The following is a 72,089-nucleotide window of genomic DNA, read 5'->3' on the forward strand; positions in this document are numbered from 1 at the left end:
AAGGGAAGATTGCACTGAGTAGGAAGAAATGAAATGGTTAAGCTGGAAGAACTGTTTAAGCTTGTAGCTTGTGAAAGTGTTTTAAGCTAAAAGAAGTGTGCCCCAGAGGCTGGAATAAAGTTGTGTATGAAAATAGCCTGATTGGTGAAACCTGACAATGTTTGCTTTTTGGAGAAGCAGGTCACCCTGAGCAGAAAAGGGTAGTAGAGTAATTTGCATAAAATCTGCATATGGAGAACCAGCTCACCCTGAGTGAAAGAGGGATCTGGGATCCTGAGGTGGGAGCTTCATCATCACAGTAGCCTCATCATTTACACAATATGTACAGGAAGCTTTCAAATAAAAAAAAATCTGTCAAATTTTTTTTAAAACAGACGTGGAGGGGCATAATCAAACCCGAATGCCTATCTCCATGGGCGTCTATGTCCGAAAACGGGTATGTGAAGAGGCGGGACAGACCGTATTTTCAAATAAATGGATGTTTTTCAGCTGGGCGTTTGTTTTTTTTAGTGATAATGGAAACTAAAAACGCCCAGCTCAAAAACATCCTAATCCGAGCCATTTGGTCATGGGAGGGGCCAGGATTCATAGTATACTCGCCCCCCCCCCCCCCCCCGACATGTCAGGACACCAACTGGGCACCCTAGAGGTCAGTGCGGTGGACTTCAGACAACGCTCCCACATGCATAGCTCCCTTACCACGGGTGCTGAGCCCCCAACCCCCTCCCCCAAAACCCACTACCCACAAATGTACAACACTACCATAGCTCTTAGGGGTGAAGGGGGCACCTACATGTGGGTACAGTGGGTTTTGGAGGCCTCCCATTTACCAGCACAAGTGTTACAGGTAGGGGGGGATGGGCCTGGGTCCGCCTGGCTGAAGTGCACTGCGGTACCCACTAAAAGTGCTCCAGGGACCTGCATAAAGGCAGGCCTCTAGGACTGGTTGCTGCTATATAACATTGGCACAGCAGTTGACACCTGAAGACTAATCTCTCCGAAAACGTCCTTTATTGGAATAAGCACGCTTACTCACAGTTAACTGCAGATCAGAGGTTGTGCCCCACTGGCAACGAGTCTCTCTGGTACTGAGATGAGCAGTAGGTCAGAGCTGGCAGAATGCTGTACAATGCCCTCTTTCAGCCACATTCAAGAGAAGAACTAAGTTCTGTAACACGTGAAAGGGATCTAAAACTGGCTTACAAAAATGGCCACTACCTCATGGACTACCGAAAACAAAACAGGGCACACTCTGACCCAGTAAGCAGGGGGAAAAGCACCATGGGAGTACCAACTACCAACATCATGAGCATTTGCCACAAGCTACTGGAATCACGGAGCCCAATACCCTACACCCACCACAATGCATTGCTGATATGACTCTGTAGTGCGCATAACAGAAAAGGTGTCACACTCACCCGAGAGCCACATCAGAACCAGGGAAAGGCTGTCACAGGATAGAACACATTCTGCTGTCATGGAGGTGGGTACGGCATTTGAAGCTGGCATAGAGGCTGGGAAAAAAGTTTGTAAAGTGGGGTTTTTTTGGTGGGAGGGGGTTAGTGACCACTGGGGGTATCTGGGGAGGTCATCCCCGATTCCCCCCAGTGGTCATCTGGTCAGTTGGGGCACTTTTTTGGGACCTGTTCGTGAAAAAAAGGGTCCAAAAAAAGTGACCAAAAATCGTGGTAAAAGCGCCTTTTTTTCGATTATCAGCTAAAGATGCCCATCTCTCCTCAGCCGATAACCACGCCCCAGTTCCGCCTTCACCACGCCTCCAACACGCCCCATCAACTTTACCCGTTTCTGCGACGGATTGCAGTTGAAAACGCCGAAAATCGGCTTTCGATTATACCGATTTGGGCGCCCACGGGAGAAAGACGCCCATTTCCCGATTTGGGTCGCAATATAGGCGTTTTTCTCTTTCGATTATAAGCTGGACAGGCAGTCATAAGTGTTTGCTATTGTTTTTAGATAGAAATATTTTCATTGGCATCATAAGCAAAAATAAAGGCATACAGCGCAGCACTGAAATCCACAATACAGCATTGCAAATAAGAAAGCAAGCTCTGGAGCACCGATAAACACAGTTTGAATATAACCCTCCACCTCATCATGACACAGACCCCCTCAAGAACTCCCTAAACCTCCCCCAACTCCCCTTACATCCCCCCTTCCTAATGGAGAGAATGCAAAAACTGTGTGTGTGTGCGTGGGGGGAGGGGGGTTAATAAAACAATAGAAACTGCACAAGTTTTCTATTGATGGCGGCAGGCTCCGCCCACTGCCTTCAGCCCAGGTAATGGATCAGATAGGCTCATGTCATCTCCTGTCATAAAACCTCTTTGGTTTAAGCAGAGTTTGGTCATGTTTTCCTATCTCTGGCTCAGCGTCTCTCTGTCCTGTGTCTTACTAAGGATATCTTTCAAGGCTGGTAGAGTGCTTTCAGTTATATTCATACTCTCTTCCCCATCACCTTTCCTTCACTTCTTTCTCATCCCTCTGTTCGCCCTGACATCTTGAAGTCTTTACAATTTGGTGTTTCGGAAGCAGCCATTCCAAATATTTAGCAAACTGCTTATGTCACAGAGACTCCAATGTGTGAAGGAGACTTGCAAATGAGTCTAGCACATTCAGAAGTGTTTTCAACATCTGTTCTTTCAAGGATGGGATTTTCAGTTCAGGCTACAACAGGAAAAAAAATATGTATTCTCCTATTAGCTGGAAAAGATGACTTTGCTTGGGTTATCATTATATAAGTGGAGTTAATTAATACAAGCTGTATGCATCAAGGACTGAGTGGTGTTCTGTACTGCTCACTCGTTATTTCCATGACAGTGTAGAAGAATTGTTTTTAACTTGGCCTGCGGGGAGTTATATGTATATACAACTGCTAAGGAACAGATTAATTCTGCATGGTGTTTGTTAATGAGGGAAACAGTGAATCTCAAAGTAGATGTATAGACAAACCCAACTGCAGTAAAACGATTTCTAGGAATTATATGGTAATTCATAATGAATACGGGTCTTCTTTCTTCCTGCTCTGACCTCTTCTGAAAACACAGAATCTGGCTAACTCTGGGTCACCTGGGACAGGTTCTGGGCTGTTCCTGTTTCATTCAAAAACCTGTGGTTTCAAATTCCTAAAGCAAGATTCTAAGTCCCACGGGTTTCAAAGGATGGAAGTTTTAAAGCTCACCTGTCTAATTGACCGCGGGAGGTGGTGGAGATGAAAACGGTAGCGGAATTCAAGCATGCGTGGGATAAACATAAAGGAATCCTGTGCAGAAGGAATGGATCCTCAGGAGCTTAGCCGAGATTGGGAGGCGGGGCAGGTGTTTGGGTGGTGGGGCTAGTTCTGGGCAAGACTTCTACGGTCTGTGTCCTGAAAATGGCAGATACAAATCAAGGTAAGGTATACACAAGAGTAGCACATATGAATTTATCTTGTTGGGCAAACTAGATGGACCGTGCAGGTCTTTTTCTGCCGTCATCTACTATGTTACTATATGTCTACTTGATAATATGATATTATTTGTTTCAGCTTGGCCTATCCTATTTTGAGGCCAGGAGTTGGTGGTATCATTTTAATATTAGATTCTGGTTGAGCAGGAATTGTCTCGTATGCATTTAGTACTGAATATGTGTTGTTGTCGTAATGGAAAGTATATTTGGGGGGAAGCACAGGAATTCTCTAATAAATCCAGGCCTGGTTCAGCAAATTCCCTGTTGATAGGTGCATTAACAGCTATTAGCCATAAGAACATAAGCATCGCCGTACTGGGACAGACCAAAGATCCATCAAGCCCAGCATCCTGTTTCCAACAGTGGCCAATCCAGGTCAAAAGAACCTGGCAAGATCCCAAAATAGTACAATACATTTTATGCTACTTATCCTAGAATATGCAACGGATTTTCCCAAGTCCATCTTAATAATGGCTTATGGACTTTTCATTTAGGAAATTATCCAAACCTTTTTTAAAACCTGCTAATCTAACTGTGTTTATCACATTCTCTGGCAACAAATTCCAAAGTTTAATTACTCATTGAGTGAAGAAATATTTTCCCCGATTTGTTTTAAATTTACTACTTTGTAGCTTCTTTGCATACGCCCTAGTCCTAGTATTTTTGGAAAGAATAAACAAGTGATTTGCATCTACCTGTTCCATTCTACTCAGTATTTTATAAACCTCTATCATATCTTCCCTCAGCCATCTCTCCTCCAAGCTGAAGAGCCCTAGCTGCTTTAGCCTTCTCTCATAGGGAAGTCTAGTGGTTAGAGTGGTGGACTTTGGTCCTGGGGAACTGGGTTCAATTCTCACTGCAGGCACAGGCAGCTCCTTGTGACTTTGGGCAAGTCACTTAACCCTCCATTGTCCCAGGTACAAATAAGTACCTGTATATAATATTTAAGCCGCATTGAGCCTGCCATGAGTGTGAAAGCGCGGGGTACAAATGTAATATAAATAAATAAATAAATAAATAAATAAATAAGTCGTCCCATCCCCTTTATCATTTTCATCACCCTTACATAGGTATTCCCTCCTTTTACTTCTGGGCGTGAACAACAGGGGATGGATTTCCTTATCATAATCTGATGGTTGCTTTCAAGTAACCCAGCTTGATTGCTGTTAAAGACAAAATTCTGGATTTGATGAAATACTGGTCAGATCTGTCATGGCACGGCTCATGTTCTTATGAGCTGGAGTCAGTTGAATAGAGTCCATGGACTTAAAGGTTGCAATAATTTTTATTTATTTTTGTTACATTTGTACCCCACACTTTCCCACTCATGGCAGGCTCAATGTGGCTTACATATTGTATACAGGTACTTATTTGTACCTGGGGCAATGGAGGGTTAAGTGACTTGCCCAGAGTCACAAGGAGCTGCCTGTGCCTGAAGTGGGAATGGAACTCAGTTCCTCAGTTCCCCAGGACCAAAGTCCACCACCCTAACCACTAGGCCACTCCTCCACTGTTGCTACTATTTGAGATTCTACATGGAATGTTGCTATTCCACTAGCAACATTCCATGTAGAAGTTGGCCCTTGCAGATCACCAATGTGGCCGCGCAGGCTTCTGCTTCTGTGAGTCTGACGTCCTGCACGACATCAGACTCACAGAAACAGAAGCCTGTGCAGCCTTCTACATGGAATAGCAACATTCCATGTAGAATCTCCAATAGTAGCAACATTCCATGTAGAATCTCCAATAGTATCTATTTTATTTTTGTTACATTTGTACCCCGCGCTTTCCCACTCGTGGCAGGCTCAATGCGGCTTACATGGGGCAATGGAGGGTTAAGTGACTTGCCCAGAGTCACAAGGAGCTGCCTGTGCCTGAAGTGGGAATTGAACTCAGTTCCTCAGGACCAAAGTCCACCACCCTAACCACTAGGCCACTCCTCCACAATTCCATGGTGTCTTTATATTTTCATACATCTCATAGCAAAAGGACTCAAAACTATAAATATAGTCTCTTAATCAAGTATATTCAATCACTCTAGAGACTTAATTATATATCATATCATAACATTTTTGGGTGCTCAGAATATGTGAAGATAAGCCAGCAAGTGGATGAAGTATCCAATCATTGCACCTCTTGCGTCTCACTGCTACAGATCTCAGCTTATGTTGTCAAACATTTCATTAATCACTCATATGTTATTGATGATATATTCTTAAAACTATTCAAACCACTGTACACTTAGCTTAATGATGGTTCTGATAGTTCTTCAAACCATGTGAAAATCTTTCACAGTGCAATAGGAATGGATAAAGTCCACTTGTGAGTGCAAACCCCAAAAGCAATGAATTGCAATGTCCAAACTGTGTTGTGATATCATGAAACACCCCACTTCTCAGAGTCTGACTTTCTCAAAAATATTTCATAATCCAATCAAAGCTCATAATCTAGAATCTCTACATGGATACCAGGTTCGCTGAATAGCGTTTTCAGGAGATTCTAAATTTCATATTCAAAAGCAAAGACAGGAAAGCATATGGGCTGTAGCACCCGTCATCATGGTTCTGTTCTCCCCATCAGCTTTATATTTTCTGCCACACTTCTACAGTCTGTGCCCCAAAAATGGCATGATCCTAAGAAACAAGATGGCAAGCGATCTGCAAAATCCAACGTGGAGACAAACAAAGCAGATCAATCAGTGATATGGTTTTGAACCATATCACTGATTGATCTGCTTTGTTTGTCTCCAAAAATGGCATGGTCAGTTCATGATAAAGTATGCATATGTCAGGGACATAGCCAGACCTCGCGGTGGGAGGGGGCCAGAGCTTGAGGTGGGGGGGGGCACATTTTAATCTGCTATCCCGCTGCCTTACCCCCCAGCTGCCTCCCCCCCCTGCCTTGCCACTCCCCTTCATATCCTCATCACTCCCCCTCACCTCCTCGCTGCTTCCCCTCACCGCCTCGTCGCTCCCTCCGAAAAAGCATGCTCAGTTTCACTTAAAGGAACGTGCAGGACATCCAGAGGAAGAAAGAGCACAGGGCACGGAATGCGGCATTTCCGGAGAACGGTGTTGAAGAAGGCTTCGGCTGGTGGGGGTTGGGGATCCTCGCCAGCAAAACCAGGGGCCTGGACGAAATGGCCCCACCTAGCTATGCCACTTGCATATGCTATATCATATCATATAATATGCTATGAGTTTATCTTGTTGAGCAGAATGGAGGAACTGTACATGTCTTTATTTATTGTCTTCGGCTGTGCTACTACGGTGTTCATTTTCAAAAAAGAAAAACATCTCAAAAGCGGCACAGAGCAGCAGATGGGTGGTTTTCTCACCAAAACATCTAAATCGCAATTTTCAAAAAGGCAGAATTGGGATATTTTTCACTGAGTTCATCCAAATAGCAAAGGGGCAAGTTGGAGGCATGTTTTAGGTGGGCGAGCTTAAAATCTGGACGTTTTTCAGCGATAATGGAACAGAAAAGAATGTCTAGGGCAAAAAAAGAAGTATGTTTTTATCTAGACTGTTTCGGCCACAACTAAGTCAGGAAAAGGTGCCCCAAATGACCATCTGACCACTATAGGGATTAAGGCATGATACCATCTTAATCCCCCAGTAGTTACTGATTCCCCCCCCCCCCCCCCCCCCAAAGATGTGACAGTGACAGTAGATACCAGGCTCTATGAGAACTCCAGATATTATGGCCATTCATAACATAGTAACAAAGTAACCTAGTAGATGACGGCAGAAAAAGACCTGCACGGTCCATCCAGTCTGCTGAGGTGGAAGGAGGTGTTCAGAGAGCTCTGCAGACTTCCAGTGGGAGGAGAGTGAGGCCTAACTCCCTCCCCAAGGATGTGGAGGGCCTCTGGGGAGCGTTCCCCAGGACAGGCCCAGGCCATGGGGCCTCTTGGGCTCAGGGACCAGAGGGTCAGGAAAAGCGGTCTCCTCCCTTGCAGTGCCGCAGGGAGGAGGGAAAGGAGCCCTGTGGATAGAAGAGGGCCAGACTCCAAGGGAGGAAGCCGGACTGGTACCCCCCTCGCGGCCGCACGACGTCCAGCAGGTGAGGGGGAGAGAGAGCTGGCGGAGACCCTAGAGAAGAGCTGGTCTGAGAAGGAAAGAGTGGTAATGGAGATCTGTCAAGAGGCCCTGCCGGAGGTGGAGGAGGAAAGCAGTGAGGATAGTGACGATCTAGAGGAGGAAGAGCTTGTGGACTACTGCCAGGATCCAGAGGACCCAGCCAGTGGCATAATTAAAGTGGTGAAGAGAATTAAAAGTACGGAGAAGGAGGTGGTGGACCTGGGGAAGCGAGTCAAAATGGCAAAAGCCCTGAGCAAGCTGGCCCCAGCAGAGCATCGCAAAACCTATATGAAAGAGGAAACCAGGCTGCTTAGGCTTCTCCAGAGAAAAGAACAGCTGCTGAGGGCCCTGAGGAAAGGCCCTGGAAATCCTCTGAGAGAACTCTATATCAACAGAGACAGGATGGCCTCGGGGGGACAGGCCCCGTCAGCCTCGGTACAGTGGAAGCAACAAACAGAGCAGGAAGGAATCAGCCCAGGCTTTGGACCCCAGAACATTGAAGCATCAGGGGAGCTGCCAGGAACTAGCACCCAAAATACATTGAAATTCATGCAATGCCTTGCTAGTCAGTCAGGGCCTCTGCAGGCAACTTCTGGAGTAAGCAGGACTGAAGGTGGGGCTGTGGAAGCCTCATTGAGAACACCTGAGTGTGGGAGAGCAGAACAGGAAAAAAACTTTAACACTAAGACTTTTCACATTGTTGAAACAGAGGCTGGAATTTCAGGAGAGAAACCTTTTTCCACAGAAGTGGTGGTGGAAGTTGAAACAGAGAACTTACCTGGAGAAGAGGAGGTTGTCCTGTTCCCATTGCCTGTAGTAGGAGCAGACGGCAAGGAAAAAATGCCTGGGAGGCCTCACCCACAAAGCTCTGAGGAGCAGGATGTTCCAGCCAATCAGCCTGCAGCAGGGCTAAGGACTGAAAGTGGAGATGTTCCAGCAGGGAGCTGCCTCTTAAAGGAGAATGCAGGAAGAAAGGCAGGTGAAGACAAGGAGTGGTTTTCCATAGAGAAAGCACAGGAGGCCACACAGTGTTCCCCACATAAAGGTTCAGAATGGCAAGGAACTGCGCTGCCGGGTGGCGGGATGCCATGCCCGCCCAGCACTTTGGAGCAGGAGGCGCCAGCCAATCGGGCTGGAGGAGCAGGGATGGCCGCAGAGGAGAATGCTACAGCGCAGGAGGATTCCCCATGTTTGGGAGAGCGAGTGGTGCTGGAGTGCGGGAAGCCACTCTTACTTTGCAAAACGGCAGAGCAGGAAGTCCCAACGAAGCAGGACGCCAGAGGGGAGACCAGTTCCCAGGAAAACAGCGGGCCCGCACAGGGAAAGCTGGAGCAGCACGTTGCAAGGAGGGACCCAGCACAGAGAGCAGGTTCCGGGGGGGAAGGAGGGGGGGAGGAGCGGGAGGTGTTTGCCTTGCAGTGTGCGCCAGAAGGAAACCTGACTGGTACCTTTGACTTTGCAGTTGGCCAGGCTGCAGGGGTGCGAGCCAGGGGGGAGTGTTCGGGCCGGGAGGGGAGGGTTGGCTCGGTGGGCGGGGGAGGGGGTCAGGGGCATTGGGAGGGGAACAAGTATTTAGGGGAACCTGCTCTCACTGTCTCTAGCGAACGTTTTGAAGGGGACAATGGCAGGTTTTTTGCTGCAGGGGAAATGGTACAGAAGCACACTGTGAAGGCAGGGGATGTGCAAAGTCTGCTGACAGAAGGGAGAGAAGGGAGGGAGGCTGAGAGGGGAGGCAAGAGAGAGAGGGGGGGTACGGTGCAGCAGGAGCAGGGGGGTCTCAGTGCAGGAGATGGAGGAGGGGGACGGTGGGGGGGTGCTCCATCCTTTGCGGCGGTAGTAGGTGGGAGGGGCGGGCGCAGGGGGAATGGGGGGGCAGGAAGCATTGGGGAAGGATGGGGGGGAGGGTGGGGGGCCAGGTTCCCAAAAGGAGGAATGTGATTCAGTTAAGGTGGGTGGGGGAGGGGGGGATGCCAAGTAGGGATGAGGCCCTGAAGTTGGTCTTGGGTTTAGGATTCTCCCAGAGGACCTCTATGCCTGTATCCACCCGGTGAATATCCCAGAGTATGATGTTAGTTTTCTGACCCAGCGAGGCATGGAGGTCTTCTGGGAGAAATACGAGGGGGTAAGGGGGAAAGGGGATTGGAGAAACTTTAGGGCCGTACCGATCAGCAGACCTGACCTGGTGCAGGTAACCCTGCTGGTCCGAAATGAATCCATTTCAGGGGCGGACCTGGCCTTCTGGCTACAGCGGTACGCAGAATTGCGTACCCCCTTGTCCAAACTCCCTGACCCCAGTAGGGTGTGGGCGGGAGGATGGTGTGCGCAGGTTAGGCTGAAGCAGGCAGGACACGTGACCCAGCACATTCCCTCCGCGGCGTTCATTGGCAGGGATCGGATCCTCTGCTTTTACAAGGGGCAGCCGCGGCAATGTCACAAGTGCGGGTCATTCAGACATTTTAGTATGTCGTGCCCAGTACGGCAGTGTGGGAAGTGCGGGTCTAAGGAGCATCCTACGGAGTCTTGTGCATCTATCCGGTGTAATTTGTGTGGGGGTCTGGGGCATGCATTCAGAGCTTGCCCTTGGGCCTCCCATAACGGGGGAGAGGAGGACATGGGAGGGGGCGGTCCAGTTCAGAGGGAGAGGGGGGGAGTGAATGTAGGGCGAGATCAGGTTCCCGGGGTGGGGGGGAAAGGAGCTGCGGAGGGACAGGGAGTGGGAGGTGGGGAAGGGTTGGGGGAAGGGCGGAAGCGGCAGGACGGGGCAGATGAGGGTTGGACGCGGGTGTCAAAAAAACAACGGAAGGTGACGGGGGTACGGGAGGAAGGGGGAGGGGAGGCAGGAATGGGGATAGAAGTAGAGAACAGATTTAGGGGATTGGAAGATGAGGGAGGGGGTGACGAACTGGCAGGAGAGGAAGGAGAGGATGGGATGAGCCGGCAGGATGGGTTGGAAAGCATGGCAGACGCTGGAAAGGGAACAGCGGGTAAAAGGAAGAAGAAGAAGAGGGAGAAGGTTTTGAGGGACGAAGAGGAGGAAATGGTAGTGGAGGAGGTTGGGGAGGTGGGGGGCAGATTGGGGGGGGCTGAAGGGAGGGTGGGGGAGGAAAAGGAGGGTAGGACAGGAGGCAGGGATGAAGGCAAGAGAGGAGAGGGAGGATGGGCTGGAGGCAGGATTGATGGAGGGGGTCGAAGAAGGGGCAGAAGGGGCGGGAGAGGAGGCAGGGGGGGGAGGGTCAGTGGACGACTCCCAAGAAGGGAGGGAGGTGGGCGAAGAAAAGAGGAAGAAGGGGAGGAAGAAAGTAAGGAAAGGGGGGGGGCTTTTTGAGCTAGGGGTCCGGGACTGGGCGGACGAGGAAGGGGAGGGTGAAGGGGAAGGGATCCCTGGAGGTAGTATGGAGCAGAGGGAAGGTAGCCAGGAGGGCGGGGGGTATGGAACGGCACAATGATGGCTGGACTGCTGTTAACATTCGCCACACTTAATGTGGCTAGTGTCGCCTCCCAGAGGGCGAGATGCTTGGCGTTCGATGGCCTCTCTGCCGTGGCGGTGGACTGTTTTCTTCTGCAGGAGACCAGGCTGCGAACGCTGGAGGAGGTTCGGCGGGCAAAGCAGGCCTGGAGATGGGGGCCCTCTATTTGGGGTCTGGCAGGGGAACGGTATGGGGGGATAGGCATCCTCTTCAAAACATTTAAAGTAGAGATCCAGAGGGTGGTGGAGCTGGGAATTGGGAGGTGTCTGGTGTTAGATGTGAGATTGCGGGGGGTGGCTTTGCGGGTGATTAACATCTACGGGCCGCAAAGCAAACGGGGAAGGGCAGCACTGTTTGGGAAAATTCGGCCGTACCTTTACACCTCACGGCAGCTAGTTTGGGGGGGGGATTTTAACACAGTCCTGAGGAAGGAGGATAGGGGGAGGAGGGCGGCGCAAGTAGGTTACGATGGGGTACGGCTAGCAGGGATCATGAAGGGAGCGGGATTGGTGGACGCGCACATAGAGTTTGGTGGTGGGACGCAGGGTTTCACTTTTGCCCGGGGCACTTGTAGAAGTAGAATCGACCGGTTTTTAGTTCGGGGAGGGGCGTGTGGGAAGGCACCAAGGGTGGTAGAGGTTGATTTCTCAGACCACAAGATGGTGCTGGTCGAGCTGGGGGGAGGGGGGATTCACGGATTGGGGAAAGGATTGTGGCGTTTTAAATCAGAAATGGTTGAGGGAGGGGGTGTTGTACCAGGAGTATCTGGAGTTTCTGGCAGACCAGGTATCCATTCAGGGTGTCTTCCCTTCCCTAGGGGACTGGTGGGAAGTTTTGAAACACCGCACCAGGGGGTTCTTTCTCCGTCAGGCGAGGAGGCAGGGGAGGGAGGTCACCCGGCTAGGAACTGCTCTGAGGAAGCGAAGGGACAATTTGATTTCCAGGGGAGGGAAGAGGGAGGACATTGAGGCCTTGCAGCAGGAGGTGGAACGGGTACAATACAATCGGTACTCTTCCCTCGTCTATGAGCGGGACTTTGGGAAGCTGCTCAGCCCGAACCCTTATGACTGCTGTAAGGAAAGAAGGGAGAGGAGGGTGGTAGAGGGGTTAAGGGATGAGGGGGGGACGCTCCAGCAGTCTAGGGAAGGTATCTTGCAGGTGGTGGGGACCCACTTTGGGCGGGCCTTTTTGGACCAACGGTTGGGGGAGGAGGCCATGGCGAGGTACATTGAGGAAACCCCAGGGGTGGGTAAGGGGGGGGCCTCATCTTCAGGCCTTGCTGCGGCCGTGGACGCTGCGGGAGGTACAGGAGGCCATTGGGGCCTTGCGGCGCAGGACAGCGCCGGGGCCAGACGGACTCCCGGCAGAGTTCTACCAGCAGTTTAGGGATCAGTTGGCGCCAGTCTTGTTGGCAATCTGGGAGGCGGCACGAACAGGGGGATCCTTGCCTGAGTCGATGGGGGCATCAGCTTTGGTCCTTCTTAGCAAAGGCAAGGACCCCCAGGATGTGGCAAATTGGCGGCCGATTGCACTTCTGAACACCGACCGGAAGATCTTCGCTCACATGCTCCTTGCCCGCATGAGGAAGATCTCCGGGGAAGTGCTGGCAGCCCCGCAGGGGTGTGGGGTCCCGGGAAGGGGGGTGCTAGAGGCAGTGGCCTGGGTGAGGGAGGGCCTGGAACGTAGTCGGGTGGGAGAGGGCAGGCTGGTCGTGGCCTTGGACCAGGACAAGGCTTTCGACCGAGTGCAGTGGGGTTTTTTATGGAAGGTCCTAGACCACTATGGATTCCCGGGGGAATGGATCGCGCAACTTCAGTTATTGTATGCGGGGGGCGCGATTCTTTCCCCTGGTGAATGGATGGGGGGGGGGGGGGGGGGGGATCTCGGCGGGGGTGCGGCAGGGGTGCCCGTTGAGCCCCCTGCTGTACGCTTTCGCCATTGATCCCCTGGTGAGGAGGCTGGAAGGGGGGGGGAGGACGGGCTCAGAGGAGTGGAAGTAGGCAAAGGGAATGTGTTGCGAGTCATCGCCTATGCGGACGATATCACCGTCTGGGTGGCGGATCGCAGGGAGGGGAGGAGGCTGCAGGAGACCCTTGCAGCATACTCCCGGGCTTCGGGGTCTCGGGTAAACCTGGGCAAGAGCACCAGCTTGTGGGTGGGGCCAGAGGGACGGCGGTTTAATTTAGGTGGAGGGTTCCCGGATGGGATAGAGAAAATGAGGGTTTTGGGAGTGTATTTTGGGGGAGGGGATTACGGGCGGGAAAATTGGGAACAAAGGATAGCGGAGGCGAGGGAGAAGGTGGACCGCTGGAAGGGGTGGCGGATGCCCATGGAGGACCGGGTCCGGTTGCTGAAGAGCCAGGTGGTCCCCATGTTCCTGTTCCTGAGCTACATCTGTCTCCTGCCGGAACGCTGTTTCACGGCAATTTACAGCGTGTTCTTTCAACTCCTGTGGGGGAACAGGATGAACCCAGTTCGACGTAATTTCACTTACCGGTCGCGGGAGGAAGGGGGGGTGGGAATGGTAAACCCAGTCTTGCTATTCTCCTCCCTCTTCATCCAGTTTAACCTGGGGCGGGCAGGGGGTCTGAATGCCCCAGGATGGGTACACAGTGTTGTCCAGTGGTGGGAGGGATTTTGGGGTCCTTGGTTGGGGGGAGGTAGGGTGGGACGGTTGCGGAAAGGGTTCCCGGAGGGGGTAGGCTACTATAAATCTTTGGTAAAGCTGGTTCGGCTGTGGGACATTACATGGGAGGAAGTTAGGGCAGGACAGAGGGAGATCTGGGTGGAGCGGGTTCGCTCCCAACGCTTCTCCTCTCCCCTGGCTCTTAGGGATGCTCCGGAGCCCGTGCTGAGGCAGGGCCTGCGGTTTATTTCATCCAAACGCATCCCACACAAGTACAGGGACATTGCTTGGCTGTCCCTACATGGCAGGTTGTATGTTAGGGCAAACCTTCGGTGTAGGAACCAGCAGGACCGAGACTGCCCGAGGGGGGAGTGTGCTGGCCGGCTGGAGACCATGGACCACTTCCTGAAGGAGTGTCCATTCTCCATAGCGGTTTGCCGGAGAGTGGCTGCCTTGCTGGCCATCCCCAGCTTCACGTCCTACACCTATGCGGACTGGGTGTATGGGAGGCAGGGGGAGACGGGGCGGCTAGAGCCAGGTACCGCCTTTCTAATCTCAGTTATCATCAGATACTGCCTATGGATGGCTCGCTGCGGGGTGTCCCTGGGCCAGGAGTGCAGGTCTGCTGAGCAGGTCTCCTGGGACGTTGTCCGAGCTGTCCAGGAAGTGGCCCGATGGGAACGGGTGGAGGTGGGGGTAAAGACCTTTGGGGTTTGGTGGAAGCATGTACGCTTGAAGTTGAGTTGAATGTTTGGGGGGGGGTTGGGGGGGACGGTTTTTTGTGTAAAATTTGCATTTTTGTATAAAAGTATAGAGGGGCTGGCTTTATAACTGCACAGTGTAATGTATTGAAATTTGATTTTCCGCTTTCATTTAATAAAGGAATTCTCCAGTCTGCCCAACAAGATAAACTCATATGTGCTGCTTTTTGTGTATACCCTACCTTGATTTGTACCTGTCCTCTTCAGGGCACAGACTGTCCCCGCCTCCCAACCACCAGCCCCACCTCCCACCACCGGTTCTGGCACAGACCGTATAAGTCTGCCCAGCACTATCCCCGCCTCCCAACCACAAGCAGCAAGTGGATGGAGTAGCCTAATGGTCAGAGAACAATGGGACCCAGATGAAAATTCCTACTTTAATGCTCCTGAAACATAGAAATAACCTCCTGTATTTAAATATATAAATGACCTGCAAACTTGAGGGAACTCAGTCATGGAAGGGTCATGGGTGAATCAGGGGCATTCCTCTAATTTATGCATACTGTTATAGAATAAGGGGGATCTGGGCCTAATTTAGATGTGAGGACTTACACCAGGGTTTAGTTGGTGTAAAACCATGTGTCTAAAGTTAGGAACAGATCCTGGTACTAAGTGCTATCCTAAAAACGGCGCTTAATTTTTTTTCTCAGCACCAATTTTTCAGTATCATTTACTGGTCCATGATCTTTGTTCCAATAGACACAACCATAGACTAAATGACACCTTGTCCCCTATGACAAAATGACACATGCAGAGGCATTTTCGAAAGAGAAGGGCGCCCATCTTCCGACACAAATCGGGAGATAGGCGTCCTCTCAGGGTCGGCCAAATCAGCATAATCGAAAGCCAATTTTGGGCGTCCTCAGCTGCAGTCCATCGCAGGGACGACCAAAGTTCACGGAGGCGTGTCGGAGGCGTAGGTGTGCTTAAGAGATGGGCGTCCTCGGCCGATAATGGAAAAAAGAAGGGCATCCCTGATGAGCATTTGGTCGACTTTACTTGGTCCATTTTTTTTCATGACCAAGCCCCAAAAAGGTGCCCAAACTGACCAGATGACCACCAGAGGGAATCGGGGATGACCTCCCCTTACTCCCCCAGTGGTCACCAACCCCCTCCCACCCAAAAAAAATATTTAAAAACATTTTTCCAGCCTCTATGCCAGCCTCAAATGTCATACCCAGCTCCATCACAGCAGTATGCAGGTTCCTGAAGCAGTTTTAGTGGGTGCAGTGTATTTCAGGTAGGCGGACCCAGGCCCACCCCCCCCTACCTGTTACACTTGTGGTGGTAAATGGGAGCCCTTCATAACCCACCCGAAACTCACTGTACCCACATGTAGGTGCCCCCCTTCACCCCTTAGGGCTATGGTAGTAGTGTACATTTGTGGGGAGTGAGTTTGGGGGGGGGGTGGGGGGCTCAGCACTGAAGGTAAGGGAGCTATGCACCTGGGAGCAATTTATGAAGTCCACTGCAGTGCCCCCTAGGGTGCCCAGTTGGTGTCCTGGCATGTGAGGGGGACCAGTGCACTACGAATGCTGGCTCCTCCCACGACCAAATGCCTTGGATTTGGTCGTTTTTAGATGGGCATCCTCGGTTTCCATTATCACAGAAAACGGGGGACGACCATCTCTAAGGTCGACCATCTCAACATTTGGACATCCCTGACTGTATTATCGAAACGAAAAATGGACGCCCATCTTGTTTTGATAATAGCGGTTTCCCTGGCCCTTCGCCAGGACGTCCTTAGAGATGGTCGCCCTTAGAGATGTCGTCCCCATTCAATTATGCCCCTCGTGGTCATTGTTCCCATACACACAGCCATTAGTGCAATGATAGATTGTCCTCACAAAATGGGAGATTCTACTTATTACTGTATACTTTTGATATCTCCAGTGTTTCATGAACTAGTTAGATGTACGAAGTATCCTCCCTGTGTGTGTGTGTGTGTGTGGGGGGGGGGGGGGGGCCTTGATTTTAAGGTTCAATAAAAGTGAAAGAGGAGTCCTTTGTACTGATGACTAGCAACTGCTTCTGTGAACATGCAAGAGACAGAGACTCAAAAGCTGCCATGTCCAAAACCATTAGTTCAACACCTCAAAACAAGCACCTTGGAAAATTTGAGAATATGGCTTGAGTAAACCTGATGCAGAGATAAGTGCAGTAAAAGAGATGACAGTATATAGTAATATCCATTACAGACAACAGAGTTTTGTATGCAGTATGGAAAATCTTTCATTTAAATCTGTTGAAGTCCCTCTAGTCTTCAGAAGGTCTTCTTTCTTTGTTTAAGTTATAGAGATTACCTTCCTATTTTATAAAAATGGTTATGTAAAAAACCTCTCCTCTATTAGAGAGTAAAGCATAATTTTATAAATAACAAGTCATATATTTGTACTTCAGTCTGCATACATAGCTGTGAGAACCTCTTTCACACATGATGAGAGCCCTAGGCATTATGGGATCTCAGTATAATGAAGTGCTGCATTCATTTCATAATGAATAGGGGTTTTTCATTATGAATTAAAGAATAGCTTGATCTTTGGGGACTATACACAAATAGAGATATTCTAATATGGCATCTCTCCTTTCCTTTTCTGTTTCTTTATGCACAACCCAGAACCCATTATTTTTAACATGGTTCACTTTGGTTGGTGATCATTCACATATTACAGGGATCGTTTTCAGAACAATGTGGATCCTTGCAGAGCCCACAGGTACTTTAACCTGTAGGTTTACAGGTACATATGCACTTTCCCTTTGAAATTGCACAGATATGCATTTGTTTTTACTGCTGATCTATCCCCCCTCCCCCCTAGAAAAACAGCATATGAAGATTTGAAAATACAAAACTATGTACACGGTAACCTCCCCTGAACTAACACCGCCTCCTCACCTGCCTGCCTTTCCCACAGATACATATAAGTATATGGATCACTGATTTTCACATGTACAGGTTGGACAGTTTTCAGAGAGCTTACTTACGAAGGGGCACTTTGACAAAGGCATGGTAAGTTCTACGTGCATGCAGCACATGCCAAAATGAGGTCAATGTGCCCCCGGTGGTAATTTTGCATTTGGCACGCGCCCATAACACCGGAACAAATTATTTCTTCACTTCCTACCACGTGTGGTGTTTCCAGTATTACTCGGCAGTTGGCATGCACCGACCGGTCACTGTGTGTGTAGCTCATGAGCCCTTACTGCTAGGTCAATGGGTAGCGGTAAGGTCTCAGGCCGAAAATGGAGGCGCGCTGGTTTCAATTTTAGTGCATGTCTATTTTCTGGCCTCTTAAAAAAAGGCCCCTTTTCCTAGACGTGGTAAAAAATAGCCCAGCGCGTGTCCAAAAGACGAGCTTGCACTACCGCAGACCACTTTTTACCGTGGCTTAGTAAAATGACCCCTAAGGTAGATAGTATTTGAAAATTGCACCTATTTCCAGAGTACAAACTTCTCTTTCATTTTCAGTATACAGCTAAGCAGCATGCTACAGTCTGTTCTCACTGTTCACTGGGGTTAGGTTCCTAGAAAACCCAGCGAATTCCGAAAACGTGAATATGTAACCATTGATCCTAGTGGTGAAAGGGGGTTAGGTTCCTGTATGACCCTGTTAGGTAGCTATTAGATTGTAAGCTCTTTGAGCAGGGACTGTCTTTCTTCTATGTTTGTGCAGCGCTGCGTATGCCTTGTAGCGCTATAGAAATGCTAAATAGTAGTAGTAGTAGCAAACGTGTACTGTGAACACCATAAACTCATCATTTCATGTGGCCTTCTTGTAAAGATCAGCTTACTTGTTATATTGTGCATTTTATAAATGTATTTTATGTACCTTTTTTTTTTTTTGTAAAAGTACAATATATACAGGTTTTTGGAGTAACAATACTCACACAGTTCTATGAATATCTTCTTCCTCATGGGAACACTCTTTCATTTACACTTGCAGTACACTGTGCAGGCCATGAATAAGTAAAAATGCCGGTGAATAGCGAGAATGGGTTACACTTTATCTTCCACGAATAAGCAAATCCGTGAATATCGAACATGCGGATAGTGAGAACGGACTGTACTTTTTATCCAGCAAGAAGTTAACAAATTTTCAGACGCAAGATGGCCACACAACTTGTGTTTGAATACCAAGCACGTACGGCTACCTAGTCCAGTGAAAATAACACTGTAAATACGCCTGTTAGCCTAGTCATCGTGTATATTACATGAAAATCAAACGTTGGATTTACATGTTCAGATACTAGAATTCAAGGGTGCTTGGGATACATATGAATGACAATCGAGACCGAATAGTGACACAGTAGGCAGTGGTGACCGGGTGGTGGATGACGGGATCCTTTTTTGCCAACTATTATGATGCTATGTTACCTGGTTTGATTTTTGTCCTATCCGAGGATGCCTGTTCTTAGTCATGGAAATCCATAGAACAGGGTGAATCTTTAGGAATGGAAGGACTTGTCAGGTTAAATATCAGCAAATGAAATTACTTACTCAACATGTGCCAGTTGGGTTTGTACTGCAAATGACTGTATTATGAGCTGAGCTTTGTGAGGGAGTGAATTAAACTCAGACTAGATTAATGGTGTGTAAGCAGGTTACTGAGACATGCCGGTGTTGCTGTTTAATAGAACTGAGAATGGGACGTATCTGTTCTTACTAAAGATATTGTAGCCTTGCTACAGGGGGAGGTCATGGATTCTGCCAAATGTTTTTGACAGGCAGAGAATGAGGATAGCATATCTAGAGCTGTTTGGTTTTCTTTCTGTTTTGCAGTTTGCCAAATTACATGATTTCTATGTAAAAGAAGAAGGCTGAACTGTATTCAGCTTATTTTTAAACAAAGCCACATGCACTGGGATCAGAAATCCCATGAAAAGCACTTTTAAACACATTACCCAGGTTAACTAGCGTAACCCCTTCCACATGTGAACTAGATAAGGGGGCACCACAAGGAGCTGTACTCCTCAAGCTCCGAGTTTTGACTGTGCTATGGAAATTTTTATCTACATTATTTTGAATAAAGAATGTTATTGACAACAACTTTTGGACTTCTTGGCTTTTTTTTTTGTTTCTGGGCCTCACTGTGTTGTTTAGAAAGGCAATCATACAAGGTATGGGCTTCCCAGGGCTTCTTCTAGCAAGGGGCAAAGACTTGGTTCTAAGCTCTTGTGGCACAGTTCATTCAGCATCTAAGGACTTTCTCTATCTCAAAATATTTACTGGGGTACTCCTGGGAGCTCCATAAGCCTCTGAGGTCTCCCTTATTGGTACCTGAATAAGCCTGAGCTCACCTTCTCCTCTGAGATACTTTTCATTTCAGTGGTTTATCTTCTGTGATTTCTATGAAGGGTCCACCTTAACAGAAGTCACTGCTCTCATTCTCTTGGGTTCAGAACATAACTAGATGCTCTTCTATACCCTTCCCCACATTTAGATTTTGGGATCTACTAGATACTTGTGACCTGAGCTGGCCATTGTCAGAGAGGAAATGCCACAGGGATGCGCATTTGATAGCAAGCATTCAGTTCATTTGGGCACCTTAAAAAATTTGGTCGCCACGAAATCTATTGTTTCTCCATAAACCTACAAATTAATACACAGTCCATCTGCTTGCATTAAAAAGTTCTAATATATGTACAAAACTTATGAAAAATGAATCAACAAAAATCTGAAAGACTGTGAAAGAAGACAACACAACCAAAAATGAGCCAAAATGTTTTTGCTTGTGTACATCCCTAAGATGCTTGGTCAGACTCAGCATGGCTTATCTTCTTACTGCTGGGTGATTTTTTTTCTCTTTCACAACACAAGTATTTATTTATTTATTTGTTGCATTTGTACCCCACATTTTCTCACCTATTTGCAGGCTCAATGTGGCTTACATAGTACCGTCAAAGGCGTTTGCCCAGTTGGTGGATAACAAATACAAAGTTGTATAGTGATCGTATGAGGTATAAGTGGAGGGTCGGAATGGATGAAGATTGCGTGATGTCCTGTTCGATCATAGTCATGCTGTGTTGGTAGGTGAAGAGGGTTATGTGGGGTCATTAGGGTATAAGTTGTTTTGTATTTCAGTCCTTTGCAATTTGGATAGTGTAGATATAGGTAGGATCTTGACGATCTGACTTTGTTTCTTATTGGTACGTCTATAAGATCTGTCATGTATCCTGGGACTACGCCGTACATGATTTTGTGGACTAAGGTGCAGATTTTGAAGATGATCTGTTCTTTGATTGGGAGCCAATGCAACTTTTCTCGGAGGGGTTTGGCACTTTTGAAGCGTGTTTTGCTGAATATCAGCCTGGCTGCTGTATTTTGGGTGGTCTGGAGTTTTTATGAGTTGTTCTTTGCAGTCCGCATAGATTCCATTGCAATAATCTGCATGGCTTAGTAATCTGGAGCAAGAGATATGGGATAGGCTTCCCCTCACAATGAATATGACTGTACTCTGCTATTAAGACAGAAAAGGAGAAACCACTGCTTGCCCTAGGATTGGTAGCATGGAATGTTGCTACTATTTGGGTTTCTGCCAGGTACTTGTGACCTGGATTGGCCACTGTTAGAAATAGGGTACTGGGTTAGATGGACCATTGGTCTGACCCATATGGCTATTCTTATGTAAGTCCCTCACCACTGCTCTAAGAATTGTAGCCTCTAAGAACAGCAGATCAATGAGAATTATCCAAAGTCCAAATTTATTCACCACCAAAGCATAAAACCACTTTTACACAAAGGAATAATTTTAATCAATATGTGATACATTGGAACAACACCCTTGAGAGGGCAAAATATGGCCATGTTGGGCTTTTAGGGGTCCTTTTACAAAGATGTGGTAGGCCCAAAGCAGGTTTACCACTCGCTAAAAGGGAAGTACCACTGGGTTACCGCAGCAGCCTGGCGGTAGCTCTCCCCAGAGTGCATCATATTCGGCACTACAAAAATATTTTTATTTTTGTAGCGCCGGTGTGTACCTAGTGGTAATCGGGCAGTGCTGAGTGCTGCCCAGTTACCACCAGGTTAGCGCGAGAGCCCTTATCAACACCTCAATGGGTGGTGGTAAGTGCTCCCCCACGAAATGGCCACTTGGCAAGTGCTTCACGCAGAGCCATTTCCTGAAAAAAAACAAAGACCTGCCTTTTACCTGTTGCAGTAAAAGAGGGCCTCAGCCTCTCTTGAAGCTCCAGAGTCTTCAGTGCTGAACTACTTTAGAAGAGAAAGCATAGACCTTTTATAGCCCCCAGACATCATCCACTGGGGTTCATCTGGCTAATATGAACACATCCTCTGACTTTATAGCTCACATGTCTCTGTGGATAAACACATCTTTCTAGTATGAAACTTTTACACACCCTTTTCCCTTCTCCAGTCCCATTCTTCCCCCTTTTCAAATATACTTCTTCTTCTATACTTCTTCTCCTTCCTATTCCTCCTCCTATTCTTTGACATTTGCAACTCCTTTTCTATCTTTTAATATATATTTGTCTAATTTGATAATATATCAAGCGCTTTAACATAAATAAAATACAAATAAATACACAGAGGTTAGCAGTAACTGAAGGAGGTAGGGGGCTTGACATTGGCTTTACCCTTACTATCAATGTGCATTCACGCCAGTCTCTGCATCAATCTTGTTCACACTGGGAGAAGGTTGACCTATGAGATCTTATTTATCCTGGAGCGACTCATGGTTATGTCTTCAGGAATCCTGCAGGTTCAAACATGTGACATGTAATTACCTCATATATACAGAGGCATTAAAACCACAGGAGGACCTGGACATTATCATAGACAGCAAAATTATATTTTTACAACAGAAACCCCACCTGGCATTGGATGAGGTCACTAGATATGAGGGTGCATTCTGCTGTATTTTATGCACTCAGTTCTAATCATACATATTTGATTACTGGTACCAATGAAAGTTAATAAGCACTTGAAATTTTATTTCATCTCTGGATGTGAAATAAAGTCTCAGTGCTATGCAGATGGAGGGTGGCCAATGTAACGCCAAGTTTTAAAAAGGGTTTCAGAGTGATCTGGGAAATTATAGACCAATGAGTTTGACACCAGTGCCAGTCAAAATGGTAGAGACTATTATAAAGAACAAAATTACAAAACATATATATATATATAAGCATGGATTCATGAGGTAAAGCCAACATGAATTTAGTCATGGGAAATCTTGCCTCACCAATCTACTACATTTCTTTGAAGGGGTGAATAAACATGTGGATAAAGGTGAGCCAGTCAATATTGTGTATCTGGATTTTCAAAAGACATTTGACAAAATACCTCATGAAAGACTCCTAAGGAAATTAGAAAGTCATGGGATAGGAGGCAATGTCCTATTGTGGATTAAAAACTGGTTAAAAGATAGAAAACAGAGAGTAGGGTTAAATGGTCAGCATTCTCAATGAAGTTAAAGCAAAGCAGTTTACAAAATTAAAATCCCAAGAGAGGGAGGGGAAAGGGAAAAAAAAGTGAGGGATAGTCAAAATTGATAAAAATGGTTATGTAGCAAATGTGCATGTAAATAACCAGGTCTTGAGAAGTTTCTTGAATGATGAGTATGAAGATTCTGTTTTGATATCTAGATGTAATGTGTTCCAAAGTTTAGGAGCAGCATATGAAAATGCAATCTCACGGGTGATATCCAGGCATGTAATGGAGTGAGAGGGAAGTTGTAGAAGTGAACCTTGGGAAGATCAGAGGGAATGATGAGGAGTGTAGGGAATGAGAAGGTTAGAAAGATAGTGAAGTGTGATGGGCTTTAGACTTTTGTATACCAGAGTTAACAGTTTAAACTGAATATGGGTTGAGATGGGTAGTCAGTGTTCCAATTTAAGCAATGGAGTAATGTGATCAAATTTGTGAGCACCATGAAGTAGTTTAACTGCTTCAAAGAGGAAAGGGGAAGACCAGAGAATAGTAAATCGCAATAATCCAGGTGTGAAATAACTAATGACAATAAAAGCAGATGAATACATGAAACAGGTAAGGATGAACAAATGCATTGTAATGCAAAAAAAGAAGATTGTAAGACCTTATCAATATGAGATTTGAATGCTAATTTATGATTGAAAAGGACACGTAATACTATTACTGTGTCTGAAAATTGAAGTGTACATTCTTGGAGCATGGGTGGGTTTAGAATTAAACAAAAAGGGTTGGAAAATGAATAGATTCACATTTTAAAATATTGAGATACAGATTATGATCTTGTAACCATGTGGAGATTAAAAAAAGAGTGGGGTGAGATCTGTTGAATTAGAATACAAAGTATAAACAATCTCAATACCTTCAGGGTAGCAATAGGCGATGTAGCCACAGGATTGAATTACAGTTATCAGAGGTGAGAGAAAATGATTGACTAATATAGGAGCAAGGATGGATCCTTGAGATGCATCCCACTTGTTAGAAATTTTAGTAGAAAAAGTATTGTCAGAGAAAAGTTGAAATGAGAGATGAGACATAAGAACAGCCATACTGGGTCAGATCAATGGTCCATCCAGCCCAGTGTTCTGCTTCCAGCAATGGCCAATCCAGGTCACAAGTACCTGGCAGAAATGCAATTAGTAGTACCATTCCATGATAGCAGTCCCAGGACAAGCAGTGGCCTCCCCCGTGTCCATCTCCAGGAACTTGTCCAAACCTTTTTTAAACCCAGATATACTAACCACCATTACCACATCCTATGACAAGTTCCAGAGCTTAACTATTCTTTGAGTGAAAAAATATTTCCTCCTATTTGTTTTAAAAGTATTTCCATGCAGTTTCATTGAGTGTCCCCAGTCTTGTACTTTTTGAATGACAGAAAAGCCAATTCACCTCCACCTGTTCCACTCTACTCAGGATTTTATAAACCTCAATCATATCTTCCCTCAGCCATCTCTTTTCCAAGCTGAAAAGCCTTAACCTCTTTAGCCTTTTCTCATATGGGAGCAGTTCCATCCCCTCTATCATTTTGGTTGCTCTTTTTTGAATCTTTTCTAATTCCACTATACCTTTTTTGAGATACGGCGACCAGAATTGAACACAATACTCAAGATATGGTCGCACCATGGAGCGATACAGAGGCATTATAATATTTTTTGGTTTTCATTTGAATCCCTTGTTAATACTTCCTAGCATCCTGTTTGCTTTGTTGGCTGCCACCGCATACTGGGCAGAAGATTTCAGTGTATTGACAGGTGGTTTATTACATCAGGATTAAAATGTAGTGTGGAAATAAAGAAAATGCTACTTTAAAAATCTACCACTGATTTTTATCACAGTTTTATTACACAAGAATCAACTTCCATAGCTAATATAATTTTCTTAATCTATGATAGCCATTATGTAAATTCATCAACTCTACGAGTGATAACACTCAAATCTCTGAAGTGTTATGGCTGCATTAGTTTTTGTGACCAGGGTTAATAGATACTGATTAGAGCCTTTGGACTAGGACTCTAGGAATTGAAGTGTCTTACTTTGCATTAAATAGCCTTCAATGGGTTGAGTCTTGATGACTAGTTGAATTGAATAGTCACATCCATTTCTTGCACAACCTATTTTACTCTGCATACCGCAAGGCAAGTCTTGGCAAGACTGCAGTTCACTAATCAACGTCAAAGGCATAGCTTCGCAGCCTATATATTTCTCTGTCTTTCAGCTGGTGGTGTTCCAGCAGTTTTGGATCCACTCTGCTGTTATATATTCAGCTTTATCCCAATTAATTCCCGACACTGATCCACACAGCTCCGTCTTGTCAAGAACCCAAATCAAGTCCGTCATCTTGAATGAGGCTCAAGTGCTTGGTTTCTCTGCACAGCCAGAGCTGTAGAAGTCTAACTGAACAGCCGGCATCTCTCACACATCTTCCTGACTTTTTAATTAGTCTCAAATCTTTAGGGCCACCTAATGAAATGGGCTTATCTCTCTTCAACATATAAACTGCAGTCCCTCCACTAGGACTGAAATGTTCTTCCTTGAAGGAAGGAGTCACCCGAATCTATGCTATATGCTGCAAATTGCATGAAGTGTAACTTTGGGGCTTAGGTTTGCTCATTTTTGGTGTAAGCAGATTCTTGATTTATTTTAATCTAATGCTTTCCTCTCACCTTTTCATTCTCCAGACATGGAATAACCTCCCTTGATCAAAGACACTACTCACTTATGAATGATGAATGTACACCAATAAGACCAAACTTGCATAAACTCTCTCCATAAATTATTCCTTTGTTTCTTTTTCAACATTTTACTCAATTAGGATAAAATCACTGGGATTTTGCCAGGTCATCCTACTGCCTCGCTTTCTCCATACAGCATCCATTTTCCGATGCCTCTTTCACACAAAGCCCCATGTGTCCCACTACATGTCTTAAGCCAGTCACACTTCAAGACATTTACAAACAGGAGATGCTGGAGACCACCCAGCTTATTTTCGAAGGAGATCGCCGGCCATCTTCCGACACAAATCGGGAGATGGCGGCGATCTCCTGAATCTGGCCAAATCGGTATAATCGAAAGCCGATTTTGGCCGGCGCCAACTGCTTTCCGTCGTGGAGCCGGCAAAACTTCAAGGAGGTGTGTCGGTAGGGTAGCGAAGGCGGACGGGGGTGTGCTCATGAGATGGCTGGCTTCGCCAGATAATGGAAAAAAGAAAGCCGGCCCTGATGAGTATTTCGCCGGCTTCACTTGGTCCCTTTTTTTCTGGACCAAGCTTCAAAAAGGCGACCCAAATGACCACAGGAGGGAATCGGGGATGATATCCTGTTACTCCCCCAGTGGTCACCAACCCCCTCCCACCCAAAAAAAAAAAAAAAATATATATATATATATATATATTTTTTTTTTTTTTTTTTGCCAGCCTCTATGCCAGCCTCAAATGTCATACCCAGCTCCCTGACAGCAGTATGCAGGTCCCTGGAGCAGTATTTAGTGGGTGCAGTGTACTTCAGGCAGGTGGACCTAGGCCCATCCCCCCTTACCTATTACACTTGTGGTGGTAAATGTGAGCCCTCCAAAACCCCCCAAAACCCACTGTACCCATATGTAGGTGCCCTCCTTCATCCCTAAGGGCTATGGTAGTGATGTACAGTTACTACTACTACTACTACTACTATTTAGCATTTCTATAGCGCTACAAGGCATACGCAGCGCTGCACAAAGTTGTGGGTAGTGGGTTTTGGGGGTCTCAGCACACAAGGTAAGGGAGCTATGCACCTGGGAGCTATTTTTGAAGTCCACTGTAGTGCCCCCTAGGGTGCCCGGTTGGTGTCCTGGCATGTCAGGGGGACCAGTGCACTACAAATGCTGGCTCCTCCCATGACCAAATGCTTTGGATTTGGTCGGGTTTGAGATCGCTGGCCTCAGTTTCCATTATCGGCGAAAACCGATGCTGGCCATCTCTGACATTTGGCCGGCCCCAACCGTATTATTGAAACAAAAGATGGCTGGCCATCTTTTTCGATAATACGGGTCGGGACTGCTCTTTGCGGTGCCGGCCAAATAGATGGCCAGCCATCTATTTGGCCGGCGCCGTTCGATTATGCCCCTCCACATGACATTACTGTTCACATGGCCAACAGGAAGATGCTGGAAGTACCTGCATATATTTCCAGAACACCATAAATACTATTCTGTTCAATATGTTGTAGTATTTTGATTTTTTGGTACCTATTTGCCTGGAGTGCATACAGTGTATATAATATCATCAGTAACAGAGGTACTAGGGGAAGCAGCTGGGGTTCTTCCCTGCTATGTTCAAAAGTACCCTACTGTACCTTTTTTTCTTTTCTTTTTTTAAAGAGTGGTGCTTATATAGGGGATGCAGTGTTCCCTTTTAAGCTGTGCTAAACATCCAGTAACTGTGTAAAATTCAGAGTAGATATAAACTACAGGTGAACAAGTAGGGAAAGCAAGCACAGTATGGTTCATGAAATTCTTTCCAACCTCCCTGCAAGTGTTTATGTACATGTGTGTATGTCTGTGCATGTACCTAGAAGTGCTCACAAGGTAATGTAATGGAAAAATTTTGCCACATCAACTCAGTCCTTAGAGAGAACATTGACCAGGTATATTAAAATTTATCTTATACATCAGAGATGGGCTGTCATTTGCAATCAGATAACAAGGAGTGGGAACTGGATCAGGCTCTTCAAGAACAGATTCAGGACGCCGGAATGGAATTATGGATGTTTATTTAAGCTGACTTGACATGGAACCATGTTTCGGCACATGCGTGCCTGCCTCAGGAGTCTTGATATGTATAATCTGATAATCACATTTATCGTTGAGGATGCTTCTTGCGAAAAGAGCATGAGCTGGTCTTTAGAAAGACCATTGGTAAAAGAAATAATTGTTAAGTAGCTTGTGAAATGTCGATATCGTGCTGTCAAACAACATACATATCCAATGTCGTTGCATGTTATTAACAATGAAAATAAGCAGAAAAAAACACATTTTCTGTTTTTTTTTCCCATTTGCTCTGCACACTATTTGCAAAGAGTGCACACTGTTTCCCGACAATGTACACGTGTGAGAACAATTGCGCATGTCCCAACCATCACTCAAGCATGCACTATCGGAAAGAATGTACACTCTTTCTGAAACAGGATGCATTCTTTGCAAAGAGTACACATCATTTCCAAAAAGGGTGTATGCTACATTGCCCCTGAAACAAAAATGAAGACTAACCAAAACAAAATCAACGATGCTGCAAATAACGAACATTATGAGGTAATTCATTTCATTCACCCCCTTCAAATTCTCCCCACCCCTTTTTTTTTGCTCATATGCAATCAGTAGTCTATAACTCATTCCTTTGCTATACAAATCATTTGTGATTTTTTTTTTTTTTTGAGGGGTCTGGCTGTTCTTGAAGCAATCTGTAACTTTTTTTTTACAGAAGGTTAATATTTATAGCAGTGTAAATTTTACTGATGAAATCAAACAATTCTGTGGCCTCACTTAACTGAGGCACAAGACAGACGTGCTAAAACTGAGATATTCTGATCATCAGAGTGAAATAAAAAGAAACCAAAAGCAACCAGGTAGTAAAACAGCCACTGTATGAAGATTTATTCTATCAGTGTTCGGTGTGGACTTGCTGCTAGCCAGATCCACTTGCAGGCCTCAGGAATCAGACTTTTCCAAAGCATTGTTCTAAGGGGGTTAGATATTAAGGTGTGGTCTCAGGTTAGTCACTCCTGGTACATGAATTATACAGCTTGTGATCAGCTTTGCAAGTTGTGCTATTCATGTGACCCAGGAGCTTTGAGCTGGTGTTATTCCTCCAGGATAACACAGATTGTGGTGTTCGTGCAAGCTGCGTTATTTGATTTACATAATAATGAGGTGCTTTGCATGCATTTGCATGCTGTGCCTCTCATTACTATGTATCTCATAGTACCTAATATTACCATGTATTACAGTAATATATATGTTATTGACATTTAATACACATTAACCCCCTCATTCTATAATTTTAGAACTTAAGGGCCTCTTTTATCAAGCCGTGTTAGCAGTTCCTACGTGGCAATGCCAACAAAGTCCGAATGAGCTTTGTCGGCATTTCCGCACTGGGGGCTGCTAGCGTAGTTTGATAAAAGAGGACCTAAATATATGCACTTGTGTGCTAAGATTATATAATACTTATGCATAAGTGCCTGTTGTCATTTGTACGTTTTTTATTCATTTTATTTTATGTTATTATTTTTCAGTTTCATTAATAGTGTGCACTATTGTGCAGTAATTCACACTATGGAGGTCATTCTCTAAGGCGGTGTGTATTTTAAGTGCTAAAGCATGTGCACACTTTGGAGAGTATGTTAGTAATTTGTGCTCAGATGTGGCAACCCATGCATGTAACAGGCTTCTTACAGAAAACAGCTAGTGAAGCAGAACATGCCAGGACCTGATGGCTCATCCCTTACTGGTGAGTATACACAAGCATGGAGTCTGGGTAGAGTGTGAGTGAACACATATGCATTACAGAGTAGTTACTTACCTGTAACAGGTGTTCTCCGAAGACAGCAGGCTGCATATTCTCACAAGTGGGTGACGCCACGTCGGCCCCGGAGGATTTTAAAGCAAAATCTCTTTACGGCGTTCCGTCGCGCGAGCGATCGTACTGCGCATGTGCGCACACCTCTTCCCGCTCGCTGTGCGGACACGCCCCTCAGTTATATCCAAAAGATAGAGGAGACAACTCCAAAAGGGGAGGTGGGAGGGTTTGTGAGAATATGCAGCCTGCTGTCTTCGGAGAACACCTGTTACAGGTAAGTAACTACTCTTTCTCCAAAGACAAGCAGGCTGATATTCTCACAAGTGGGGTATCCCTAGCTTCCAGGCTTACACAACAAACAGTGGTCAATTGAGTCTCGCAACGGCGAGGCCAGAATAAAAATTGACCTGAAAAGAAGAAACATCTAAATGAGTGTAGCCTGGAACAGAACAAACATGGGCTTAGGAGGGTTGGAGTTGGATTCTAAACCCCAAAGAAGTTCTGCAGCCCCGACTGCCCAAAACCGACTGACGCGTCGGCTATCCTGCTGAAGGCAGTAGTAAGATGTGAATGTGTGGACTAATGACCACGCCGCAGCTTTGCAGATTTCTTCAATAGTGACTGATCTTAGATTAGCCACCGACTCAGCCATGGCTCTAATTTTGTGAGCCGTGACATGGCTCTCTAGAGTCAGTCCAGCTTGGACAAAAATGAAGGAGATGCAATCTGCTAGCTAAGAAGAAATGATGCGGTTTCCGACAGCAACCGGCATTAAAGAAATAAACAACTGGGCGGACCGTCCGAGGGAGCTCGTCTGCTCCGCGCAAAAAGTGCGCAGCTTGCTTTCGCCAGGGCTTGCAAGATGAGGGAGAAAGAATGTTGGCAAGAGAATTGACTGGATCTAAAAATGTGGGCTTCTTTTATTTGCTGGCGAGAGAGAGCCCACAGATAACAATATACCAGCACTTTTATAAGAAAAAAGAAAAGAGAAGCTTATAAGCTTTGTTTTCATTTCAGGCACAGCCCCTTGTGACTCTGGCAATTAGTTAACTTTTTCTTGCCCCAGGTACAAAAAGAACCTGTATAAATATAAGCCACAATGAGCCTGCCATGAAAAGTACAAATGAAAAATAAAGAACACCCAAAAGGGTAAAATAAAAAAAGAGATTTTACTCCGAGGACCTGATGAAAACACGAAGCCCTAACGAACTCCGTGTCTCCTCAGACGCGGAAAAAGAAAAACTGAGGGGCGTGTCCGCACAGCGAGCGGGAAGAGGTGTGCGCACATTACGCAGTACGATCGCTCGCGCGACGGAACGCCGTAAAGAGATTTTGCTTTAAAATCCTCCGGGGCCGACGTGGCGTCACCCACTTGTGAGAATATCAGCCTGCTTGTCTTTGGAGAATACTACTTAACATATCTAAAGCGCTACTAGGGTTGCGCAGCGCTGTACAATTTAACATAGAAGGACATTTCTAAAGCGCTACTAGGGTTGCGCAGCGCTGTACAATTTAATATAGAAGGACAGTCCCTGCTCAAGGAGCTTACAATCTAAAGGACAAATATACAGTCAGTCAAGTATGGGCATCTGTGCAGGTTATAAAATGCCATAATTTGCATTTATATATGACATATATTAGCACAGATATTTAACACCTGTCCAAGGGCTAGTGAAATGACGGCACCTGACAATTAAGCTAGTATTTTATAAATAAAAATAGGTGCTTAGGCAAGCACCTTCTTACCTTCATATTCTAGGCGCCTTGTTAGAAAGTTATCTTGTCTAGGTGCAATAGTCTTCAATAATTATCTGTTAAGCACTAGTGCACAATATTAATAACAGCAAAAAATGGGAAATTTCAGTTTTCTTTCCTGTTGTTCTGGGTTTCAAACAATAGGAAAAGACATGGGAAATGTTGTAGCCTTTTCCCATGTCATTTCAAACAAATGCATGCCCCTATTGCTTTCTAAACGACTGTTCTCACTGTACATGCTCTAGTCTACATGTGTATTTCTCATGTCCTTATATATGAGTAAGGGAGTAGCCTGAGAACTAGGGGAACTAAGATTCTGGGCAAGTCACTTAACCCTCCATTGCCCCAGGTACAAAATAAGTACTTGTACATAATATGTAAACCGCAGTGGAGATCATGTGATATAGTGAGCAGAGCAGGATGTGGTTGCCTGAAGCTGCTTAGTGGTACCCATGGATTTCACCCTTTTCTACTTCTTGGCTGGTACACTCTTCATAATATTACAGTCTACTTGTGTTTCACACCAGGGCCGTGCCAACACGGTAAGCGAGGTAAGCATGGCAGGGGGGCGCCGCCCTCTGGGGGGCGCCGCCGCACCATGCTCATCTCGCTCGCCCTTCTGCTCCCATTGTTCAACTACTGCCCGCCCTCTTCTCCCCCCCCCCCCCCAACATCCCTTTTCTTTTTAAATTTACCTCCGTGGCGGTCCAGCAGCGCAGCGTCAGTGAAGGAGGCGGCGCTCGCCTCCCGTCGTCTCTAGCCTTCCCTTCGCTGTGTTCCGCCTTCTTCTGACGTCAAGGAAATGACGTCAGAAGAAGGCGGAACACAGCGAAGGGAAGGCTAGAGACGTCGAGAGGCGAGCGCCGCCTCCTTCACTGACGCTGCACTGCTGGACCGCCAAGGAGGTAAATTTAAAAAGAAAAAACAAGAAAAGGGATGTTGGTGGGAGAGAAGAGGGTGGGCAGTAGTTGAACAATGGGAGCGGGAGGGCAGGGGAGAGACGAGCATGGATGCGAGGTGGGGGTCATGGAAGGGAGAGAGGGGAATTGCTGGATAGGGATTAATGGAGGGTGACAGAGGAGCATGGATGGGAGGGGCAGGGCTCAGGGAGAGAGGGGAATTGCTGGATAGGGAATTAGGGATGAATGGAGGGCACAGAGGAGCATGGATGGGAGGGCAGGGCTCAGGGAGAGAGGGGAATTGCTGGAAAGGGATGAATGGAGGGGGCAGGGGACAGAGGAGCATGGATGGGCATGGATTGGGAGGGCAGGGCTCAGGGAGAGAGGGGAATTGCTGGATAGGGATGAATGGAGGGGACAGATGGGCATGGATGGATATGGATTGCAGGACAAGGCTCATGGAGAGAGGGGAATTGCTGGATAGGGATGAATGGAGGGGGCAGGTGACAGAGGAGCATGGATGGGCATGGATTGGGAGGGCAGGGAGAGAGGGGAATTGCTGGATAGGGATGAATGGAGAGGGCAGGGGACAGAGGAGCATGGATGGGCATGGATTGGGAGGGCAGGGCTCAGGGAGAGAGGGGAATTGCTGGACAGGGATGAATGGAGGGGACAGATGGGCATGGATGGATATGGATTGCAGGGCAGGGCTCAGGGAGAGAGGGGAATTGCTGGATAGGGATGAATGGAGGGGGCAGGGGACAGAGGAGCATGGATGGGCATGGATGGGAGGACAGGGCTCAGGGAGAGAGGAGAAATTGCTGGACATAGAGGGGAGGGAAGAGAGATGAAGGAGATGAAATGAGGGAAAAGGAAGAGAGGAGAAAAACTGCACATGGATGAAGAAAATAGGCAGAAGCTGAGGACCAGAAATGAAGGAAAGGAAAGAAATAAATGGAAAGAAGCCCTGGAAACGGAGTTAAGAGGACAGATAGCAGCAGAATCAGATACTGGGCCAGCATGATCAGAAAAAGAAAGTCACCAGACAACAAAGGTAGAAAAAAATCATTTTATTTTCATTTTAGTGTTTGGAATATGTCCACTTTGAGAATTTACATCTGCTATCTTATTTTGCAATGTATAGCAGTTTGTTTCTAAGAATATTGCTGACAATTCCTGTCAGTGTAGCAAGTGGTGAGCGATCATTTTCACGGGGGGGGGGGGGGGGGGGCCTCCGCCGCCAACTGATAGTCTGCAGGGGGGCGCCAGAGACCCTAGGCACGGCCCTGTTTCACACTATCCCCCAGATTCTATATATGACGCCTAGCATTCCATGCCGAAATCCAAGCATATTTTATAATAATGCACATAACTTAATTGGCTTAACAAGCTAATCAGTTTTGATAACAGCACTTAACAAGCAATAATGAGTACTAATAGACAATAAATAGAATTTATGTGCACAACTTGCTAAGGGCCTCTTTTATTAAGCCGCACTAGTAGTTCCCGTGTGGCAATGCCAATGAAGTCCATTGAAAATGAATGGGCTTTGTGAGCATTACCGCACCGGGAACCTCTAGCGAGGTGTGATAAAAGAGGCCCTAAGTGTATTCTGTAACGCACAGCGCCTAAATTCTAATGTGTGCAACCAAAAAGGAGCATGGTTATGGGCAGGAAAATGGACATTTCATGGGCGTTCCAAAATTTGCACATACTGTTATAGAATACGGTCCTTTGTGCCTAAGTCTACATGCCGGTAGTTACGCCAAGTAAAACATGGCCTAAATGAATGCAACCAAATTTTGAAACATGACAGCAGATAAAGGCCAAAAGGCCCATCCAGTCTGCCCTTCCTCAGCAACCACTAACTCCTCCTTTGGTCGCACGGAGAGTTGCTTGGTGTACTCTATATACCATGTGGAAATGTAGGCCCCTTCTACAAAATCTAGACATACTTTAGAGAATACGCCTAGGCATTCTTTTACGTGTCAATTTTTCAAGCGCCATATATATAGTCTGGCTCTATATCTGCACTGCCATGGTTCCTGCTTGTTTTCTTCGCTTTCTCTGGAAGGCGGTTCTTTTTTGGGGTGAAAACGATTTTACTGGAATGGATGGCAACACGTTGTCCAACAGTGCAAAGCTAGTGTTCTCTGTTGCTTCTCCCAATGCACGTAGAGCGCCAAAGAATTCATTCTCTGGATACTAAGATTGGGCGGCAGTTTCAAGAAACTTGGGAACCTCTATGGAGTTATCTGTTAAACCTCTAATTTATTTTGTATTGCTGTATTGTAGTTTCTAGGGGGAGTTTGAGTGTGTGCAGGGATTTTGGGAGGGGGTGAGTAGGGCTGGCAATATGGGGAATGAAAATAGGAAGGACAAACCAAGGTCAGGTATACATAGAAAAGTATCGTTTACAATGAGTTTGTCTTGTTGGGCAGACTGGATGGACCATAAAGGTCTTTATTTGCCGTCATCTATTATGTTACTATCGGGCTCATTTTCAAAAGAGAAAAACATCTTAAAAGTGGCATAAGGCAGTATTTGGACCTTTTTCTCACAAAAACGTCCAAATCAGTATTTTCGAAACCTATTTTTAGATGTTTTTCTATGAAGTCCATTAGAAGTACATTCAAATCTCAAGGGTGTGTTTCAGGGAAGTGTTCAGGGCGGGACTTGGGCATTCCTAAGACTTAGACGTTTTTCAGCCATAATGGAACAAAACAAAAACATCCAGGACTAAAACTAAGACGTTTTGAGCTAGACCTGTTTTTATAACGAATAAGGCACGAAAAGGTGCCCTAAATAACCAGATGACCACTGGAGAGAATCAGGGGTGACCTCCCCTTATTCCCCCAATGTTCACTAACCCCATCCCACCCCCCAAAAATGTGATGAAAAACATTACTTGCCAGCCTCTACGCCAACCTCAGATGTTATACTTAGGTCCGTTAGAATATCATGCAGGTCTCTGGAGTAGTCTAGTAGTGGTGCAGCACTGCAGACAGATGGACCTAGGCTCCTACTTCCCCCTACCTATTACACTTGTGGAGGAAACTGTGAGCTAAACTCACCAGAAACCCACTGTACCCACATATAGGTGCCCCCTTGACCCGTAAGGATTGTGGTAGTGGTGTGCAGTTGGGGGTAGTGGATTTTGGGTAGGCTTTGGGGGGGGGGGGGCTCAGCAGACAAGGTAAGGGAGCAATGGTCAGATGTGTACCTGGGAGCTTTTTATGAAGTCCACTGCAGTGCCTCCTAGAGTGCCCTATTGCTGTCTTGGGATGTCAAGGGGACCAGTCTACTAAAAATGCTGGCTCCTCCTACATCCCAATGGCTTGATTTTGTGTGTTTTGCACTTAGACATTGTTTTTTTCGAAAATGGACCAAAAAAAAAAAAGTCCAAATCACAAAACATCAAAAAAACAAAACATCCAAATCACAAAACAGTATTTTCGAAAATGACCTTCTTTCCTATTTAGATTTTCGGAATTAGACGTCATATCGAAAATACCCTTCCACATTACTTACCCTGCTTCTTAGATTAGTTGGTTTTGCTTCTACTGTTCAATAAAGATGATTTAAACATAAAATGTAAACCACTTTGAATGTAACCACAATACAAGAAAACTGTCACGAACTTGGAATATCAAACGTGGAGCCAGATCTACGCACCTGCGACACACTTAATATCTCTATCTCTCTTCTGAGTGTCTACAGCTTGGGCACGCCTACGCTTTAGCATGCCTAAACTTTGGGCATGCCTATGTCTGGGTGCATCTACACTTTGGGTGTGCCTACACTCTGGGCGCACTTACTCTGACGTCAGACGCCTTCACTTTAAAACCAGGAACTTCTTACTACTTCATTGCCTCAGCTACTACCTTCCTGGTGTCTGGTGTGTATTTTTCCCGTTGCTGTTTTTCCTTGCTGACTACTGCCTGGACCAGACTTCTACTGGATTGCCACCTGACTTGATTACTGCCTGGACCTGACCTCTGCTGGATCTCCGCCTGACCTGACTACTGCCTGGACCTGACCTCTGCTGGATCCCTGCTTCCCCTGACCACTGCCTTGCCATGACTTCTGCCAGCTCTGAGCTTGCCTCCTCCTCTTGTCTGAGTCTGTCTGTCTCGCCGTCCGACTCCTTAAGTCCTGTTGGCCACCCGAACCCAGGGGCTCAACCCCTGGGGAATGGTGGTTGCTGCAGGTGAAGAATTGGGTTTTTGACTGCTGGTCTCCGGATCAGCACAAGGGCTCACTTACTAAATCCTGATATGTGACACTGGATGACCTATTCAGAAGGTTTTCTTGTATTGTCCAGGTGGACAAAGTGTATATGACTGAGAATAACAGAACTATTTTCAGTGTTGTTATATTTTTAAAGAATTTTCATGACATTCTTATAGTAAAGCTTATTTATTATTTGAGGAGAATGTTTCTTAGTATCAGAGTAAGTTAGTTTAAAATATGAGCAGTTGTGTAGGGTTGTGTGAATCAAAACAGCATATCATCTCAATGTTTCACAGCTACAACTTCCAGCTGATAATTTGCTCAGATATTAATTGCTCTCCACCTTGAATTAATGTTCCTTTAATTTTTGCACAGAAATAAAGGTGGGATCAGATGTAATTATCAATTTACTGTGATGCGAAGGAATATGTCTGCTGATTTATTAAATGGCCCATCCAGATGACTGTTGTTTTAAAATCTGTTAATTTCAATTTTGTGTTATCTTGTTTTTAATAACCTTAATTTCCATCCATTTAAGTTAGCCACAGTATTTAAATGCTTCTAATGCTGTGACCGTGTAGCTGTATTGGTCCTAGGGTACAGGTCATGATTCCTTCCATGGGACCAGTTTAATAATTGTCCAAGGATGTCTATCATGGCCTTAACTATTAGGACCACATGGCTTTCTTCTGCCCCTACTTTTGGAACCTTTGTGACTTCAAAAACTTGCTCACATCAACATCCCTGGAATAATCCTTATATTCCTTTAGCAAACCTTCGAAGAATCTGGTCTTAATAACAGGACGATCCTCTACACACCGCCAAGGACACTAAGGTCCACTCAAGGACTATCACTAACCACACCCTCTCCAAAAGACAATACACAATGTGATACCCACAAGCGAGCCTTCTCCGGAGTAACCCCCACACTCTGGAGTGCACTCCCTGAAAGGCTCCGCTTAACATAAGACTATCTCTACTTCAAGAAGCAGGTGAAAGCTTGGCTCTTCAACCAGGCCTTTAACGGAAGAAGTAACTAACTTGTTAGTCTCACTCACACACACAAGGAGTGACATGGGCTGCACATACTGCAGCAGGACATGTTTATCCACTCCTACACCAGCTGAGATAATATTTAACCATCTCTTTCACCTCATGCACAACTTTCTTTAAATTAGTCACCTTACTTTCTTACCTATCTATCCGTTCCAGCTTTGCTTATACCCTTCACTGTTAATTAAAACGTTCTGTGACATATTGTGTTGACATTGTAAGTAATATACTATGCCATACTTTATATTGTTATTCGAATATTTTTAACGCTGTAATTGCCTATTGCTCATGTTTGATCTATTCTTACTGTAAACCGCCTTGAGTGAATTCTTTCAAAAAGGTGGTAAATAAATCCTAATAAATAAATAAATAAATAGATTTTGTACATATTTTCATATTTTCTTTACAGAGCATTTCCTTGGGCATTTTAAATGTTCATTTTAGATTGTATATTGCCTTGCTGGGCTTTTAGTTCGAATGGCAGCCAAATTAATACATACATAAATAAATATTTAAAGAAAAAAAGAAAGTTTCCTGGTGGATATACAGGTGTGGCCCCCTCAGCAGTAAGAGCTCTGGTCTTCCAGTGTCACAGTAGGTTCATTTTTTAAAATACCCGCAATGAATATATGTGAGATTTGCATAGGCTTGCTTTTACCCAGTGGCGTTCCTAGCGTGGATGGCACCCGGGGCGGATCGCCAATGCGCCCCCCCCCCGGGTGCAGCGTGCCCCCCCGCCTGTGAAATGACACCTTCCCCCCTCCCCGGCGAAATGACACCCCCCCCCCGGGTGCACGCCGCTGGGGGGGTGCCGCGGCACGCACCTGTGGGCTCCGACTTCGCGCACTTCGCTCGTTCGCTGCAGCTCCCTCTGCCCCGGAACAGGAAGTAACCTGTTCCGGGGCAGAGGGAGCTGCAGCGAACGAGCGAAGTTCACGAAGTCGGAGCCCACAGGCGCGCGCCGCAGCACCTCCCAGCGGCGTGCACCCGGGGCGGACCGCCCCCACCGCCCCCCCTTGGTACGCCACTGCTTTTACCATAAGCAGATATATATCATACATATTCGTTGTGGATATGCTGAAAACTTGACCTGTTTGTGGTATTGAAGGAGATGTTCTCAGAGCAGAGTCTGACTGCAGTCAGGAACACCAGCTTTATGTATTCACTTAATCTAGTGCTCTAAATATGTTTGTTGTTCTGTATTAAATTAGACACCAGATACTCTGAATTTTATGATGAGCAATATAGAAAAATAGTTAACCATTAAACATTAATGAGTCAATATTCAGCCACTTTGCTCAGCATTTTTATTTGCACATCAGCTACAGTGTTGAAAAAATACCTAGATGATCAGCACTATTATCCAGATAAGGGGGGGGGGGGGGTAATTCTCAAAATGTCACCTAAACTTGGGTGCCAGGATGATGCACACTAACCACCTAATTCTATAAAAGTCACCCAAAATTGTGCGCGCAAATTCTGGCATATACCCAATTTGCATGTGCGATTTAATTGAACAACAAGCCCATTAGTGCCAATAATTGGATTTTTAACAAGCAATTATTGGTGCTATTTGGAATCAAGTAAGATGTAGATGTGTAAATTTAGGTGCATGATCTATGCCAAAATTTTACACATGCCCCGAAAAAGGGGGCTTGGAAATAGAAGGGTCATGGGTGGTTCAGGGTGGATCATGGCTGTGGTGTTGGGTTACACACACAATTATAGAATAAGGGGGTTCTACGCATAAATTTAGGCAGGGCGTTTGCACCATGTTTTCATTGGTGCAAATGGGTGCATCTAAATTTACACACAGCCACCAGGTCATAAGCATTATTTTATAAACCATTTGGGTGCGGCTTATAGAATAATGCTTAAGCGGGGGAGGGGGCAATTTTTTGGCGGGATTTCTAGAATTCACACCTCAGTGCAACTTATTGACAATTATGCACCTATGCTCCTCTCAGGTCCACTTCCCCCCTTGCAGTTGTGCGCTATGGATTTTGAGCCAAACATCCCTCTTAAACTGAGCAAAGTTCAAAATACAGTCTACGAACTTCCAAATGAAGAAGGGGAAAAAAGACCTCAATGGCAGTTCATCACTGTCAGGTTCTCAGGTTCAGAGCCCACGGGGCCGGGCTCTGGCGCAAACGTGAGCCCTTGGGCTGCTGACGAGGAGCGACAGCAGCAGGCAAAACCCACCAACCAATGCTGGGCAAGCACACCGACACCGGCAGGGACTGCAGGCACCGCCCAGCGAGCCAGAACACACAGACTGGAACACTGGACTGGAATTCTCCGGACTGGAGGACACAGGACTGGAACCCCGGACCGGAACACTGGACGGGAATCCCCCGGACTGGAATACTGGACTGGAATCCCCCGGACTGGAGGACACAGGACTGGAACACCGGACTGGAACCCCCCGGACTGGAACACTGGACTGAAATCCCCCAGACTGGAGGACACAGGACTGGAACACTGGACTGGAGCACACTGGACTGGTCCACACAGCTTCACCTGCACTTAGCTACTAAGCCCCCCAGGAGTTGAGCTCCTGGGTTCGAGTAGCCGGCAGGACTTACTGGACGACACAGGGACCAGGACTAGAACAAGCTGTAACTGAAGTGCACCTAACTCCTAAAGTGACCAAAAGTGTTCCTAAGCCCAACACCAACAGAAAAGCTCCTAAGCCCTCCACTAACAGCAGTGCTCCTAACAGAAACTAACAGGGGTGCCCCTATGCCCTACACTAACAGAAGTGCAGGGAAGCCACAAGGGAAAAGGAAGGGAAGACAAATGCCACATCTAACACTGGTGCTTCCTAAGCACCAAGCTGCAGCAGCTAAACACGGGTTCTCACCCCGGTGCTTCCTAAGCACCAAGCTACAGCAGCTAAACACAGGTCACGAGGAAAAGCGGGGAAGACACAAGGAAACAGGCAGGAAAGCCAAATACCCAAACAACAAAAGGTGCTTCCTAAGCACTTACTAACAAGGGTGCTCCCAGCACCAAACTCCAGCACTGCCCCAACAGCAGTGCTACTCACCGTAACAAAAGGGGAAAACAGGGAAGTCAAACACACAAGACACAAGTGCACACTGCACTAAACCAACCTGGACCTAAAGCAAGTAGCCAGAAGCAAACGTTGCGAAGGCCCTGAAGGAAAGAACACCACTTCCTTATCAAGGCCCTCCCTGATGATGTCATACTCCCTAGACCCAGGCAACAGCACACTGACCCAGAGAGCACACTGAAACCCATAGAGGCCCAACCCCCACCAATGCAACACCGTGAAGCACTTGAAGCCAGTACACCCAGGGAGAGATAGAGCAACTCAGACCACACCCACAGCTGCAGTGAAGTGAGACAATTAGCCCCATGCTGGCAGCAGCCAGCACAGAGAGAGAGAGAGCTAGCTCAAACAGGACAGAAAAACAGAACAGAAGCCAGCTAAAAAGCTGACCTCCAGGCAAAAGGTAAGTTTGAGAGGGGTTCTGACCACGATCATAAAAATCACTCAACAACTGAGATAGACTCTATCTCACATGAATCAAACATCGGTCAACAAACCTCCATACAAATATACATTTATTATAACATGACTGCTATTTTATTATAATTTTATAACCTTATTGAAAACCTAATAATATATTCAGGAAACTTATCTTGCTAAAGGCTCAACGCAGCTGCCCATTTTGCTTTCTTAAGCTTCTTCAGGACCAAATTTCCAACATTAAGAAGAATGTTAATGTTAGGCATTCTCAGCTACACATGGATTTTGAGGACACAATTTGCAGAATCCCAAAGGCAGTTACGCACAAACCCCTGGATTCTGTATAGCGTGGTTAGCGATCCACACCTAAATTCAAGCATATTCTATAACAACACACACTAACTTAATGGGCTTAACAAGCTAATCAGCATTGAAAACTGCTCTTAACAAGCAACAATGAGCACTAATTGGCAATAATTAGAATTTACGCACACAACTTGCTAAGCGCATTCTGTAATGCAGTGCGCCTAACTTCTAAAGTGTCCAGGCAAAGGGGGCATAGTTATGGGTGGGGAAATGGATGTTTTGTGAACATTCTGAAATTTATGTACATAGTTATAAAATATGGCCCAGTGTGCCTACATCTTACCCACCGGGATTTACACCATGTTTTCATTAGTGTAAATGAAGGTGCATAGGTGCTGAGATATCAACTAAGCATATTCTATAGACTGCGCCTAAATCAGCTTATAGAATACATTCAGTTGGCATTGATTTCCGCACTGATTTTTTAGGCACCATATAAAGAATCTCCCCCATAACTGCTAATTAGCACCAATTATAGCCAATAATTGGTTGTTAATGCCAATTAGCATCTAATTATTAAATTATGTTACATGTACAAGTGACACTATTCTATAACTTTGCGTTCAAATTTGTACGCTAAGCATAAAAATGCGCACACAAGTTTATAGAATTAGAGGAATAGTGTGTGCAGTGCTGAAGATCCAGATAATGCAGTCAGCATCAGAACTTATCCAAATGGAAGAGATAGTTAGCCGGCTATCCAGAAAATTTATTCTGAAATCTTAGGACTGTCAGATAGTTACTGAATATCCCTGCTGTCCGGATAGGTTCTGGTCTGCCTGGACACTATCTGAATTGCACACAGTATTCTAAATAGGCCCCTCACCAGAGACTTATACAAGGGCACTATCACCTTTTTTCCTGCTGGCCATTCCTCTCTCTACACACCTAGCATCCTTCTGACTTTGACCATCACCTTTTCTACCTGTTTGGCCACCTTGAGATCATCAGACATACCGTATTTTTCGGACTATAAGACGCACCGGACCATAAGACGCACCTAGGTTTTAGAGGAGGGAAATAGGAAAAAAAAAATTTTCCTCTTTCCCTCCTCTAAAACCTAGGTGCTCCGGTGCGTCTTGTCCGGGTTTTGGACCTCCGTCCCGTACTTACAGGATTCCATGTTCCCTGGTGGTCTAGTGACGTCGGGGCAGGAAAGAGCCCCCTCTTTCCTGCCCATCGCGCTGCTCTCCGTGCTTCTCAATGCTTTCTGACGGTCTCGGCGAGATTCAAAATGGCCGCCGAGAATCTCGGCGGCCATTTTGAATATCGCCGAGACCGTCAGAAAGCATTGAGAAGCACGGAGAGCAGCGCGATGGGCAGGAAAGAGGGGGCTCTTTCCTGCCCCAACGTCACTAGACCACCAGGGAACATGGAATCCTGTAAGTACGGGACGGAGGTCCAAAAACGCTACCTTCGGACTATAAGACGCACCCCCCATTTTCCTCCCAAATTTTGGGGGAAAAAAGTGCGTCTTATAGTCCGAAAAATACGGTAAGTCTCGCTCTTCTTTTGTACACAGAAGTACTTCACCCCTTATACTGTACCACTCTCTAAAAATAAGTGTGCGCTAAAAACACTACCGTACCTTTGTAAAACACCTCCTTAGTGTATGACCCTAAATCTTTTAGCATTAAATCTGAATCACCAATTGCTGGACCATTCTTCAAGCTTTGCTAGATACCTCCGCAGCTATCCACACCCTCCAGGCTGTCTACCCTATCACAAAGTTTGGTATCATCTGCGGAGACAAACCTTACCAGACAGTCTTTCCGCAATATCACTCACAAAGATGTTAAAAAGAGACAATCCAAGGACTGATCCCTGCAGTGCACCACTGATAACATCCTTTTCCTCAGAGCAAACTCCATTGACCACTACACCCTCTGTCTCCTTCCACTTCACCAGTTTTTAACCCAATCCGTTATTTTAGTGCCCATACCGAGGGCACTTAAGTGGACTGTGCAAGCTGTGAAACCAATCTTCAATGTTGGATTAAACACCTCACTACACTTCTGCTAGTCAACAAGCCCTGGCAACAAGTCCAGGTGACTTTTAGCTATGGGTAGAGAAAAGGTGGGAGAGGGGCAGGAGACTAGTACAAAATACTTTAAGGAAATAAAAGTTAGTAGAAAAACCACAGATAAATATCTAATTTCTACCAAGACCAGTGGTAAACGATCAAATATTATAGATTTCACAGTTTTTAAAATGTAGTGTCCTTATATACGTCTGTGGTGAGGCCCCATTTAGAATACTGTGTGCAATTCTGGAGGCCGCACCTATGAAAAGATATAAACAAGATGGAGTCAGTCCAGAGGGCGGCTACAAAATTGGTTAGTGGTCTCTTTCATAAAGCTATGGGGACAAATTTAAGGCTCTCAATATGTATACCTTGGAAGAAAGGCGGGAGATAGGGAACATGAGAGAGACATCTAAATACCTCTATGGTGTTAATGGACAGGAGGTGAGCCTCTTTAAAATGAAGGAAAACTCTGGAATGAGAAGGCACAGGATGATGTTAATAGGTTATATGCTCAGGAGTAATGTAAGGAAATATTTTTCATAGAAAGGGTGGTGGATGTGTAGAACTGTCTCCCCGGTGGAGGTGGTGGAGAAGGAGATTGTGTCTTATACGGTCTGTGCCAGAGCCGGTGGTTGGGAGGCGGGGATAGTGCTGGGCAGACTTATACGGTCTGTTCCAGAGCCGGTGGTTGGGAGGCGGGGCTGGTGGTTGGGAGGCGGGGATAGTGCTGGGCAGACTTATACAGTCTGTGCTCTGAAGAGGACAGGTACAAATCAAAGTAGGGTATACACAAAAAGTAGCACATATGAGTTATCTTGTTGGGCAGACTGGATGGATCGTGCAGGTCTTTTTCTGCCATCATCTACTATGTATGTGTCTGAATTTTAAAAAGTGTGGGACAGACATGTGGGATCTCTTAGGGAGAGGCAGGGGTGTAGCCAGACTTCGGCGGGTCCAGAGCCCGAGGTGAGGGGGCACATTTTACCCCCCCCCCCCCGCGCCACCGACCCCCCCTGCCATTGCCAAACCCCCCCGCTGCCACTACCAAGAACAACAACTTTGACCCCCCCCATGCCCTCTCGACCCCCCTCCTGCTGCCAACCCTCCCCCTCCGTCGCCTACCTTTGCTGGCGGGGGACCCCAACCCCCCGCCAGCCGAGGAGGTCCTCTTCTTCCTTCATTCTGTTTCTGAGTCTGACGTCCTGCACGTTGTACATGCAGGACATCAGACTCAGAAACAGAGCGAAGGAAGAAGAGGACCTCGGCTGGCGGGGGGTTGGGGTCCCCCGCCAGCAAAGGTAGGCGAAGGCGACGGCAGGTTGATGGCGAGTTGGTGGCAGGAGGGGGGGTCGAGAGGGTCATCGGCAGGGGGTTCCAGGGCCAAATCTACAGGGGCCCAGGCCCCCGTGGCCCCACATAGCTACGCCCCTGGGGAGAGAAGGAGATAGTGATTTATTGGGGATGGGCAGACTGGATGGGCCATTTGGCTCTTACCTACCGTCATGTTTCTTTCTGTGTTTCTATGAATAGTGCCGAGGCAGTTGGTAAGATTATTCAGAGGCACTATCCTCCAGATTCTATAAAGGTCACCAAAAATTGTGTGCTCAAATTTAGTCATGGCCCTGATTTGCACGCACTATTTGATAGAATAACGAGCCAATTAGTGCAAATAATTGGCTTTTTAACAAGCAATTATTGGCACTAATTACATTTAATTGGCTCTAACGTGTATGAATTGAGGTATGATCTGCACCTAAAATTTACGTGCGGTCCAAAAAAAGGGGTATGGAAACGGAAGGGTCAATGGTGTGTTGGGGTGGATTGGGTGTGGTTTTGAGTTACGCATGTAATTACAGAATATGGGTGTTCCGCGTACAAATTTAGGTGCTGGCATTTGCACCACATTTTCATTGGTGCAAATGGCCACACCTAAATTTAGAGGAAGGGGAAAAGCCACACAAAGGTGGAAGTGCACTGGTTCCCTACACAAGACAATCGGAGCAGAAAAGGAGTAGGGAGAGTTGGCTCTTCTCAAGCAACGAATGAGACTTGTAGGTGGATTACGAGTCTTTATTACAAAACATCAAAATTGACTCGACACAGCAGCTGTGTTTCGGTGCCTAAGCACCTGCCTCAGGAGTCTACAAAATATACAGTAAACAGAGAAAAATAACAGCCAAAATAACACAGTGAAATAATGCAGCAAAATAATGCATATAAGTAACTTGTATAAAAAAAGTAGATTATATAAAGTATATTAATATGCACATGTATATAAAATATATCATATAGAATATAATATAATATGAATAAACCAGGCAAAGAACATGAATATAAAAGCACTAATGAAATACACATTTATATTAATGACTGAACTAATCGACTTACCAATTTAGAAACACAATTGAATCAGCCAGAACGTACTTAACCCTTCACTTCCCAAGTTGTAAGGGCCTGAAATATAAATCAACGTACGCGCCCAGTTTTTCCTACATATGTACACAGCTCTGGAATACACTACCAAAAGGCCTGAAAACCACAAATAATCATCTAAAATTTTGAAAAAAAACAAAAAACCTAAAGATTCACCTTTTCAGAAAGGCATTACCCTACAGAACTGACATAAATACCGAATAATGAAGGACAGTACTCAACCCCTGACACATGATCCCACCTTAGCAAATTGCTTGGGATGAACCACTCCGAATCTAATTAACTGTGCTCCTACACTGCATTTGTTCACACCGGAGTCTGTAACCATCTCTCTGGAACTATGTAAACCACTTTGAGCCTACTAATAGGTAGGAAAAGGTGGGATACAAATGTAACAAAATAAAAATAATAAAACATCAAGTAAACCAAAATAAAACATGTGTGTAGAAAAACACTTTACTTTTAAATCTCTCTCACGAATATTAATTGTGGATATCCTGAAAACCTGACTGGCTGGGTGGGGGGGGGGGGGGGGGGGGCTCCAGGACCAGGTTTGGGAACCACTGGCCTATGATAGTATATGGGACTCCATTGTCAGTTTGGTTGCTAATTAAACGCACCACCCGGGAGCTTTGAGGTCACGTTTTGTTTAAATATTAAGGGACCTGTCTACTAAACCGCGCTAGAGGCGCGATAGTGCTTTTAGCACGCGCTAACCATTAGCGCGTGCAAACTGTGTAGGCAGCCACAATATTCCTATGGGCGCCTAAACAGTTAGCGCGTCCAAATTTCGTGCACGCACTAAAACCGCTAGCGCACCTTAGTAAACAGAGCCCAAAGATTTTTCGGATTACTGAATGAACTAAACATACAGACCTTTTGATTTATTTGTGATATTTTTAGAGTCTGTCCCTTGATTTTTTGTATTTAGAGAACTCTAAATATCATCCCCTCTGTTCTTTCAGTTTGTATGTACACAATAATGCTGACTTCATTTTTCTCCAGTAGCATCCTTCTCATGGACTTACAGTATATATATATTTTTTTTCTTTTTCATATCAAAAATGTGTTCCCTTCTGGATGTATCTGACAGAGCTCCATTTCTGCCAGCCCTCCTCTCTTTATTTAGAAATGTTTTGGCATATATAACTAATCAGTTATGCTGAAAGGAAGAGAAGAAACGACACTGGGTACATATTTGAATAAATCAGGGCCTGTTGTTTTAGTGTATTTTTCTTAATGAGTTGTGGATTGGATTTTAGTCCCTGGCAAATTAAAATATAAATTCTTTCAACACAGAGTACACCGAGGGAACATAAAATCCCCTGGGACATAAAGGAAAAACAAAATGAAGAATGTGTCACAGAAAAATGATAGCATTAAGCAGGAGTTCAATTATATTCACTATCGCTACATTTAAATTAAAAAAAGCAAAAATAATAATAATAATTTTGGGGGTGGTCCATTACTTCCACCCTCTCCTGAGTTTATATATTTGAAAGCAACCTGCTTCAGACTGAGATTAACTAAAGTCTTGACTGCAAGTCTTCGTATTTTCAAAACTCACATAAAGAGGAGGAAAGAGGGTAAAGGAAGCTGGGCCAGTGGCGAGGGATGAGAGAACAGAAAAACTGAGGACAGGGCAGGTACAAGTGTATTAGGTGCCCTCGGTAGACCTTTAGTCTTCCATCCCTAGGTGCCAACTCTATGGTTACTTGAACACCTCCAACATTGAGCAAACACCTTCACTGTATCCAATCAGGAGCAATTTGGATTGAATTCTGTAACCCCGATCATTTTGAAAAGATAGTTCGTATGCTTCCAGCCTCCCCCTAATTAACTTTTATCACTTTATTTTTATACCACATTGCAAAAAGGAAAAAATGTCTGCCTGGATATTATATAAAGACGACAAAACATCTTTTTATCAGACCACAACAATAAGGAAAACAGAAAAAAATATATAGTAAGACTATTAACATGACCTAACCCCGTTTATCTCCATTATCTCCATTAATTCAACAAGTCAAGAGGAAATCTTTTCTTTTCCAAAAAGCCTTCAGCTGTTCAGGAGCAAAAAAAAAGTATATTTGACTTCAAGATAACGTCTGACACATTTACAAGGATAACTCAGCAAGAAAGTTGCTCCTAATTGTCTTACTTGCTTTCTCATAGCGAAAAAAGCCTTCCTCGTAACCTGAGTAGCCTTTGTAAAATCTGGAAATATCCAATCTTTTTGACTATAAAATCATTCTTGAGATTTTCAGAGGTACAGTCTCAAAAAACGAGTTCAAATCTTGTTCAAGAACAAATCCCACAAACAATGTAGATCTCTCAACAACTTCTTCTGTGGAATTTTCCAAAAAAAAACCGAAATCCAAACAGTTAAATTAGTTAAATTGACCTTATTATTCCCCATTTGTTCTCCATTCTGAGATACTCTCTGATAGGTATTTCTTCCAGCTCGATTAGAGGAAACTGGTAAGAAGTAAACCCTATTTATAGGAGGTATGAGGAATATTTCATAACCTCAATTAAATATTTCTCCAAAATATCCATCAGGGGTCATACCTCTCAGGTTAGAAAAATTTAATAATCACAAATTTAATCTCCTATTAAAATTTTCCAGTTCAATTTTCTTATATATTATCCTTGTCAGCCAGCCAGTCAGGTTTTCAGGATATCCACAATTAATATTCATGAGAGAGATTTAAAATATTCCTGATTAGCTTTTACATCCATTTTGATCTCTTGAATCTCTGTTTTAAGCTCAGCTTTAGTGGTTTCTATCTATCTCCCCTTCAATCTGTCCAAAACTCTGCTGCGCGTCTTATATTCTGCCAGAGTCACTATACTCACGTTAGCCCTCTCCTCAAGTTGCTTCACTGGCTCCCTATCCGCTTCCACGTACGGTTCAAACTTCTCCTTTTGACCTACAAGTGCATCCACTCCGCAGCTCCTCAGTACCTTTCCGCTCTCATCTCTCCCTACACTCCTCCCCGTGAACTCCGTTCGCTGGGTAAATGTCTCCTGTCGTCCCCATTCTTCTCCACTGCTAACTCCCGGCTCCGTTCCTTCTATCACGCTGCTCCCTATGCCTGGAATAGACTCCCTGAGCCAGTACGTCAGGCTCAGTCTATGGCTGTCTTCAAGTCTAGGCTTAAAGCCCACCTCTTTGCTACTGCTTTTGACTCCTAACCATGACTCTCTTACTCAACACCCTCACTTATCACCCCTACCACTGCAATTTCCCCACCCCTAGCTGTCTGTTCGTCTGTCCAATTTAGATTGTAAGCTCTGTTGAGCAGGGACTGTCTTTTCATGTTCATTTGTACAGCGCTGCGTAAGTCTAGTAGTGCTATAGAAATGTTTAATAGTAGTAGTAGTAGTTTCTATGTTTGTAGTTAAAGAGTCGATTTTACTCACAAGATTGGTCACATCAGCTGAAGTTTTGCACATCATCACCTCTATTGTAGACAGAACACACCAGATTGTACCACACCTCCAAGGCCTCCAGCAGCCACATCACAAGGAAGAGCTTCCTCCATCGGCACACTAACAGCGCCAACCGCAATTGGATCTGCCGAGACTCTTTCCTTCGATGTTGCATGTCAGGGGAGAAAAAAAAAATTATTCAAGGCCCAAACTCGGTGATGCTCCTCGGTCTATCTAAGCGGCGGGCTCTCCAATTCCGACTACATTAATTGAGGATCCAAGCGCACACTGCTTGATAGATTGCTGCACAAGGGTAGAAGTTCGGCTCACGGAGGACAAGGACATAACTGCCCCCTTTCTTTTCGTATGCACTACAGTTAAAAAGGTAACTCTCTCAGGAAACAGGTATGCAGAATGAGACGCACTCAGAGTTGTCTGACCATCTTGAACTGCGCCCAAATTAACTTTTAGGCAGGGCTTTTTTTGAGGGGGTACTTGAGGGTACTGAGTACCGGCACCTTTTCCATTGTCTGCTAAAATTGACCCATGGACCCCAAGTTTTAATGAAAGAGCTCAGGCTCTACACACCAGTTCTGCCTTGTCATTGATTCTGTGACTGGTTGCAAGGGGCCTGGCTATTGTGGGGTGGGTCCCTCAGTGATCTCCCTGCCCCTGAAGGGTGGCCTAGCATTTGAATACTGGCACCTATTTTGCTAGGAAAAAATGCACTGCTTTTAGGCCTCTTGCCACCCACCCCCCTCCCAACAATCATGATCCTCCCACCACCCCTCCCAAATAACCTGAATAATTGGGCTAGTTGAAAATAGCCCACCCTCCCAGCTGGTAAAAGTATGCCCTGTTGTTTCTTTGACTTTATGTTCTTTTGCTTTGATTGCAGATGTTCTTTAACGCCTCTTAGCAGCTGCTGTCCTTAGCAACTGCTTAGTCATGCCTAAAAGTTAGGCCAGCCTTGATTGGAAAGTGCTTTCCCAACTTAAACCCTGCAGCACTCTACTTTGACAACTCTAAAAATGGAAATCTAATTAGATTTTATGGAAGAAATATTTTATGGAATTCTTTGTATAGTGAGGCTGTGTAGGCAACATCATTGAATTATCTGTTTACTGAATCATAAAATAAGTTAAAGAACATTTGGTTCATAATTATTTTCAAAAAGCAGGTATCAGACAGGATATTTAATCTAATCTAATATGGACATTTCTACTTCACGTTACCTAAACAGGCTCTAGGCCAGAGGTGTCCAATCTCGGTACTCGAGGGCCACAGTCCAGTCAGGTTTTCAGGATTTCCTCAATGAATATGCATGAGATCTCTCTGCATGCACTGCTTCCATTGTATGTAAATAGATCTCATGAATATTCATGGTAGAAATTCTGAAAACCCGATCTGGTGAGGGCTAAGGTTGGACACCCCGCTCTAGGTGGATCACAATCAAAGTAAAAATGGGACAGATCCCATTGAGTTAGATTAACTTACATATAACACAAGAAGGTGTGGCTATAGGAGGGGCCTGGACGTGTTGGGTAGTTCCAAATTTTGGGCGCAGTGATATAGAATTTCGGGGTTGCGCACCCAACTTGTAGGTTTCAGCAGGCATAACTCCACATGCACAAACGTGGGCACGGAATATGGTGCTAAGCGCTGTTATTGAAAGGGCATTTGGCGCAGAGTGCCCTTTATAGAATATGAGTTTGCCCAGATCTTTCTGGCATCTACATTTGGACACCATTTACTGAATCTGACTTATAGTATATTTACATAGTAACATAGTAGATGATGGCAGAGAAAGACCTGTACGGTCCATCCAGTCTGCCCAACAAGATTAACTCATATGTGCTACTTTATGTGTATACCTGACATTGATTTGTATCTGCCATTTTCAGGGCACAGACTGCAGAAGTCTGCCCAGCACTAGCTCCGCCTCCCACCACCAGCTCTGCCACCCAATCTCCACTAAGCTTCTGAGGATCCATTCCATTTGTGCATGTAAGTGCCAGTTAAAGCACCATTTACTTAACTGCACATGCCCACTTCTAGAATAATAATACTGAAGTGATATTATTGCTTTTACTCAGTGTGCATAACTGCATGTGCCCAGTTCCAGAATAGCTCTGAAAGGGGCCTTGAACAATGAAGTGATATTATCGCTTTTACTCACTGCGTGTAACTGCATTCATCCAGTTCCAGAATAGCCAATGTTTCTGCGGGTGCTGGTGGCAGGGCCGGTCTTAGCAAGTGCGGGACCCTATGCAGACCAATTTGATGGGGCCCCACCCTAACTCCGCCCCCACCCTAGCTCCAGGGCCCGCCACCCCTCCCTCCGAGCTCCAAGGCCCCCAGCTCCAGGGCTTGTCGATCCTGCAGTCAGTGCCAACTGAAAGCCATGTCTTTTTCACAAACACAGATACACCCTAATCCACTATAGAATAAGTAATCATAAACTTTCTATTTAGACAAAAAATAAAATGAAACCCCAAGATGCCAGACTCTGCATACAATGCAACACCACAGAAACAGAATATGTCCTCTAGTACTGTGCAAAATATAAAGACAGCAGATGTAAATTTGAAAAAAACTAACAAATACCAATCACCACTTTACAAATTAACAAATAGAAATAAAACAAATATAGAAAATAAAATACCATTTTATTGAACTAATATATTTAACTTTCAGAGGCCAAAACATCCTTCCTCAGGTCAATACAGTATAGTACTGTTACAGTATCCTATCTTGACCTTAGGAAGGGGGTTTTGTTCTCCGAAAGTTAGCCAAAATGTATTAAAATTAGTCCAATAAAAAGATTACCTTGTTTGCATGTTCTATTATAAACATTTATTAACATATCTACAATACTACTTTATCCTAAAGCAAAAAAATTTAAATATATATTTTATTTACAGTTTGTTGTCTCTGGTTTCTGCTTTCCTCATCTTCTTTTCACTGTCTTCCTTCCATCCAGCATCTGTCTTCGGTCTCTCTCTGCCATCCAGTGTCTGCCCTCTCTGCTGTCCCCTCCATCCAATGTCTGCCCTCTCTTCCTGCCCCTTCCACCCACATCTGCCCTCTATCTCTGCCCCTTCCAGCCACCATCTGCCCCTGTCTGCCCTCTCTCTCTCCCCCATCCATTCACTGTCTGCCCTTTCTATCCCTTCCCTTTCTCTCTGCTCCTTCAATCCACCATTTGCCCTCCCTCTCCCATCCATCCAGGGTTTGTCCTCCCTCTTGCTCCCCCATCCAGGATCTGCCCCTCTCTCCGCCCCTTTTTTCAGCCCCCAGTTCCAGCCCCACTATCCCACCAGTCCCCCATTTCAGCCCCAGCCCTTTTCTCCCACCAGTCCCGAGCTTCAGCCCCCCAGCCACTTCTCCCTGTCCCCTTTTCAGCCCCCAGTCTCAGCCCCTGCCCCTTTTCAATCTCCAGCCTCTTATCCCACCTAACCTCCTTTTCAGCCCCCAGTTCCAGCCCCCTTCATCCACATGCCTTGTATTAGGGCCCCCCTTTTCAGAACCATTCTCCCACCTGACCCACGCATACCCCATTTTCCCACCAGCCCCAGGCATGGCCCCCATTTTCCCATATTGCCCCTTCTCAGACCCAGTCCCTTTCAAGAACCCAGTCCCCTCCCCACCCGTCCCCTTCAACCATCCAAGAACCCCCTCTCCACCTCAGTCCCCTTCTCCCATCCAAGAACCCCCAGTCTCCCCCCCCCCCATCCCCTTCTCCCATCCGAGAACCCCCTCCCCAGTCTCTCCCATCCAAGAACCCCAGTCCCCTCCCCACCCATCCCCTTCAAGCATCCAAGAACCCCCTCCCCATCCCCTTCTCCCATCCTTGAACCCCCCTCCCCACCTCAGTCCCCTTCTCCCATTCAAGAACCCCAGTCCTCTCCCATCCGAGAACTCCCTCCCCAGTCTCTCCCATCCAAGAACCCCAGTCCCCTCCCCACCCGTCCCCTTCAACTATCCAAGAACCCCCTCCCCACCCCTTCTGCTTCTCCCATCCATGAGCCCCCTCCCCACCTCAATCTCCTTCCCATTTGAGAACCCCCTCCCCACCCTTCCCCCACCTGAGAGCCCCACACCCTTCTCCCATCTGAGTCTCTCCCCACCTACCAGCTCCATTTTCCTGCCGCCCAGGCCCACCACCCTCACTGTCTTTAAAAAAACCCAATTTGAAGCGCTGGAGTAACAGGCAGCAGCGCCTCGCGTCTGCCCTGCTACTAAAAATCTCTTCGACGACGTCATTGGGCTTTCCTACATTGAGTCCCGCCCGCCCTCGCGGTAATTGGAAGTTACCTCAGAGGAGGGCGGGACTCAATGTGGGAAGGCCCAATGACATCGTCGAAGAGATTTTTAGTAGAAGGGCAGACGCGAGGCACTGCTGCCTGTACTCCAGCGCTTCAAATTGGGTTTTTAAAGGTAGGACAGGACGAGCAGCGCCAGGAGCGGATTCGGAGCACCCACCCGCTGACATCTGGGGCGGACCGCCCCCACCACGTCGCCGTCGCGCGTTGTTGAACTTGGGAGGGAGGGAGGGAGAGTGGTGCTCGGGCGGTCGGGGTGGGGCGACCTGAGGCGTGCTGCGCGGGGCCCCCCTGAGCGCGAGGCCCTATGCGGCCGCCTCGCCTTAAGACCGGCCCTGGCTGGTGGTATTCAATACTGGCATCCACATAGCTAAGCAGGCAAATTTAGGACAGCTCAAAAGCTGTCCTAATTCTGCCCACTTAGCTATGTGGATGCTGGCTGAATATTGGCCGGGATCCTCATAAGCCCCGGAGGCCAGCATTGGTCAAATTAACCCCCGATATTCAATGCCAGTGCCCAGACATGCACAGATAATCTAGCCAGTGACAGTCAGCATTTAAAATAACGCTGACCACCGCCCCGCTGAATATCAGCCAAACAATTGCTGCCCATTTTCATTTGCCAACAAATTCACATCCCTGCTTCTTAAAATGAACTCTGATAAGAGTAAATGGGTAAATAGAAATTTCTCCTCATTTCCAACTATAAATCCCATATTAGATGGGAAAAGTTTCACTCTACAATCTGCGGTTCATAGTTTAGGACTATGGCTAGACACAAAATTGGAAGGTGATTATCAAATAAAACATTTAGGGGCCCTTTTACTAACCTGCAGTAAAACGTGGCCTATGGTAATGTAGGCGCGTATACTGGGCAAGCGCCGGGCTAGCTTTTACTGCTTCTACAAAAAAGGGTTTTTTTTTTAATGGGACGGGAAAAGGGCCTGCACGTGTCCAAAACCGGCCTGAGCCCTTAATGCCACCCATTGATCTAGCGATAAAGGTTCACGCGGTGACCGGTCGGTGTGCTCCAAGTGCCAATTACTGCCGGAACTAGCGTGTGTAGGAGGAAATAAATAAATAATTCATCCATGCATTATGGGCATGCGCCATTTCTGAAATTACCACCAGGGGGCACGCTGGCCTGGCGGTAGTCTCATTTGGGCGTGAGTTGTATGCGCAAAGAGCCTTCTGTAGCTTAGTAAAAGGGCCCCTTAGGGGCTGATATTCAGACTGCGAGAGGCAGCCCGGCTAACTCTAATGGTTGGCAGTGACCCAGGAAATTCAATGCCGGACCATGTCCAGTGACCGGCATTAAATATCTGGGATTTTTTGGACAGTTTAAACTTAACCAGCCAAGCCAATATTCAGCGCTGGCCAATTAAGTTTATAGTGGTCAAAGAAAGGCCTACTATTTGGGTGGTCTGATTTGGCTGCCAAACTTAGACGGTGATGCACTGAATATTCACAGATAGCCAGTTATATTGCATGATATAAACTAGTTAGCCACTAAGCACTGACTGCAAATATTCAGTGGGAGATAACTGGCTATCTAATGCTGAATATCCATGGATAGCTGGTTAAGGGCCCCTTTTACCAAGCTGCGGAAAAGGGGGGCCTGCGTTGGCATCAGTGGGTGTTTTTACATGTGCCAACGCCCCCTTTTACCACAGCGGGTAAAAGGGAAGTCTTTCTTTCCTGCAGGAAATGGCCATGCGGCAAGAAAAGCACTTGCCATGCGGCCATTTCAAGGGGCAGCCCTTACTGCCACCCACTGAGGTGGCGGTAAGGGCACCTGCACCAACCCAGAGGTAACCGGGCAGCGAGCAGCACTGCCCGATTACCACCGGGTACACCGAAGCGCTACAAAAATAAATATATTTTTATAGTGCCGGATGTGACGATGTGCTAGGGGTGGGAAGTACTTCCGGGTTGCTGCAGTAGCCTGGCAGTACTTCCTGTTTAGCAAGGGTTAAGCCCACGTTGAGGTTACTGCTGCTTTGTAATAGGGGCCCTAAATGCTATTTAAAACTGGCCAGTAGCCGTTCCTGGCAAGTTAAATAGCGCTGAATATCAGAGGTTAATCTCTTCATTATTTCTTCAGTCCCACCTGTTGCGTCAGATCCATTCTTATTTTTCCTTAAATGACATGCAAAGAATTGCTCAAGCTTTGGTTTGTTTTCAAGAATTGATTATTGCAATTCATTATATTTGGGCATCTGTAAGATCTCAGTACTCAGGATCCAATTATTACAAAATACAGCAGCAAAGATTCTGCTTTATAAATCCAAATCTGATAGTGTAACTCCTTTATTAAAATGTTTACTTTGGCTTCTTGTTGCTGCCTGGGTTGAATTTAAAACTTTATGTTTAGTTTTCAAAATATTGAATGGAGGTTATCCTGAGTACTTTGTTTTATTAGTTTCCTTTAGGACAGGCCACAGGATTTACGCTCCTAGGGGTCCTTTTACAAAGGCGCGGGAGGGCTATCTGGCTGGTAGCGCACGCCCAATCGGCACTACCGCTGGGGTAGCACGTGCACCTGGTGGTAATTCTGGTTTTGGCATACACTGAATCCCGTGGTAGCAGAGACGTACCTGACCTTCAGTGGTAGGGGGGGGCCAGAGCCGAGGTGAGGGGGCACATTTTAGCCCCCCCCCGGTGCCGCCGCGCTTCTGCCGCCACTGCTTCCACTGCTGCCGCTGCCATCATCATCGCCCACACCCCCCTGCCGCCGCCATCATCATCATCACCGACACACACACACCGCGCCGCCGACCCTCTTGACCCCGATCGCCCGCTCGCCATCGCCTACCTGTGCTGGTGGGGGACCCCATCCCCCGCCAGCTGAAGTCTTCTTCCTTCCTTTCAGGTTTCTGAGTCTGAGGCTCAGAAACCTGAAAGGAAGGAAGAAGAATTCAGCTGGCGGGGGATGGGGTCCCCCACCAGCACAGGTAGGCAACGACGACGGCGAGCGAGCGGGTGGGGGGGTCGAGAGGGTCGTCGGTAGGGGGGTCCAGGGCCAAATCTACAGGGGCCCAGGCCCCGGTGGCCCCATAGCAGCGACGCCCCTACGTGGTAGAAAATAATTTTCTATTTTCTACCATGGGGGCATTCCCTGCAGTAACTAACAGCATGCCCACATTGGCGCATGCTGCATGGTTACACGCAGTGGCGTACCAAGGGGGGCAGTGGGGGCGGTCCGCCCCGGGTGCACGCCGCTGGGGGGGGTGCCGTGGCGCGCGCCTGTCACCCTGTCTCCGAGTTCGCATGTGTTCACACTGCTCCCTCTGCCCCAGAACAGGTTACTTCCTGTTCCGGGACAGAGGGAGCAGTGAACACATGCGAACTCGGAGCTAACAGGGCGACAGGCGCGCACCGCAGCACCCCCCACAGCTTCATGCACCCGGTGGGGGGGGTGTCATTTTGCCGGTGGGGGGAGGTGTCATTTCTCCGGGGGGGGGGGGGCCGCGCTGCACCCGGGGGGGGGGGCATCTGCGATCCGCCCCAGGTGTCAGCCAGCGTCGGAACACCACTGGTTACACGTGGGTAGCGTATGATCCCTTACCCCTAGGTCAATGGGTGGTGGTAAGGGCTCAGGCCGTAAATCGGCGCTTGCTAGTTTTAACATTAACACAGGTCCATTTCCCAGCCCATTACAAAATGGCCTTTTCCCCAGCTGCGGTAAAATGTGGCCCAGCGTGTGCTCAAAAGAAGCGCCCACATTACTGCAGGCCACGTTTTACCACAGCTTCATAAAAGAACCCCCTAACTTTGAAAGTTCTGCTCATAAACTGGCATCTTGAAAAATGTATTCAAAATTTCACTAAACTCCTAAATTTAGGAGCATAAAAAGTAGGTGGCAACAGGGGCAGATTTAGGGCAAGAAAAAGAAGTTAGGAGCTTAGCCCTGATTTTCAGTACTAAGCTCATAAATTATGCTCATAAATCTGGGCAAACAAATGGCAGGCTTAAATTTATGAGCAAAGCTAGAGTCCATCTTACCAGTCAGCACTCAAGAAAAAGATCTAGGTAGCATTGTAGACCATAAGTTGAAATTTTCTGCCCAGTGTGCAGCGACCAGGGCCGTGCCAACATGGTAAGCGAGGTAAGCATGGCAGGAGGGCACTGTCCTCTGGGGGGCGCCCTGCCGCGCCATGCTTACCTCGCCCTCCCGCGTCCCAACTGCCCGCCCTCTTCTCCCCCCCAACAAGATCCCTTTGAAATTTGCCTCCATCCGGTAGCGAGGGCGCACCGCAGCGTCAGCGAAGGAGGCGGCACTCCCGACGTCTCTACTAGTCTTCCCTTCACTCAGTGTTCCGCCTTCTTCTGACGCCAAGGAAATGACGTCAGAAGAAGGCAGGACATGGGAGCGGGAGGGCAGCGATCATTTTCACGAGGGGGAGGGGGCGCGCGCGCCAACTGTTCGCCTGCAGGGGGGCGCCAACTGATCTCCTGCAGGGGGGTGCCACAGACCCTTGGCACGGCCCTGGCAGCGACAGCCAAGAAAAGCAAACAGGATGCTAGGAATTATTAGGAAAGAGAAGCAAAATAAGACCAAGAATAGTACAATACCTCTGTATCGATCTATGGTGAGACCTCACCTTGAATACTGCATTCAATTTTGGTCACTGTATCTATGCATCCAACTTCTCCTATATAAGCAAGCAACTAAGGAATGCATTACCAAGCGCCGTGAAAACAATGCAACTTCCAGAAATTATTTAAAAGCTAACTTGTTCAAAAAGGCATACCCTAATGATCCAACTTAAACGCCTGAACCCGGCAACACAACAAAACTAATACTCTAACTGGACATAACTTAACTCTTCCTCCTTGATTCACTAATGTGTCTGTCACACATGATCTTTTACACAATATGACTCTGTAATTGTCATACCGGAATTGGCGATCGCCATCACGGTACTATGTAAGCCACATTGAGCCTGCAAATAGGTGGGAAAAATGTGGGATACAAATGTAACAAATAAATAAAAAAGAGCAGAATTACAAAAGGTTCAAAGAAGAGCAACCAAAATGACAGAGGGGATGGAACTCCTCCCATATGAGGAAAGGTTAAATAGGTTACGGCTCTGAGATGGCTGAGGGGGGATACAATTGAGGTCTATAAAATCCTGAGTTGTGTAGAATGGGTAGAAGTGAATCAATTTTTCATTTTTTTTTCAAAAGTACAAAGACCAGGGGACACTCAATTAAGTTACATGGAAATGCTTTTAAAATAAATAGGAGGGAATTTTTTTTCACTCAAAGAATAGTTAAGCTCAGGAACTCATTGCCAGAGGATGTGGTACAGTAGCAACGGTTAGCGTATCTGGGTTTAAAAAATGGTTCGGACAAGTTCCTGGAGGAAAAGTCCATAGTCTGCTATTGAGATGGACATGGGGGAAGCCACTGCTTGCCCCAGAATTGGTAGCATGGAATGCTGCTACTAATTGGGTTTCTGCCAGGTACTTGTGACCTGGATTGGCCACTGCAGGAAGCAGGATACTGTTAGATGGACCATTAGTCTGACCCAGTATGACTATTCTTATGGTCTTATATAAATTATGATGAATTTTCAGCTGAAAACTTAGGCTCCTAAGTTTGGCTGAAAATAGGGTACAAATTTAAGAGGCTGACTTTGGGGAATTCATTTAGGAGCTCGGCATTTTCTGAATATCAAACCTTTTGTTTTTGTATTAACCTTTTTAAATTAAACAATTTATATAATTCAGTTATCTTTTTTGATTACTGCTTTGGTTTTCGTCTTGATCTCTGTGGGAATCTACCTCATTTATTGTTTTTTTTTTAATATTTTCTCATTCCCAAACTATGAATTCTCCCCATCGGAAAATTTCATCACATCATCAGAGCAACATGTCATTGACAATGATTTCACTTGCTCCCCTCCCCCCCCCCCCCCCCCCCCCCCCCCCCCACTTAAACATTCTGCTAGTAAAAATCTTTTTCTCTGTTTTCATTCATTTTGCACCTCACTCATTTCCTCTCTTCCTGTTGTTTTGACTGATAACTTTCCAGGTGCTGTGCTGAACATTAAAGAGTGCCAGACCATCATGTCTTCCACCATGTTCCTCAGCCTCTATCTTCTCATAAGTCTGTGTTCCTTTTTCACTTTCCATATCCCTCCTCTCCCTCCTCAATTCCTTCATCTTCCTCTTAAGGTTTTGTGACGGTTGAAGCTTGTGTATTGCATCTTAGAATTGACCCATGGAGTGAGATTTCTTGACTTTCCAGCTCCAGAGGAAACACACAGCCCTTTATCAGAGGATACACATGGAGTGCAGGAAAATCTGCAAGCTCCAGATGTAAACTCAGTTGGGGTGGAGTGGGGGGAATCAGTAATTTGTCTGTGCCCAGAAGCAAACCAGTGATGTAGCATCCATTGAACAGAACAGCTACAACCCAGCACAATACATATTTCATTCATGGCCTTGTTCTATCAGTGAAGGTCAGCGAAGTACTGAATATATGAACGAATGCAGTGTAGCTCACATGACTGCAACAGAATGCACTTTTTGTTACTTTGTGAAAAAAAAATATTCTATCTAGGCCTGGGACAAAAAGAGCATCTAACATTCCAGTATTCCTCTGACTGAGCATGAGGTTCTATGGAGGTTTTTGTTAAGGTTCAAGAGTTCTAAGCAGGATGAAGGATATCTGATAAAGATTGAACTGAATGGACCAATTTGGGCTTTATCTACTTCAGATCTCCTCATTTACCACGGAGCAACACTAGTGTCTGTGAAAATATGGTACCATGATTACATATGATAGGGGGTTTAACCCATGCTAAGACTTGCATTACCATTAATGCACTTAGGACTATTGACCTCATAGTCATTGTTAATTTTTAGACTTGAGCTCAACTCTTTCCAGGGAGGGGAAGAGAAGAGGAGGAAAGAGAGACTGGTCTTAGATTTTCAGAATGCCCAAGACCCGCCATGGCCATGCTCCCTTTTGAGATCCATGTGGTCTGATTTATGAGCATCACATTATGCTTAGCGAGTTAGGCGCGTAAATCCTAATTAGTCCCAATTAGTACCGATAATTGCTTGTTAACATCCAATTATCGGCACTGATTGGGTTGTTAACCAATTAAGTTCCATGCACAAACTGGCTACATGTGCTGATTTGCATGCATAGTCGTCATTTATAGAATCTGGTGGTATTCACGTAAACGTTTAGAATTCTACCGTCCGATATTCAAAGCGAGTTAACCAACTGGGAATAGCTGCCAACCAGTTAACTTGCTTGTATGCAGCTATCCAGTCAATTTCAGCGGCACTTAACCGGTTAGTGGCACTGAAAATGACAGATTAACGTCAAAATGGAAGCTGGCTATGTTGGGGGGTGTTCTTGGGGTATTTCAGGGGTGCAGTCCCAATATTCAGAGCCCAAATAGCTGTCCTATCTTTATGCCCTAGCCCATTGTCATTTAAGTCTGAAATTCAATGGCAAGGATTGAATAGGGTCCGGCAATTAATTTCCAGTTTTAGCGCAGGCAGGCTTTGGACAAAAAAAAACCTGTCCGCCGCCAGATGAATATCAGTTGGCTAGCATTTACACGCTTATATACGCACCTATGAGTGTAAATGTTAGAATAGTACCTAAGCACTATCCTGCAAATACCCCCTTAACTTACATGGCATGTGTTTGCAAGGAGGCATACCCAGGAGCTGACCAACAGCAAAATGACGAAGACTCTTCCGCACAGATGAATGCAAACAAACGCAGCGAAGGCGTAAATCAAGGTGCCAATGAAGTCTTTATTAGTTGGCAAGTGAAGACTCAACACGAATCGGGCTTCAGCCGAAATCACTTCATCAGGAGTCTGAGTGTAAACCAACTGTAAATCGTAGAGTGCACTTACCCAAAACCCAACTCTCGCATCAAGAACTGACGTTATGAGCACATAAAGTGCCAAGCTATCGTTCGCTAAAACACTGACGATAATATATAGTAATCATGTATACACTGCGAAATGAATTGGAAGCAAAAACTACCCAGGAGCTGAGCATTGGTGGGACATAGTATAGGCCCCCAATTACACGCCTAACTTACCCTATGGCTAGCATATTTATTTATTTATTTATAGCATTTATATCCCACAATTTTCCCACCCACGGGCAGGCTCAATGTGACTTGCAACAGTTTACAAAAACATACAACAATTCAGCAAACAAACAATCAATTTCAAAGGCGTGAAAGAGAGAAAGGGTAATAGCAAAGGAGGGAAAAGGAGAAAGATTAGTGGTGATCAAAATGCCGCTATGACAGTTACAGTTCAGAAGTACAGTGGCGTTCCAAGGGTGGCTGACACCCGGGGCGGATCGCCGATGCGCCTCCCCCCCGGGTGCAGCGTGACCCCCACCCCCGGTGAAAGGACACCCCCCCCCCCCCCGGGTGCATTTTTACCTGCTGGGGGGTGCCGCGCACCTGTCGTCTTCGCTCATTCCATGCTCCCTCTGCCCCAGAACAGGAAGTAACCTGTTCCGGGGCAGAGGGAGCACGGAATGAGCGGAGCCGACAGGCATGCGGCACCCCCCCCCCAGCGGCGTGCACCTGGGGCGGACCGCCCCCACCCCTTGGTACGCCACTGCAGAAGTAAGAGATGCCAGGCGGGTTTGGAGCATAAGCGTTTCCAAATAAAAAGATCTTGAGGCGCTTTTTGAAGGTCGGGTGATCGGGGGTAAGTTTGACCAATTTAGGTAGACCATTCCACAAATGAGCACTAATATAGGAGAAGGTGGATGCGTAGGTGGTCTTATACTTGAGGCCACAAAGTATTGGGTAATGGAGATTTAAGTACGAACGAGCTGATCTGTGAGAGTTCCTAGGTGGCAGGTTGATTAGGCTGTCCATATAAGCTGGGGCTTCACCGTAGATGATTTTATGCATCAGAGTGCAAATTTTAAAAGCGATGCGGTCCTTGACAGGAAGCCAGTGCAGTTTCTCACGCAGTAGTCTGGAACTTTCGAATCTCGATTTACCATAAATAAGCCTAGCAGCTGTATTCTGAGCAGTTTGTAGGTTTTTTTAGAAGCAAATCCTTGCACCCAGCATATATACCATTGCAGCAATCAAGGCGGCTTATGACTAGTGATTGAACCAACTTGCGAAATACTTCTCTAGGGAAATATGGTTTGACACGTTTTAGTTTCCAAAGAGAGAAGAACAGAGAAAGCGCCTAAATTTTAGACCGGCTCTGGTAGTATTCTATAATGGAAACTAGATGCCTAGTTCTTTTATAGAATAGGTTGCTACCGTGTGCCAACTGGGTGCTCTGGGTGCCTATTTCGAATCACACAGTTATAGAATTGTGTTTATAGGATGGAATCAGAGAATGTCACCTGGGTGTCATCCTGCTGCTTGCTTGCAGCTAGTCCCTGCGGTCTTTCAGCTGTGTTTATGCTGCATCTTTATTCATCACAAGATATTAGGGGGCCTTTTGTATCCAGCATTTTCCCCACAGACCCAAAATGAGAAAACCCCTTTTGTACATCTGACCTTGAATGTGGTGATTAAACACAAAGAAGCTTTAGTTCAAATGCATTATTTAACCAGGGTTTAAAATAATTGCATAAATGCTGAAGAAAAAAAATATATATTTGACTGACTACTGGGATTAAATTCAAGCCAGGTCTCTGAACCATAATAATAATGTAGTAGCGTGATATAAAGAACAGATCGAGAATCTAGTATGGAATCCGCATGTTTACTACCAAAATAAGCAGGCAGAAGGTAGCGCTGGAAAAAATGTTAATATTTTAAGAAGGCAATGAGGCAGGTAATATATTCTGTCTAGACACTAGAGAACTTTTCAGACACAAAATTATTTTTTAAATGCAACAGCAAATAAAGCCGACTCTGCCGCATTTCGCAGCCAGATTATAAAACCCCATTTACTTTGATTTTGTAGCCTGCCGTCACGTCGACAGAGAAATCGCCTGCGAGAGAAATAGTCTGACACTTATCACCGCGTTCCAGCAGGGCCCAGGAGTGATGTCAGCGCTTCTCTGCTTTCCCTCAGACAACTGATCTTCTGACAAATCAATAAAAACAAGGTTTACCGCTATGTTCCCTTTCATCATACGCGGGGCTGCTTTCATTGTCCGGGGGACAAAGTCTTCACAAATTGAATCATTAAACTCGGTAATTGTCTTTCAAGTACATTTTAGGTCAGAGGGAGGGGGAAAGAAAGGAGAGCCTGTGATCGTACCCAGGGCTGCGGAATTTCAATTTCTAGTGCAGATCTGGTTTTGTGTCCCACCAGAAAACTGGAGAAGCAGCTGCCACAGGACTGGAGTGGCTAAAACTTTCATGTATTTTAAAAAAGAGATCTGTTCTCCACACAGACTGTCAACATGACTGACTGTATAACCACATGACCAAATCAAAAGTAATTGAAGAACTTAGGGTCAGGGACGGTCAAACCCGGTAAGCGGGGTAAGCGCCACAGGGGGGTGCCTGCCTTCAAGGGCGCCGCTGTGGCGCTGCGCCGCCATACCGCGCCGCCCTTAGTGCTTTAAATCTTTTTTTTTTTTCCAAATATGTTTATTATTTTAACATTGCATATTGCATACAATTGACATTTTCCATGCCTGCGATTACATATAGCGTTAAATATGAACATAAGTGCTTTAAATCTTTAATTTACCTCCATTCCAGCAGCCACATCATTTGAAAGCCCTGACCCGTCTCTAGCCTTCCCTCCCTTCGTGAGTTCGTTCCGCAGTCCCGCCTTCTGACGTCATTTCCTCGAGGGCGGGACTGCAGAACGAACTCACGAAGGGAGGGAAAGCTAGAGATAGGACAAGGCTTTCAAATGACGCGGCTGCTGGAACGGAGGTAAATTAAAGATTTAAAGCACCAAGGGTGGCGGAGGATGGGGGCGAAGGAGAATCGCTGGACAGGGGCAGGGTGGGAGAAGAGAGAAAGGAGATGCTGAGGGGGGGGCGGGGGTACGCGGTTGCCAGAGGGGGGCGCGCGGGCTCCAACTCATAGTCTGCAGGGGGCTCCAGAGACCCCCAGGACCGGCCCTGCTTAGGGTTCCCACTCTAATGCAATACCGCTCTGTATTTCTTAATCCGGAAATGGTGATCGCCATTACGACATAATGTAAGCCACATTGAGCCTGCAAATAGGTGGGAAAATGTGGGATACAAACGCAACAAATAAATAAAATAAATAAGCTATGGTAAAAATAAGCCATAGCATGCCCTTACGTGGGTCCTTCCCACGCACTGAGGAGGAGATGCACAGAACTCTGGCGCTGTAGGGAACAGCGCTGGAAAACACCGGCTGGAACACATGCACTATTCAATTGAGTAACGAGCCAATTACCGATGATAATTGGTCGACAACAACCAATTATCATCACTAATTGGCAATAACTGTAATTTACGTGCAATTCTTTTGAGGTGTATTTTTAAAAGAAGCGTGCGTAAATTCCAATGTGTGTAGCTGGAAAGGGGGCATGGCCATAGGAGGAGTGTGGGTGTGTTGAGCAGGGGTGTAGCCAGACTTCAGCGGGAGGGGGGTCCAGGGCCCGAGGTGAGGGGGCACATTTTAGCCCCCCCTCCCGCCGCCATTGCCGACCCCTGCCATTACCGACCACCACCGCCGCCGCCACCACCAACAACAACTTTGACCTCCCCTGCCGCTGCCCCTCGACACCCCCTCCCGCCGCCAACCCTCCCTCGCCGCCGCCGTTGCCTACCTTTGCTTGCAGGGAACCCCAACCCCCATCAGGGGTCACTCAGAAACTGAACAAAGCCGTTTCGCAGGAAGAAGAGGACCTCGGCTGGTGGGGGTTGGTGTCCCCCACCAGCAAAGGTAGACGGCGGGTTGACGGCGGGTTGGCGGTGGGAGGGGGGGTTGAGAGGGTCGTCAGCAGGGGGGCCCAGGCCTCCCCAGGCTCCATGTAGCTACGCCCCTGGTGTTGAGGGTGTCAATCATATTTATGCGCATTGTTATAGAATTTGGGGGAATGTGCATAAATTTAGACATGGGCATTTACACCAGTGGTGTAAAAGGCTGTGCCTAAATATAGGCATGTTCCCCTGGCCTATGTGCTGCTCTATAAACCGCAACTTACTGTAGATGTGGTTTATAGAATAGCGCTACGCACGTTATTCCAATGCACCTACATTTTGTACACCATATCCAGAATCTAGCCCAGTATGTGTGAAATTTGCATTGAAAAGCATTTATATCATAAAATATATGATAGTGAAAATAATTTTTATATGTTGACAAGAAAACTGCAACATTCATTTATGCAAAAAGCAGATTTCAGAACTAAGTTCTTCAATTATTCCGCTTTTCATGATGTTATATAACATCTGAGAAAGGTGATTTTCACAAATCCATGTTGCTGAAAAGCTCTGCCAGTACTTTGCACCAGCTATTTAAAGGGGAGAACACGTTTGCTTGCTACTTTGAATACTGCCCAGGAAAAAAATGTCCACAGAGATTTGCACCTGCATTTCCAACTAAAACAATGCAGGTACAAAAACTACATACTATTGCTTGAGGTTATGTGGCGCAAATTAAACCTGGGTTGCAGTAAAGCAGGAGTGTCCAAGAACTTCTGTGCTGCCTCTAATCTACCAGGGAGGGAATTGGGGGTGGGGGGATGCTGAAGGAGGGAGGTGTTGGGGGTTGGCGACTGGAGATGCTGCTGGGGGCAATTGGGGTGTTAGGAATGTTGATTGAGGGTCTATCAGAGTTTGTGAGTAGTAATGGAGGCTATTGAGGGGGAGGGTGTTGAGGAAGCTCATGAAGAAGCTACGGGGGGAGGGGGGAAGCTAGGGATGTTGATTGGGGTCTATCAAGGTGGGGTGGGATGTTGATTGCAGATGTGAGGGGTGGACCAGATTGCAAAGCAGGGGTTTGTGCATTTTATTTTTCAAATCATCAGGAGTGTAACTGTATGCCAATTGCATGACTGAATTTAAATATCTTCTCTTGAGCAGGGATTAAGTGCACTCATGCTAGCAGCATGCGGTAAAGTACTGTGCACTAACATCTCTTCATCACCCATAATATGCCCAAAGGGTGGTCTGCGCAGACCATCCTTTATAAAATGCTAGTTTAGTGCACATTTCACACCTAACTTTAGGAGTGAGTATTTATGCCTGCCAAAGGCTGGAGTAAATCCTCATGCCCAACTACTGTTTCTTAGGGGGCCGATGGTCAGAAGCAAATGCGGGTGCTACTACTACTTATCAATTCTAAAGCGCTACTAGATGTACGCAGCGCTGTACACTTCAACATGAAGAGACAGTCCCTGCTCAACAGAGCTTAAAATCTAATCAAGACAGACAAACAGGACAAATGAGGGATAAGGACAAAGAATAGCAAGATTCTGGAATCCCAAAGAGTAGCAAGATTCCGGAATCCCAAAGAGTAGCAAGATTCTGGAATCCTAAAGAGTAGCAAGATTCTGGAATCCTAAAGACTACTACTACTTATCATTTCTATAGCGCTACTAGACATACGCAGCGCTGAACACTTGAACATGAAGAGACAGTCCCTACTCGACAGAGCTTAAAATCTAATTAGGACAGACAAACAGGACAAACAAGAGATAAGGGAATATTAAAGTGAGGATGATAAAATAAGGGTTCTGAACAAGTGAATAAGGGTTAGGAGTTAAAAGCAGCATCAAAAAGGTGGGCTTTTAGCTTAGATTTGAAGACGGCCTGAGATGGAGCTTGACGTACCGGCTCAGGAAGTCTATTCCAGGCATATGGTGCAGCAAGATAAAAGGAACGGAGTCTGGAGTCAGCAGTGGAGGAGAAGGGTGCAGATAAGAGAGATTTACCCAGTGAACGGAGTTCCCGGGGAGGAATGCAGGGAGAGATGAGAGTGGAGAGGTACTGAGGAGCTGCAGAGTGAATGCACTTATAGGTCAATAAGAGGAGTTTGAAATGTATGCGGAAACGGATAGGAAGCCAGTGAAGTGACTTGAGAAGAGGGCTAATATGAGCATAACGGCACTGGCGGAATATTAGCCGTGCAGCAGATTTTTGAACAAATTGAAGAGGAGAGAGATGGCTAAGTGGGAGACCTGTGAGAAGCAAGTTGCAATAGTATAAGCGAGAGGTGATAAGAGTGTGGATGAGGGTTCTGGTAGTGTGCTCAGAAAGGAAAGGGCGAATTTTGGTGATATTATAGAGAAAGAAATGACAGGTTTTACTACTACTACTACTTAACATTTCTAGAGCGCTACTAGGGTTACACAGTGCTGTACAAGTTAACAAAGAAGGACGGTCCCTGCTCAAAGGAGCTTACATTCTAAAAGAACGAAATGTCAAGTTGGGCCAGTCTAGATTTCCTGAGTAGAGGTGTAGTGGTTAGGTGCCGAAGGCAACATTGAAGAGGTGGGCTTTGAGCAATGATTTGAAGATGGGCAGGGAGGGGGCCTGGCGTATGGGCTCAGGGAGTCCGTTCCACGCATGGGGTGAGGCGAGGCAGAAAGGGCGGAGCCTGGAGTTGGCGGTGGTGGAGAAGGGTACTGAAAGGAGGGATTTGTCCTGAGAGCGGAGGTTACGGGTAGGAACGTAAGGGGAGATGAGAGTTGAGAGGTAAGGAGGGGCTGCAGATCAAGTGCATTTGTAGGTTAGAAGCAGAAGCTTGAACTGAATGCGGTACCTGATCGGAAGCCAATGAAGTGACTTGAGGAGAGGGGTGATATGAGTGTATCGGTCCAGGAGGAAGATAAGGTGTGCAGCAGAGTTCTGAACGGACTGAAGGGGGGATAGATGGCTAAGTGGGAGACCAGTGAGGAGTAGGTTGCAGTAGTCAAGGCGAGAGGTAATGAGAGAGTGGATGAGAGTTCGGGTGGTGTGCTCCGAGCGAATTTTGGTGATATTATAGAGAAAGAAATGACAGGTTTTAGCAGTCTGCTGAATGTGTTCAGAGAAGGAGAGGGAGCAGTCGAAGATGACCCCAAGGTTACGAGCTGATGAGACAGGAAGGATGAGAGTGTTATCCACAGAAATAGAGAATGGGGGAGGAGGAGGGTGCTGGAGGCTATTAGGGCCACACTAACGCCCACGTTTGCTGCCGCCCCATGATTAGAACCAGCGAACATGTAAAACAATGCGCTTGTCGGCTCTGACCGCAAGTAGCAGCATGCAAATGCATGCTAAACAGGGAATTAACTATTCCTCCCCAATGCTCAGCGGGAGCATGCCAAACAAGGACACTGCTGCTGCGGCAAACCCTATGCTAGCTCAGAGCCGGCGTTAGGGTTTGTGGAGCATTGGGGAGGAATGGGGATCCATGCAGCATGCATCTACCCACTTACAGGACACCCCCAGACAAGTTTCCCTGGTGGCCCAGTGGCTTTCTCCACCTCCTCCAGCCCCCTGACACCCCCCCCCCAACACAAATGCACAATGGGGCTGGAGGTCCAGTGAACCTCTAGGCCCCCTAAACCCCAACACCAAAAAACTGTCCCTAGTGGCCCAGTGGGCAACCCACCCTGGTGGGTTATTATAGCGCCTCAATCTACGCTCTTCCATTTACACCAATGAAAATGTGATGTAAATCCCGGCACGTAGATTTAGGTGCAGAAGGCCATATTTTACAATAATGTGCATAAATTTGGGAATGCCCATGAAATTCCCATTTCCCCGCCCATAACCGTGCCCCTTTTTGCCTGCACGCATACAAATTTAGGCTCAGTGCATTACTGAATACGCTTAGGGAGTTGTGCACGTAAATTCGAATTGTTGCCAATTAGTGCTCATTATTGCTTGTTAAGTGCTGTTAACATTGCTGATTGGCTTGTTAAGCCAATTAATTTATCCACATTGTTACAGAATGTGCTTGGTTTTCAGCATGGATTGCTAGGCGTGCTATATAGAAGCCGGGGTTATGTGCAAATAATTCTCACTCTTGTCATAAACAGCGCTTCTTTTCAAATAATAGCCCATCTCTTGTTTGCGTTAACATTATTATTTTGAAGTCAACACTTTAAAAAAAGAAAAGAAAAAGAAAGTGAACTGGCTGTTCCAGCGCTATTTTTGGAGCGCTGTTAGGAACAGCGCTGGGTTTTGATCATCTGTGTGTAAATGAGGTAAACTTGAGAACAGCAAATTAAAACCTAATAATAGAACTATCATGAAACAGTATAAAAAATATACACATTTAACAGCATTGAAATTAAAATAACAGATAGAGGATTAGATTCTATATATAGTGCCTAAAAAATCAGCGCGGAATGATACCCGCTTAAACGGTATTCTATAAGCTGCACCTAAAGTTTGGCATGGTATATAGAATGCACCCCTAAACGGAGAGTCATGCATAAATTCAGACATGGGCATTTGCACCACTGAAAATATGGGACAAATACCCACGCCTAAATTTACATGCAGAGCACCATTCTGTAATTATATGCACGTCAACAGGAAGTTCTCCAGCTCTCACTGCAAATTAGATACCTGCCCCAGCTACCTACTGAAATCTGCCCCAGAACACTTCATAACAAACCTCACATCCCACCTAAACCACATGCTACAACAAGGTCACTTCCCCCAGGAAAATGGCAACATTCTACTCACCCCAATACCAAAAGACACCAAGAAAAAAGCAGATGACATCACCAACTACTGACCAGTACCATCTATCCCACTGGCAGTTAAACTGATGGAAAGCATGGTAACCAAACAACTCACAGACTACTTATATAAATATTACATGAGTCACAATCAGGATTTTGGCCCCTCCATAGCACCAAAACAGTATTACTCACTCTCCTAGCCAAATTCAGACAAGAAATAGCAATAGGCAAAAGCATCCTCCTCCTTCAATTCGACATGTCGAGCGCGTTCGACATGGTAAACCACAATATATTAATAAGTATACTAGAATATTTCGGGATCAGTGGAAACATACTCACCTGGATTAAAGGCTTCCAAACCACAAGATCATATCAAGTAAAGTCAAACGCGAACATATCATCACCATGGAAAGCAAATTGCGGAGTACCACAAGGATCACCGCTATCACAGACCCTCTTTAACTTAATGATGATCCTACTAGCCAAGTCCCTAGCCAATCAAGGTCTCAACCCTTTCATATACGCAGACGATGTAATAATTTACATCCCTTACAAAACCAAACTGCAAGAAATCGCCAACAAAATCGAGCTAAGTCTGAATATCATGGAATCATGGGCCAATGCATTTCAACTAAAGTTCAACAAAGAAAAAACACACTGCCTTGTCTTCTCGTCCCAACACAGCAAGGACAACCCCACAAGCATCGACACCCCAGATCACACCCTCCCCATATCAGACAGCCTGAAAATCCTTGCTGTCATAATAGACCACAACCTAACACTGGAGAGCCAAGTAAAATCCACCACAAAGAAAATGTTTCACTCAATGTGGAAGCTCAAATGCGTGAAACAATACTTCCAGAGGGATACCTTTCGCAACCTGATACAATCAATGGTAATGTCAACTAGACTACTGCAATGGAATCTACGCAGGTTGCAAAGAAAAAACCTTAAAGAAACTTCAAACCGCTCAAAATATGGCAGCCAGACTCATATTTGGAAAAACACGATTTGAAAGTGCAAAACCCCTCTGAGAAAAACTACACTGGCTCCCAATCAAAGAACGCTTTGCCTTTAAAATCTGCACCATGGTTCATAAAATTCTCTATGGCGAAGCGCCAGGATACATGATAGACTTAATCGACATACCAACCAAAAACGCCTCCATTTCAACATGATCACATCTCTACCTACACTACCCAAGCTGCAAAGGTCTTAAATACAAATCTACTTATGCATCCAGCTTTTCCTACATAAGCACACAACTGTGGAACGCGCTACCAAAGGCGATATACAACCACCTAAGCTTCCGGAACATGCTAAAAACCACCCTGTTCAAAAAGGCATACCATCCCGAACCAACCTAAAAGACCGACCTTGGCTACACATGAAAACCAAAGCACGTACGCTCACAACAATACTCTTCCCATCAGGACTATTCTATGGCATTGCCATATAAACTTCTTCCTACCACTACAGCACAATGTATTTGCTCACACCGGAAACAGCAATTGCCATTCCGGTATTATGTAAGCCACTTTGAGCCTGCAAATAGGTGGGAAAATGTGGGATACAAATGCAACAAACAAATAAATAAATAAATAACTCAAAACCACACCCCATTCTGCCCTGAAACATCCATGACCCTCCCATTTCCATGCCTCCTTTTTGGATCGCACATAAATTTTAGGTGTGGATTCTGCGCCTAAAGTTATGCGCATTGGTCCCAATTAAACCTAATTAGTGCCAATAACTGCTTGTTAAAAGTCCAATTATTGACACTAATTGGCTCATTATTCTATTAAATTGCATGTGCAAATTGGGAACACACCTAAATTTGCATTCACAATTTTTGGCAACCTTTATGGAATCATGGGAATAATGTAAAAACCCCAAGGATGAAGTTTTGCAATTGATGGAGTTTAGACACGGTTACCTTAATGAACCTTCATCTCTTAGGGAATTCACAGGTTAGGATTACGAGGAAAGACAGAGGACAAGCATCTATGCAATGATTGTAAACATTGCAATTCACTGTGCAAAACCACATTAAATGTTTCCAGGGAATATTGTCTAC

Source organism: Microcaecilia unicolor, chromosome 8, assembly GCF_901765095.1.
Source record: "Microcaecilia unicolor chromosome 8, aMicUni1.1, whole genome shotgun sequence".
NCBI lineage: Eukaryota > Metazoa > Chordata > Amphibia > Gymnophiona > Siphonopidae > Microcaecilia > Microcaecilia unicolor.